Below are 72,089 nucleotides of genomic sequence, written 5' to 3'. Positions count from 1 at the left end.
AAAATTGTCTGGTATACCCCAGTAAACAATAACTGTAGTTTTGCCATTCCACGGTAAAAAATCTCTATTATTCAGCTTTTGGTATTTTTTCCGTAAAGAAAAACAGTAATAGTTTCTCCCTGATTGTTCAGATTGTTTAAAAGAGTCGGGTGTAGGCCAGAGAAATAGAACTGTGGTTTTCCTCTTCCACGGTTCCAATCTACTTTTTATTACCCTTTTTCCATTGATAGTGCGAATGTAAGCTATTTTACTTCCTTTACAATGGGCAAGGCGCGTGGCAAGGGACGTGGAACTGGACGTTCTGGTGATGGTGCGTGCAGAGGACGGGGCCGTGGCCAAGGTGAAAATGTGCCACAACCAACAGCCACATCTTCTCGCTCCCACTTCTTGACCGAATTACTAGGGAAGCACAGAACAACACCAGTATTGCGAACTGATCAGTGTGAACAGGTTATTAATTGGATAGCAGATAATACTTCCAGTTACCTGGGCACCACCACCTCCGGTCTGTCTTCCACACGGTCAAATCTTAGTAGCCGTGAGTCTCGACCGCATACTCCTCCTCACCCTGATGCTCCTTCCTCCCACCATGCCGAGTGTCGTCAGACAGCAACTGATCCCACACTTGGACACTCTGAAGAGCTGTTCACTGGTCCATTTCCAGATTTGTGCCCCTCGCCTGCTCCGCTTGAAGTGGTGGAAGAGGAGATCCCATGTAGCGAAGCCCAAATATTTGAACAGCCACGGCCACAGGAAGTCGACGCTGGCAATTTGTCACAAGAGGTGGAAGATGACGAGACACAATTGCCAGGAAGTGAGGAGGAGGATCGTGGTGCGCAAGTGGAAGAGGAGGTGGTGGATGATCTAGTAACTGACCCAACGTGGCAGGAGGACATGCAGAGTGAGGCCAGCAGCACACAGGGTGAGGGAGGCAGAGTACCCCAACAGGCAGGAAGAAGCAGTGTGGTGGCTGCACACAGAAGGCAGGCAACAGTTCCCCGTAACACCAACACGAGGGACATTGCCAGTACAACCGGTAGGTCTTCCAGAGTCTGGAATTTTTTTAAAGACTCTGCTGATAACCCCAAAAAGGCCATTTGTACCACCTGCCATGCCAGCATCAGCAGGGGTGACAAAACTACCATCCTGACCACCATCAGCATGATCAGGCACATGGCAGCAAAGCACCCGACTTTGTGGGGTGAACCCCAGGGTCCACGACCAGTGTCAGCGGGTGTCACCACTGCTTCTTCCGCTGTTGTGCATGCAATAGAACCCCCTGTTGTTTGTGCAAGGCAATCCCCTGTCCATACTGCATGCAAAGATGCCCCCTCCTCTCAGTCTTCACTTGTTATGGCAGTTTCTCAAGAAACAGCATCCACGTCCACGTCCCACCGCAGCGTTCAATTGTCCATATCCCAGACCTTTGAACGAAAGCGGAAATTCGCAGCCAACGCCCCACAGGCCACAGTTCTAAATTCGCACATTTCACAACTGCTTGCGTTGGAAATGCTGCCTTTTAGGCTGGTGGAGACGGAATCCTTCCGCATCCTTATGGCAGTGGCCGTCCCTCGGTACTCGGTCCCCAGCCAACACTATTTTGCCCGGTGTGCCATCCCCGCACTACACAAGCATGTGTCCCAAAACATCTACCATGCCCTCAACAACGCAGTTACTGGGAGAGTCCACCTGACAACGGACACGTGGACAACAGCTTGTGGCCAGGGACGGTACATCTCCCTGACGGCACACTGGGTAAACATAGTGGAAGCCGGGACCCAGTCGGACCTTGGGACAGAACACATCCTCCCGACACCGAGGATTGCGGGTCCTAAGTCAGTCAGAGTTGCCCCACAGTGTACAGCTCCTGCGCATCATCCTCCTCCTCCTCCTCATGTTCAGCCTCCATCTCAGATATCACCACATCAGTTACAAGCTGGAAGCACTGCAGTACTGCCTCCGCCAAGCGGCAACAGGCTGTGCTGAAACTCATAAGCTTAGGTGAGAAACCTCACACTGCTTGTGAGTTGTGGACAGCTGTGAAAGAGCAGGCAGATCTGTGGCTGAGACCGCTGAACCTACATCCAGGCATGGTCGTGTGTGACAATGGCCCTAACCTGGTGGCGGCTCTGAGGCGAGGCAAGATCACACATGTACCATGCCTGGCTCATGTGCTTAACCTCGTGGTTCAGCGGTTTCTTAAATCGTACCCCGAGTTACCAGATTTGCTCGTCAAAGTACGCCGCCTGTCAGCTCATTTTCGCAAGTCGGCTACAGCTTCCGCTGCCCTTGCTGAGTTGCAGACGCATTTGCAGCTTCCGTCACACCGACTGGTGTGTGATGTCCCCACACGTTGGAACTCTACCCTCCACATGTTGCAAAGGATTTGTGAGCAGAAGAGAGCAGTTGTGGAGTACCAGCTGCAACAAGGCCGTCGATATTCAGGTCAGACTCCACACATAAGACCTCAGGAGTGGACCTGGATGTCTGACATATGTACCATCTTGACAAACTTTGAGGAGTCCACCATGATGGTGAGTGGCGATGACGCCATCATTAGTGTCAGCATTCCACTTGTCTGTCTTTTGCAACGCTCTCTGCAGAGAATTAAAGAGGAGGCATTGCAGCCAGAGTATGATGAGATGGATCAAGAAGCCATAGCGGTCGATTATACACAGCCCAGCCTCATCTCATCCCAACGTGCATTGGGGGACAATGAGGGAGAGGAGGAGGAGGAAGAACAGGAGCTTTTATCATGCGCTGTAGACGGTAGTACCTGTACAACTGTCATACCGTCGGTTCAGCGTGGGTGGCCTGAGGACAGGGGGGAGGAGGAGGAGAGCATGGTTAGTCGTCATCTTGGTGAGGACACGGAAGTCTTGCCCGTTACCAGTCTGGCACGCATGGCTGACTTTGTTACGCTGCCTTAACCGTGACCCTCGCGTTGTCAAAATGTTGGGTGACAGTCATTACTGGTTGGTGACACTTTTAGACCCCCCGCAACAAGGAGAACTTTCACTCTCTTATTCCTGAGGTGGAGAGGTCTACAAAAATGGGGCAGTACCAGAAGGCCCTTGCTGCAGAACTGTTAAAAAAATTCTCATCTGAACACGCTAGCGGCAGAGGTCACAGTTCGTTGCCCAACCAAGGCGTATATGCGAGAGAGACGTAACTCCAATCCAGCAGAGGCAGGGGAACACTGTCAACGTTCTGGGACAGTTTTCTCAGACCCTCCCTTCGGACAGACCCTGAGGCGCGGGGTACTCTCACAAGGAGTGGAAAGTTTCAAAAGATGGTGAGGGAGTACCTTGCCGACCGTACCAGCGTCCTCAGTGATTCCTTTGTGCCTTTTAATTATTGGGTATCCAAGCTGGACACTTGGAATGAACTCGCTCTGTACGCCTTGGAGGTCCTGGCCTGCCCTGCCGCTAGCGTGTTATCGGAGCGTGTTTTTAGTGCTGCTGGGGGAATTATAACTGATAAGCGCACTCGCCTGTCAACTGACAATGCTGACAAGCTGACCCTTATCAAAATGAACAAGGGCTGGATTGGGCCAGACTTCTCATCACCACCAAATGACTGCAGAGTAACATAGTCAAATCCACTGTGTTATTTCGGGAGGTGTATTCACATGCACCGCTTCAACCCACACATGGGTATACGCTTCCTCATTTCGGCTGTTTTTTGCTCTTCTCCTTATCCTCAGCCTCCACCACCACTATACCACCAGGGTGACTGTGGTCCGTGTTGCCATTATTGAAAGTTCCTCCGTCCTTATTTTTGTCAGCTTTTGCTTGGAAGGCATAAGCAAAGACTGTGGGAGACCCACTCCCCAATAATGGGAATAATATTTTTAAGATGCTGTGTACTGTATGGCTCTTGTAAGGGACATTAAAACCGTCTTGTTAAGCTACTGTGACCTCCACCACTTTTCCAAGGGGCATTAAAACCGTCTTGTTAAGCTACTGGGACCTCCACGTCTCTTCCGAGGGGCATTAAAAGCGTCTTGTTAAACCACTCTGAACTCCACAGCTCTTCCAAGGGGCATTGAAATGTTGTTTTTAATTAACTCTAACCTCCACGACTCTTCGAACGGGCATTGCATTTCCTCCTAATTTTTGGCAGCTTTTGCTTGGAAGGCATAAGCAAAGACTATGGGAGACCCACTCCCCAATAATGGGAATAATGTTTGCAATATGCTGTACTGCATGGCTCTTGTAAGGGGCATTGCAAGTTCCTCCGTCCTAATTTTTGGCAGCTTTTGCTTGGAAGGCATAAGCAAAGACTATGGGAGACCCACTCCCCAATAATGGGAATAATGTTTGTAATATGCTGTACTGCATGGCTCTTGTAAGGGGCATTAAAACCGTCTTGTTAAGCTACTGCGACCTCCACCACTTTTCCAAGGGGCATTCAAACCGTCTTGTTAAGCTACTGTGACCTCCACCACTTTTCCAAGGGGCACTAAAACCGTCTTGTTAAGCTACCGTGACCTCCACCACTTTTCCAAGGGGCAATAAAACCATCTTGTTAAGCTACTGCGACCTCCACGACTCTTCCAACGGGTATTGCATTTCCTCCTAATTTTAGTCAGCTTTTGCTTTTCAATGCATAGGCGAACACTAAGGGAGACCCACTCCCCAATAACGGGTAGAAGGGTTTTAGTACGCTGTAATCCACGTCTGTTTCAAGGGGCATTGTAGTTCCTCATAATTTTTGGAAAGCCTTCCATTCACTGCTTAGGCCAACAGTGCACAGGAGACCCAGTTGCTATAAATGGAAAAAATGGTTTAGTTAAGGCCCTCTGACCTCCATGTCACTTTCAAGGGGCATTGGAGTGCCTCGAAATTTTTGGTAGGCATTGCACTCACTGTATGCCCTATAACTGTGTAGCCAAACCGCTCCTTTTGGTACAGAAACATATCCTACAAGACGTGTGGTTGACTGGCCTGATATTGATGTGAATGGTCCCTGTTCCTCCTGCTCTTTCTCCTTTGCCACCACCTCATCCATCATTCATCACCTGAAGCTTTGTTTTAACGGGAGTCATAGAACTGGGATAGTAGCAGGAAAACATCCAGCAATCCTCGGAGGAGGTAGGATATGCGCCAAAACGCTGACCACCTCAGGCCTAGCCGCTACTACATACATGCGCTTGCATTCCAAGAAAACAAAGCAGATGCTAATTTCTATCATCATCATCATGCTCCTCACCTTGGCACTCTCAACTCCCCTGATGGAGAAGCCTGGGCCCACCGGAGGAGTCTGGTTCTCTGGTGGGCTCGTCCAATGCTGCCCTAAAGCAGGCCAGGCTAAGAAAAGTGTGTGGGAAGGTGACAGGAGAAATAGGGGCAGCTGGGGACCATTTAAGGACACCCAGCCGCCCCTAGGTGGCTGGGGACCGTGTGTGGACACCCGGCCGCCCCCTGGCGGCTGGGGACAGAGTGTGGACAGGCTAAGAAAAGTGTGTGGTAAGGTGACAGGAGAAATAGGGACGGCTAGGGACCGTTTATGGACACCCGGCCGCCCCCAGGCGGCTGGGGACTGAGTATGGATACCAGGCCGCCGAATCAGCCATGAGGTAGTGGCCAGCTTCGGCCTCCTCCAAACTAAAAGGCCCCATTTCAAGTGAAAGCTAGCAGTATGGTATTGCTGCCTGCGGGTGGGTGGGTGGTTGGCTGCATATTTGCGCTTCCATTGCAAGGAATGGGGGAGGTACAATTGAACACTGCCCTGGGACAAGGACTTGCACTGGGATAGTTGCAAGTCTGCATCTTCTGATGCGGCAAGGATCACTTCTGATGGGCACACTTTTAGGCAGTGACCTGGGAGTCAGAGATGCTTCCAGGGGTCTTCCCCATGCTGTTCCCATGTCTTTTCAGCACTGTATGCATGTGTCACACAGCACATGGCTAGATAAGGTTGTAAAATGTTAAAATGACGTTTCCCGGTGAATGCATTTGTCACGGTTGAAAGCAACACAAAAGTGCAAAAACGCATAAAAAATGCTACTTGTGAACATAGCCCAAGGTGTGGAGGAGTATTTTTGTTTTTGGTTATTTATTTTACCTTATACACAAGTCTTTACCCTGGAAAGGAAGTTCCTTAACATATTTCACAGGAAAACCGTTTCAGTTTCGTTTTTGAACGTTTTATTGTGAGCCCGTTAAAGTGGCTTAATACCTCTGACCACGTTGTTGACAGCAGTGACCTTGGGGTCAGAAATGCTTCCAGGGACGATCCCCATGCTGCCCCCATGTCATTTGAACACTGTCACTATCGTTTTGGGCACTTTTTAGGCTTTCTATAGACTGCCGGGGGTGCTGCCGCAAAAATGCTCGGGTCTCCCATAGACTAACATTGGGCTCGTTGCTCGGGTCGAGTACCCGAGCATTTTAGTGCTCGCTCAACACTAATCGCTTTCTATTCTGATTTTTGGGAGGCAGAATAAACAAAAACCAACAATTCAGGAATTGTTTTTTTGCCGTTCTGCGTGTGGTAAAATTGATAATGCAGCGTTATTCTTCGGGTCAGTGCATTTACAGCGGTACCGCATTTATATAGTTTTTTTATGTTTTGCCGCTTTTACACAATTAAAACAATTTTCTAGAAAAAATAATTTTTTTGTATCGCTTTATTCTGAGAGCTATAACTTTTTTTTTTCGGACAATGGAGCTGTGTGGTGGCTTGTTTTTTGCGGGACAAGATGACGTTTTCAGCGGTACCATTTTTATTTAGATTCGTCTTTTTGATCGCGTGTTATTCCATTTTTTGTTTGGCGGTATGATGATAAAGCATTGTTTTTTGCTTCGTTTTTTATTTTTTTTTTTTACCGTGTTCACTAAAGGGGTTAACTAGTGTGTCAGTTTTATAGGTCAGGTCGTTCTGGACGCGGCGATACCAAATATGTGTACTTTTATTGTTTTGGGTTTTTTTTCATAATAAATATTATGGGTTCAATATATTTTTATTTTTGGGGGATTATGTTTTTCTTTTATATATATATATATATATTTACAGAAAATTTTTATTTTTTTCACTTTTCTACTTTTTTTTTTACTTTTACACATTGTCCCACTATGGGACTTTCACTTTTTGCAGCCTAATCGGCTGCATGGCATAGAGAGCAGCAGCTCCCTTTCTCATGCTGCCTGTCAGCGCTGCACACAGGGGAGACATTACTTTACTGTGCATGACCAAAGTAACGTCCTGCCTCCTGGTGACCCGGATGTCGTCATGACGACACCGGGTCGTCATGGCAACATCCGGAAGCCGCCGCAGACATCGCTGGACGCTGGCAGGAGAGGTGAGTATACCGATCACCTCCCCCCTTGCCACCGCAATGCTGCGATCGACTTCGATCGCAGCATTGCGGGGGTTAATGTGCCGGGGGCGGTGTGGGTCCGCTCCCAGCACATAGCACCGGGTGTCAGCTGTGACAATCAGCTGACACCCGGCAGCGATCGCTCCGCACCGCTTGTGTGCGGGCGCGATCGCAGCGCGTGTAATAATACGTAGCTGGTCCTTAAGTCCCAGGGCACAGCTACGTACTATTACTGACCTGGTCGGAAAGGGGTTAATAACAAAAACTTTCATTTAAAATCTGCGTTTTGCGTTTACTTGTGCTATCTTTGTGTAATATTTAAACTTGTCTTGTGATCTGAAACATTTAAGTATGACAAACATACAAAAGAATAAGAAATCAGGAAGGGGCAAACACTTTTCAACACCACTGTATGTATGCATCAATGAAGCTCTATGGGTCAGTGGACTATCTGACATAAAAAATGGGCAGCACTAGGACGTGACACATGTAGGTGTGAATGTAGCCCAATGAACATTTTTCATGCAGAATGATTGACGAGGAAAGGCGCCTCTCGCGCTTAGGAGGTTAGTTATTTTGCAGCTAAGGGGACATGATTTATTAGGCACCTTCTCCATTGCTCCATGGTCCAGATCTGATGCACATTGTGTAGCATACCTGGCGGCGTTCTTGCAAGGTGTTCCATCTCTCATCATGCAAGATCGCAAACTTCATCTCCCGCCCAGCTTCCTGGTCTGGCTTCTTTCCTTGTGCTCTGCTCTGCTCCACTTTGGCTGCATAGGGTGACGCCCGCTGAACTTCCTGTTTCTTGTACCTGCTGCGGACACGCCCCTGTTGCACCTTCAGCCTATTGCTGTCCATCTTTGGGTATTTATACCACCTTCTTCCTCAAGATGGCGCCTGAGCATTGTTTCTTGTCAGTTGGCTTTTGTCTCTGACATGCCAGGTCCTATCCTGTTTTCCAGTTCTGTGTCTGAACTGTGGTCTGTTCTTGTGAACACGCTTCTTGCCTGTTCTTTCGCCTTCTAGGGGCCGTATTCCTAGATCTGCCTGTCTGTGCCTTGCGGTATCTGTTCCCGTCTGAACAGAGTCCTGTTTGTGTCTCTGCCTTGCGGTATCTGTTCCCGTCTGAACAGAGTCCTGTTTGTGTCTCTGCCTTGCGGTATCTGTTCCTGTCTGAACAGAGTCCTGTTTGTGTCTCTGCCTTGCGGTATCTGTTCCGGTCTGAACAGAGTCCTGTTTGTGTCTCTGCCTTGCGGTATCTGTTCCCGTCTGAACAGAGTCCTGTTTGTGTCTCTGCCTTGCGGTATCTGTTCCCGTCTGAACAGAGTCCTGTTTGTGTCTCTGCCTTTCGGTATCTGTTCCCGTCTGAACAGAGTCCTGTTTGTGTCTCTGCCTTTCGGTATCTGTTCCCGTCTGAACAGAGTCCTGTTTGTGTCTCTGCCTTTCGGTATCTTTTCCCGTCTGAACAGAGTCCTGTTTGTGTCTCTGCCTTTCGGTATCTGTTCCCGTCTGAACAGAGCCCTGTTTGTGTCTCTGCCTTGCGGTATCTGTTCCCGTCTGAACAGAGTCCTGTTTGTGTTTCTGCCTTTCGGTATCTGTTCCCGTCTGAACAGAGTCCTGTTTGTGTCTCTGCCTTGCGGTATCTGTTCCCGTCTGAACAGAGTCCTGTTTGTGTTCCTGCCTTTCGGTATCTGTTCCCGTCTGAACAGAGTCCTGTTTGTGTTCCTGCTTTGCGGTATCTGTTCCCGTCTGAACAGAGTCCTGTTTGTGTTCCTGCCTTACGGTATCTGTTCCCGTTCCTCTGTTCCCTGTTGTCTGTGCCTCGTTTCTACTTTAACCTTGTCTCCCTTTTCCCTCTATGTCTGTTTTCTGCGTCTTTCTGCAGAGTCTGAACCTGCTCCTAAATTCCTTCTCGTCGTCTCTGTACCTCTGTTGTGAATTTAGTGTACGCTCGCTACTTCTTTGTAAGTACTGTGTGTGCTTCTGGTTCTGCCTTTCCTTCTCCGTCTGTTCTTTGTGAACAGAGTCCTATCCCCTTGCCTTGTTTACCGCTCTGCGGTGTCCGCTCTGCTCCTGCTTAGCTTTCCGCTCTTGCGGTTTCTGCTCTGCTCCTGCCTTGTTTACCGCTCTGTGGTGTCCGCTCTACTCCTGCTTAGCTTGCCGCCCTTGCGGTTTCTGCTCTGCTCCTGCCTTGTTTACCGCTCTGCGGTGTCCGCTCTGCTCCTGCTTAGTTTGCCGCTCTTGCGGTTTCTGCTCTGCTCCTGCCTTGTTTACCGCTCTGCGGTGTCCGCTCTACTCCTGCTTAGCTTGCCGCCCTTGTGGTTTCTGCTCTGCTCCTGCCTTGTTTACCGCTCTGCGGTGTCCGCTCTGCTCCTGCTTAGCTTGCCGCTCTTGCGGTTTCTGCTCTGCTCCTGCCTTGTTTACCGCTCTGCGGTGTCCGCTCTGCTCCTGCTTAGCTTGCCGCTCTTGCGGTTTCTGCTCTGCTCCTGCCTTGCTTGCCACTCTTGCGGTTTTCGCTCTGCTCTTATCTTGCTTACTGCTTCTGCGGTTTCCGCCCTGCCCTGCTTCTGCCCGCTGCTCCGGCAGTCCTGTCCTGCTCTGCTTGTGCTCGCTGCTCCTGCAGCCCCGTCCTGCTCTGTTCTTGCCCACCGCTTCGGGCGTTCCCTCTCTGCTGTGGTTGTCTACCGCATCTGCGGTTCTGTGACCCAGTCTGTACTGGGTCTTAACCTCTCTGTGCTCCAGCCCGTCCTTTCGGCCAGTACCTCCCTGCCTGCATACCCGCCTGTATCCACCCGTCTGCATACCTGCCGTGTTTGCTTACATCCACCAGTCTGTGCCAGCCTAACCTGCCTGTTCCAGTAATCCCTGTGTGGGTCAACCCCCGTGTCCGGAGTTTGACCTGGAGTAGCACCTGGTCCCTCTGCCCGGTTTCTCCCTGGTGCACTGGCGTTGTATGCCGTCGTGCCACCTTGGTCGGATCGGCCAGATACTTAGTCACGCCCCTCCAGGCACTCTTCGGTCCATGGTCCAGTGGAACCACAACACCCGCACACGCCAGTCAGTCCGGGCGTGTGCATAACACATTGTAGGCACTTTTATAGGTTGGACGGAGCTCATGACTGGTTAGCAGCAGGAACCACAAAAAGTTGATGATTTTTGTCATCTGTATGTGTGTCCATTCGTATGTAAGCCCTATGTCCGTTTGTCCATCCATTTGGCATTTTTTTTTATATGAACATTTTAAAAAATAATACAGGACAAATGGTTTCCTCCTCTTTCTTTACATGTATCCGTGAAAAACAGCATATCAATGATAACCCATGTGATCCGTTTTTTACACATCCATTGACTTTTTATCGGCTCACTGACACCATACAAATCGGATGAGTGCTATCTGATTTTTTTATGGATTTTTTATCGGATAGCACACTGATCAATGTTATTCAATGGGGCGGTGCTGATGACCGATTTTTTTTCTTTTTTCACTAACAGAATCTGTCTGTGAAAAAAATCGCAGCATGATGCAATTTCACTCCGAAATCGAATGGGTGCGAGAAAAAAAATTGGATGCCATAATTTTTATTTTTATGGATACATTACAATTCTGTAACTTAGGAAACTGTAAATGGTCCTGTAAATGATTAATGGGTGCTGAGTAAAAAAAATGGATTGTGTGCGGAAGACAAGTGAGAAAAAAAATCGTCCCACTTTTCGGGAGGAAAATAGTCCCAATTATTAATATGCTAGTGTGACCCCAGCCTGTGTGTGAGTCTCATCCAGAATATTGATCAAAGTAGTGCACGCTGCGAGCTTGTCCATGCACCCTGCAGACCATCGGTCCATGTGTAAAAACACTCAGGTGAACTACCACATTGACTTGCATTGGTCCATGTGTTTCAGTTTTGCATACGGACAACAAAGGGATGTTTAATACGTTCATGTAAATAAAAGACTCAAAGATCAGCTATTGCCTGAGGGGTTAAATCTTCTCCCGAGGAAACACATTGATCTTTTCTTTTTTAGACCTAGGTCCCATTGTGTGAATCGGATTCAGAGCTCGGTGATTTGAGATTGTCTTATTTTTAGCCCAGGTAATTTGGCTGCATGGCTTGTGACTGCGCTGATGTCAGCGTGCGTCAGGCTCAGCTAGCTTGTTTATCCGCTTCCATCAATCCTGCCAAACAAGTTCAGCACGATCTGTGGAGGCACAAGGTCTCACTTACACCATGGCCTCTCATTATTACATACAGTACACAGAAGAAGAGAGCCGGGCAGACGGGAAGCCTGGGAAAGTATCACACTGTCATTAACACCTTCTTCATGAGTGGCGTCCGCACCATGTTTACACTATTTGATTAGTCGTGTATGCGTAACATTAACAGCTCCGAATTCTCTTGGATTCTTCTCTTAAGGAAATACTGTAAATGGTGTACAACCCATGGAAATCTAATCTCTAATTCAATACCAAATATAATATTCAGCAATCCAAAGCTGCCGGCCACCTTACATATGAGGCACCCAGATCACTTCTTCCCGCAGACTTTGAGCTTTTCTCATAAGCTCCAGGTGTCTAATGGCTTGTTCTGTCTTCAACCGGACAATCCGCTTCGTGCGAACACATCGCCAGTGCATGTCACTTAGGACAGCCACCCTCTTCACTGTGACTTTGGTTGTGGACTGGACCACCAGCTGTTTAGCTTTTGAGGTCGAGTACACCTTACAGGCTCCCACGACCTTCTTAAACTTTTCATGCACTGACTCTCTGGTGCATTCTTCTCTCAAATCTTCGGGTACATCTATGAGGCACTTGTACCGAGAAGTTTCTGTCTCACCAGTGGTCTCCAAACGATCATCTGGCTCAGGTTTAAGGGACAACTGACTTTCAAATTCTTCACCCTGTATGCTTCCCCTGAGCTGACTCATAGCTATGAACTCAAGAATTCTCCTCTTGACATTTTCCATCCCATACTGATCTTCTTTTAACACTTCCTCAGCTCTCTTCAGGTCCACCTTCTCATGGTATAGAGGATTAAGTGCAACTTGTTTGCCCTTTTCCATCTCCAAGGCGACCTCGTTCACTGATTGGTACTTTACCAGGCGACCTTTGAGCTTGAAAACTCTCTGACTCCAATGCGCCCACTCGGCTCTCGACAGCCAGTCTCTCAAGCTTCTCTTGCTTCAAATGGGCTTGTAGCGTCTCCTTGATCTCGGCTCTTACATCCACCGAATCATCCAAGCTCGAATTATTCGAGGAGGTATTTGCTTCATACCTCCCTTCTCCAGTGGCAAACTCCTGACCCTGGTCTGTGCCTTCTCCGATAGACTCCACCATCTTTTTCTGCTCAGCTTCCATCCTGCCGATTCTATCCTTAAGGCACGTCTCTGCCCTCTGGAGATCATCACAGAACGTCTTCAGCTCCTTCACCTGAGATTCCAGTCCTAGGATCTTTCTGCGGAGATCATCATTCTCATCACGGGTGTCCTGCAGAGTGGTCTCAATCACTTGGCGCATGTGCTCTGCATCCTCTAGTTTTTTCTTAACCTTGAGGAGATCCTCATAGTCCCTATTGTGTTCATCGTACTCCTTGGATTCATGCAGCACCTGGTTGAACTGTTCGCGCAGTTGTTCTAGGTCTTGATCACGTCCAGGAACGTTGTCCTTCAGCGCCCCTTTTAAGGCAGATAGCTCCCTATCCCGCTGGTGTAGTCCCTCGTCCAGCCTTTGCTTCTCCTGCATCAGCTGCTTCACTTGCTCCTGAAATCTCTGCACTTCCTTTCTTGTGACCTCTGCTTCCTCCGCATCCACAGAGCCTTTCTTCACTTGGTTCAGCTTTGACTGTACCAGGGAGAAACGATTTTTCATCTCATTCAGCTCATCTTCAGACTCCTCTTTCTCAAGCTTCAACTGCAAAACCTCCTCCTTGGTTTTGCGGAGGTCCTCTTTACTTTTCTGGAACATTTCCTTCCATTGATTGATTTCCTCACTGCTTTCCTCCAGTTCTCGCTGCAAGTTCTTTACAACCTGGTTTATTTTCTGCCGTTCAGACTCCAGACTCAGCTGGTCCTGGGACACGTTCTCCATTTTTTTCTTTAGTTGCTGCACGTCACTCTGATACTGCTGCCTGACAGGCTCCAGATCTTGGTCATGATTGTGGACTGATACTGTACTGGAGGTTGCTACTGGCAACGTCACCTCCTCTTCCATCCTGATCTCCTCTGCTTCTAAAGGAGGATCCACACTCAGAATAAAGGCACACAGCATTGCATTTTCTTTATTTACCCTTTCAGCAAAGGCTACAGGAGCAACTTTTTTGTGGCTCTTGCGCCTTCGACGACGAGAGGGGGACTTTCTCACCTCGTTTAACTCCTCCTGACTGAACTCTCTTTCTACTTTCGTAGTGTCACCATCAGCTGTGGGGTCTGTGTCACTCCCCATGGTGTTGTGGACCAACAAGTCACCTCCCACTTTGATGTCAACCCCTTCCACTGGAGCTACCCAGTTATCAACGGTCGAATTGTCATTTTTAGGCGGTACCAACACACGACCAGTAACCAATTCTGGTTTTGTATGCTCCACCCTCTTTTGAGGCTCCACCCCCTTTTGGACAACCACACCTGTAGGGGGTACTTTTAAAAAAAAAAAAAACGCAATAGTCTTAGGACCCAGTTCACAAGATCTCTTACCACCTCCCTGGGCACTCTGGAATAGTACCGGCGCCACAGGAGAACTCAAGGAATGGTCCACTGCTGCCATTCTGTAAAGGGCAAACAGCTCCTGCCATTCCTGTAGTCGTTTCTCAATCACCTGCTGCTGCGATTTTGACAAGCACTTTAATTGCTCAATAGCTTCAGTCTCATTTGCTGCTCCCTTCACAGCCATCTTTATCAGCTCCTGCATTTCTTCAGGACACTCTATTTTGCTGAAGAGCGTTTGCAGCCGGTCATCTAACCCCCTTCTCCATTCCTTCTGGGGATACTGCTCCATTCATAGCCAATCACGGTACGCTGCTCACACCGCTCTCCCCCGAAAAATTTTCGTGGCCCCACCAAGCCACAGCAAACCAGGTTTGAGTGCGACGACAATTTTCATAACCCCGCCTAGTTACAGCCAGATGCTTTAATCTTCGACGGCCCCGCCGAGCCACAGCAAACCTGGTTTGAGTTCGACGACAATTTTCGTAACCCCGCCGAATTACAGCCAGATGCTTTAATCTTTGTGGCCCCGCTGAGCCACAGCCAGATGCTTGCATCTACGTTCGTCTTCCTGTGCCATTACCCCTTGCAACCAGGCTGGAGTTGCCCGCATTCTCCACCAATTGTGAGGTAGCGCTATTGATCATATTGAGGGGCACTCACTTCACGGGGTTAGTTAAAGCACACATGCAATGTTTTCCGGTAATGTGAAGTCCAGCAGTTTATTACACATCATAAGTTGCTTATAACATAGTCCATCTCAGTGGCTCGCAGGGATGTTACACATGTAATATCCTAGAGCCTTTTGAGTGGCAGCTATGCCCACTTGGCTTCAGATACAGTCTTCAGCAAGGTAACAACATCAATGTCCATATCAGGCACCATTTTTACCTTTTGACGGGTCTAGCTGCTTCCATCAGCTCTGTTCTGCCAAAGCTGTGGTTTAAGGCTCCCCAGACGTGGTCTCCAGGCCTTGTGCCTTCCAGGGCTAATGGTGTCCCAGACACAGGGATCAGGTCTCTTGTATCCTGTGTTTCAAAACGAACCGGATATACAGTACAGACCAAAAGTTTGGACACACCTTCTCATTTAAAGATTTTTCTGTATTTTCATGACTATGAAAACTGTACATTCACACCGAAGGCATCAAAACTATGAATTAACACATGTGGAATTATATAGTTAACAAAAAAGTGTGAAACAACTGAAAATATGTCTTATATTCTAGGTTTTTCAAAGTAGCCATCTTTTGCTTTGATGACTGCTTTGCACACTCTTGGCATTCTCTTGATGAGCTTCAAGAGGTAGTCACCGGAAATGGTCTTCCAACAATCTTGAAGAAGTTCCCAGAGATGCTTAGCACTTGTTGGCCCTTTTGCCTTCACTCTGCAGTCCAGCTCACCCCAAACCATCTTGATTGGGTTCAGGTCTGGTGACTGTGGAGGCCAGTTCATCTGGCGTAGCACCCCATCACTCTCCTTCTTGGTCAAATAGCCCTTACACAGCCTGGAGGTGTGTTTGGGATCATTGTTCTGTTGAAAACTAAATGATGGTCCAACTAAACGCAAACCGGATGGAATAGCATGCCACTGCAAGATGCTGTGGTAGCCATGCTGGTTCAGTATGCCTTCAATTTTGAATAAATCCCCAACAGTGTCACCAGCAAAGCACCCCAACACCATCACACCTCCTCCTCCAAGCTTCACGGTGGGAACCAGGCATGTAGAGTCCATCCGTTCACCTTTTCTGCGTCGCACAAAGACACGGTGGTTGGAACCAAAGATCTCAAATTTGGACTCATCAGACCAAAGCACAGATTTCCACTGGTCTAATGTCCATTGCTTGTGTTCTTTAGCCCAAACAAGTCTCTTCTGCTTGTTGCCTGTCCTTAGCAGTGGTTTTCTAGCAGCTATTTTACCATGAAGGCCTGCTGCACAAAGTCTCCTCTTAACAGTTGTTGAAGAGATGTGCCTCCTGCTAGAACTCTGTGTGGCATTGACCTGGTCAGAAATCTGAGCTGCTGTTAACCTGCGATTTCTGAGGCTGGTGACTCGGATAAACTTATCCTCAGAAGCAGAGGTGACTCTTGGTCTTCCTTTCCTGGGGCGGTCCTCATATGAGCCAGTTTCTTTGTAGCGCTTGATCGTTTTTGCAACTGCACTTGGGGACACTTTTCCCAATTTTTCACACTGACTGACCTTCATTTCTTAAAGTAATGATGGCCACTCGTTTTTCTTTACTTAGCTGCTTTTTTCTTGCCATAATACAAATTCTACCAGTCTATTCAGTAGAACTATCAGCTGTGTATCCACCTGACTTATGCACAACACAACTGATGGTCCCAACCCCATTTATAAGGCAAGAAATCCCACTTATTAAACCTGACAGGGCACACCTGTGAAGTGAAAACCATTTCCGGTGACTACCTCTTGAAGCTCATCAAGAGAATGCCAAGAGTGTGCAAAGCAGTCATCAAAGCAAAAGGTGGCTACTTTGAAGAACCTAGAATATAAGACATATTTTCAGTTGTTTCACACTTTTTTGTTAACTATATAATTCCACATGTGGTTAATTCATAGTTTTGATGCCTTCAGTGTGAATGTACAATTTTCATAGTCATGAAAATACAGAAAAATCTTTAAATGAGAAGATGTGTCCAAACTTTTGGTCTGTACTGTATATATTATTTTTTTATTTTCTGGTGCTGTATTACTTTTTTTGTGAGATACTCAAGGGGCATTATTAATGTATGTAGGGGGAAACTCAAAAGGCTTTATTGCTGTATGTGGGGGGAGACTCAATGGGCTTTATCACTCTATGTGGGGCAACTTAGGGGACATTATTACTATCTGTGGGGGGAGTCAGGGGACATTAAATGTTAATGGCACTAAAAGGGGCTGTCCACTACTGGGAGAACCCCTTCTCAATTTCTATATTTCCCTATACAACGTATACTCCCTTCCTTTGCAACAGGCGCCATTCCAGCAATGGTGGCACTGGGTCTTCTGGAACTGGCGTGACGCTGTTATGCCGTGTGAGCCCGACAGCCAATTAGCGGCCACTTCACTTTCACTTTTTTTCAGACACAACTGACATTCAGAGGAGGTCAGAGAGCAGCAGCTCACTTATTCCAGGTGTCAGTTTTTTGGACAACTCCTTTAAGAGACCTTTTTACATTATAGGGGCAGGCAATGTACTGTAATAATTAAAGGAGCAAACAGGAGACATTAGTATTTTTAGGGCACTCACAGAGGGTAGTAATATTTTCTAGGGGACAATTTTACCATCTACAGGGCACAAAGAGGGCATTTTACTATGTAAGGGACACAGTGATGTGTATTATTTTGTGGGGAACTAAAGAGTGTATAACAAAAAGATTTCCCAGCTGATTCTTGATTACTTTTATTCCATATTGTAAAAATTTGCATTCATAATAGGTCTAAGTATGATGTAGTTCCTACGAGTTTCAGACTAAAAAAAGTCCTTAATCGTGGATAAAGTTTACAAAGTACACCCTGTTTAAATAGAAAAACTCACTCCTCTAAGACAGCGGAAACTAAAAAAAGTACAGTTACCATGCAAAATAGCATGTGCAGTGATAGGGACAAATACGACAGCAGCGGCTTAGTATTGGGGTATTAGCAGGATGAGGAGTTTGTGCAGGTTGAGCATAGATGGGGACGGTGATGAAAATGTTAAGTCAAATGTGTCTTTGTTGTATACTCTACAGAGTCGTGGCTGGAGAAGTCATGTCGGTCAGGGTCAGATAGAAAAGACAGGAAAAATGAACAACTTCATCAGAAGGAACGTCACTTGTAAGTCCCTATCTATAACTGTACTGTTGGGTAGGGTATATCAGTCTTGGTCTTTGCATAGTTATTTGTTTCAGTAACATCATGGTCATCAGCTGAGGTTCTCCTTTACCCACTATGATTAGGGTGCGCCACCATAGTTGTAAACATGGTTACTGTTATGCACTTCGCAGAGGGACCCAACAAGACAGGCACCAAACCAGCAAACGCACAGCTACTGACGCACTTGACACAAGCTACCCAGCTAGCCAAGACCTTGAGGGTCGGGAAAACTCTTCACCCAGCTTGCAGTAAGTGGAAAGGGGTCTTTGGGAGAGCCCTTCCCAGGCCCACTGTTGCCGGACAGCTGGCATCTGGTGACGCGGCTGGTGCCTAGTCAAGAACCAGGTGAGTACCTCTGAAAGAACCCCAGGAAGTACAGCCAGAAGACAAAAAGAGAAAATCCCTCAAAAGATAACAAGACTAATGCTGGCACCACTCACCACCAAGCACATAAGGAACTGCAATAAACAGCAAAGGACTGAGCAGGGAGCAGGATTATATAGCAGCCTAATGATCAGGTGTTGATTACCTCCCAATCATCCCCAGACAGCCACTCCCTGCTAGCTTCAACAGAAGATTGGACAAAATCCCACCATTGCTTTGCACCAGGGAAGACAGCGTCCCATCTTCCCCGGGTAGAGAAATAAGTGAGAGACACAGCGTCTCGCATCCTCACACATCCCACAACACCAGATTGGGACAGTTTCCCTGCACGCGTAGTAACTCCACCTCCAGGGTCAGAACAATGGCAGTGCTTGCGACCAGAGTAGCGTAGCACTGGACCTGCTCCATTCCCAGGTGGGAGTACAGAACCACGATTTGTAACAGTTACCTAGATTAGGAGCCCACTCAGGTGTGTTCATCGCTGAAAAAGGTAGACATCCATTGTAGCCTCCATTGCCGTCTTACTCTTCACCATGATAGCCTTTGGGAGTGGTCGTGTGTGGTCAGTGGAACATCTGTAGCTGAAAGTTCGGCTTGTAGTCCAATGGTATGCAAACGTTTCTGATAGACACTGACGCTTAAGGACAGGGGCATACAACAGTATGAAACATTGGTCGGATTTTCATCCAGAAAAGTGGTAAGATTTTTTTTCTCACTAGTCATCCATGTTCTGTACTGTACATATACAATCTGTTTTTGTACAGCAGCTATTAATCATTTACAGGACCATTTACAGTTTCCTATGTTATAGAATTGCAATGTATCTGTAACAATCGGATGTTATACTGTGGCTCAGTATGGCATCTGATTTTTTTCTCACACCTATCTGATTTCAGAGAGAAATTACAGCATGCTGCGATTTTTTTTACAGACAGATTCTGTCAGATAAAAAAAAACGGTCATCAGCATTTCCCCATTGAATAACATTGTTCAGTGTGCTATCCGATAAAAGATTGGATAGCACTCATCCGATTTATACGGTGGTGTGAGCTAGCCCTTAGGCTTGGTGTCTGAGGTCTAATTTCACTTGGAGTACAGAATGAATCAATCATTGAACTAATAGTAGGGCCATTTCTACAAAGTATCCCAGGAGCCGTTTTTCAACATGACACCAGGCTGCATGTTGCTCATGCTACTGTCAGAAGCCTGTGTGGCCTAAACCTACTAATATGGCTTGCAGCATCTCTGGATTTGTCTCCCATTAAGCACATCTGGTCAGCAATTGCAGCAGTGGATCTTTATGATTGGTCCCGAAGCATTCAACAAGGCAGAACATTCCTCCAACAACCATTAACCCACTTTTTCCCTCACCTTCTTCCAAGAAACATGACTTTTTTTTATTTTTCCGCCAACATAACCATATGAGGGTGTGGAGACATGAGGGTCAGTGGGTGCTCTCATCCGCTGGCCTGGCAGTCTTTAGAAAGACTGTATGGACCAGGGCTCATCCCACTGAACGCTCAAACTCCTTCCCCATGGACAGAATACTACTCAGACAACACAGAGTGAGGGTAACACACTATGGTCATAATTTATTGGATCACCAACAGTCAACAACATATAGTATAGTCCCAGCAAGTACATAAGATGGTGCAAATGAGTCTCACCCTTCCTGCTGGCTCACCGGGAAATAGAACATCTGCAATTTCGGACTTCCAGGGACAAGTACCCCAACCAGTAGCACCCTGCTTTTGGCAGGCACCCACAGAGAGGAGGTAGCGTCAAGCTGACAGAGTCCATTGAGGTACGTGGCCAGGTAACTTGTCCCAACCAGGGTTCTCCAAACATCTCCATGGGTTCAGTGATGGGCAGTGGATTAAATCTGTATTCCTTTGGTTGGAGCCATGGTGCCTTGGATGCTGTCCTCTACAGTCTCTCTGTAGAAGGAGAGGGGTCCCTTTTTATACCCACAGCTGTCCTTCAGGACATTATCCACAGGTTTGGAGGGAGGTGGGAGGAGGTCATCTCTTATTGTTCGAGTGTTCAATTAACCTGTATATTTTGTTCTTCAATGTTTGCAGAACAACAAGTTGCATGGACTGATGCAATAGGTAGCCAGCATGCATTCACCAAATTAACCAACATCGATTGTGCAATTAACCTGCGCCTTTGCCCCTCCAGGATAGCAGAACAATAAGCTGCAAGGACTGATAAAATAGTTAGTCAGCAACCATTCAACAAATATCAATTCAACTTACAAGAGTCAACGGTCAGTTTCATATAAACAATAGCTCATATCCCTGGACCTACTGAATAATACGTCTGGCATAATTAAGAATAAACGCTGTGTCGTCACAGAGGGTTTGTTTTATTGTGGGACAAGCAGCACTTTTCAATGATATCATATATTTTTCTATACAATGTACAGAAAAACGGAAAAAAATTCCAAGTGGGAGGAAATGGTAAAAAAAATGTAATTCTACCATTGTTTTTGGGGTTTTGTTTTTACAGTGTACATTGTGAAGTAAAAATGACCTGAAAATGTGATTGTTCAGGTGAGTCCAATTGTGACGATACCAAACATGCCTAATTTTTTTACTATTTAAATGATAAAAAAAAATCAGTAAGGCTGTGGGCAAGACATGCTGAGGCTAAGATTCTGTCCCCTCTGCAAAGCCGGAGGCAGTCTAGGAAATTCAGACTTTCATAGGGCAACCATTAAATGGGAAGAAGGAATAAAATGGTGGATAGTTCCAAAATGTCAGAGGACCTTTCACCAATTGTTTTATGTTGAACTGGACAACCAGTGTAATAGTGACTGCATGAATACATTTTTTTTATTTTACCTCACCATTGCAAAGATATTAGCAATCAAAGTATTTGGTGAGTTAACTTATTTTTTTAAGTCCAAGTGGGTGTTATCAGAGTTTTCACTAGGGAAGTGGTATAATTCTTCCCCCTGTATGATGCTGCCCAATCATAAGCCGGCAGCTTAAAGGAAAAAACTGAAAGGAAAGCTCATGCCCTTACCATAGTTTATGGAAAATTTCTCAGTGTGCGAGATGTAAGGATACAGCCCTGTTCTCCTTCTGTAACCTCCTGCAATATACAGTGGTATGAAAAAGTCTTTGCCCCTTTCCTGATTTCTTATTCGTTTGCACGTTTGTCAAACTTAAATGTTTCAGATCACAAAACAATTTTAAATATTAAACAAAGATAACACAAGTAAACAAAAAATGCAGTTTTTAAATGAAGGTCTTTATTATTAAGGGAAAAAGAAATCCAAAACTACAGAGCCCTGTGTGAAAGAGTGATTGCCCCCCCTCCCCATAAATTAACTGTGGTTTATCACATCTTTGGGAAGCTGAGTTCGATATCCCTAGCCACACACAGGCCTGATTACTGCCACATATGTTCTCAATCAAGAAATCACTTAAATAAGACAGTGGTGGTCCTTCCCAGGAGTGGCCAGCGGACCAAAATTACCCCAAGAATGCAGTGACGGCTTATCCAAGAGGTCACAAAAGACCCCACAACAACTTACAAAGAACTGCAGGCCTCACTTGCCTCAGTTAAGGTCAGAGTTCATGACTCCACCATAAGAAAGAGACTGGGCAAACAAGGCATGCATGGCAGAATTCCAAGGCGAAAAACACTGCTGAGCAAAAAGAACATGCAGGCTCGTCTCATTTTTGCCAGAAAACATCTTAATGATCACCAAGACTTTTGGGAGAATACTCTGTGGACTGATGACGAGACAAAAGTTGAACTTTTTGGAAGGTGTATATTCCATTACATCTGGCGTAGAAATAACACAGAATTTCAGAAAAGGAACATCAAACTAACAGTAAAATATGGTGGAGGTAGTGTGATGGTCCGGGGCTGTTTTGCTGCTTCAGGGCCTGGAAGACTTGCTGTGTCAAATGGAACCATGAATTCTGCTGTCTACCAAAAATTCCTGAAGGAGAATATCCGTATATCTGTTCGTGACCTCAAGCTGAAGCACACTTGGGTTATGCAGCAGAACAATAATCCAAAACACACCAGCAAGTCCACCTCTGAATGGCTTAAGAAAAACAAAATTAAGACTTTGGAGTGGCCTAGTCAAAGTCCTAACCTTAATCCGATTGAGATGCTGTGGCATGACCTTAAAAAGGCGGTTCATGCTCGGAAACCCTCCAATGAGGCTGAATTACAACAATTTTGCAAAGATGAGTGGGCTAAAATTCCTCCAGAGCGTTGTAAAAAACGCCTTGCCAGTTATCGCAAATGCTTGATTGCAGTTGTTGCTGCTAAGGGTGGCCCGACCAGTTATTAGGTTTAGGGGCAATCACTTTTTAACACAGTGCCCTGTAGGTTTGGAATTCTTTTTCCCTTAATAATAAAGACCTTAATTTAACAACAGCATTTTGTGTTTACTTGTGTTATCTTTGTCTAATATTTAAATATGTTTTGTGATCTGAAAGAGATAAGTGTTACAAACAAGCAAAAGAATAAGAAACCAGGAAGGGGGCAAACACTTTTTCACACCACTGTAATAGTACAACATGTAGAAGAACGTTATGTTTTCAGCACTAAATTGCCTTATTCTACCGACTTACAAAAGACAATGGTTGGCAAGTCTGATTTAGTAAATGTTGACCCTAAACATTTGCAATATCAACAATTCTCATCAGAGGACATAGCACAGGATTGTATTTCATTGTGAAGTTCAAGTGTTTCTTTGTTTGATTTGAGGAACTAAACGCGAATTAAGGTTCAGCGAGAGTTCTTCATCATCCTCGTGTCCCACAATGCTACCGGCCTCTACAGGCACCAAATTGTAATTCAGTGTTTTTATTGAATATTCAAAGCTCTGAAAGGAACGTCCTGTCTGACTTAGTGAAAATTAATAAATGACGATGAGATGAAAATATACCTAGAATTTATTCTACCAGTATACGTATCTGTGAGAGACATTGTAGAGTTTCTTCTAATGTCTCTAACTGTTCAGCTACATTCACACTTCTGCGTGAGCATTACCACCCGAGAGAAACTGACCAATTTTTTTCTAAGGTGTCCTCTTAGTTGCTTCCATTTTTTCTCATCCATTTTGTTTCACTGAAACAGGTAGATGCCGAACATTTTTTTATTCATTGTCTCTTATGTTTCAGTTAAAAATGGATGAAACTCGGATGGATCTCTGAAGTACACAGTCTGTCTTCAGTGTGGCATCCGTTTTACGTGGATCTCCATAAGCGTTAATAGCCGAGTCTGATCCACAAAACTGGTCAGAATAGGACATGATGTTAGTCTTGTTCACCAGAGAAATTAATCCATTTTTCAAACTGATGTGTGTATAAATCAATGAAACTCTGGGTCAATGTGCTGCCCAATAAAAAAAGAGCTGCACATGGATGTAAGAATGTAGCCTAAATGCAGGACCGGCTCCAGGTTTTTGTGGGCCCTGGGCGAAAGAGTCTCAATGGGCCCCTTTAACACATACCACGATTCATGATGCACAGATACCGCAGAGAAATATATATACAGTACAGACCAAAAGTTTGGACACACCTTCTCATTTAAAGATTTTTCTGTATTTTCATGACTATGAAAATTGTACATTCACACTGAAGGCATCAAAACTATGAATTAACACATGTGGAATTATATACTTAACAAAAAAGTGTGAAACAACTGAAAATATGTCTTATATTCTAGGTTCTTCAAAGTAGCCCCCTTTTGCTTTGATGACTGCTTTGCACACTCTTGGCATTCTCTTGATGAGCTTCAAGTGGTAGTCACCGGAAATGGTTTTCACTTCACAGGTGTGCCCTGTCAGGTTTAATAAGTGGGATTTCTTGCCTTATAAATGGGGTTGGGACCATCAGTTGTGTTGTGCAGAAGTCTGGTGGATATACAGCTGATAGTCCTACTGATTAGACTCGTAGAATTTGTATTATGACAAGAAAAAAGCAGCTAAGTAAAGAAAAATGAGTGGCCATCGTTACTTTAAGAAATGAAGGTCAGACAGTCCGAAAAATTGGGAAAACTTTGAAAGTGTCCCCAAGTGCAGTGCCAAAAACCAACAAGCGCTACAAAGAAACTGGCTCATATGAGGACCGCCCCAGGAAAGGAAGACCAAGAGTCACCTCTGCTTCTGAGGATAAGTTTATCCGAGTCACCAGCCTCAGAAATCGCAGGTTAACAGCAGCTCAGATTAGAGACCAGGTCAATGCCACACAGAGTTCTAGCAGCAGACACATCTCTTCAACAACTGTTAAGAGGAGACTTTGTGCAGCAGGCCTTCATGGTAAAATAGCTGATACGAAACCACTGCTAAGGACAGGCAACAAGCAGAAGAGACTTGTTTGGGCTAAAGAACACAAGGAATGGACATTAGACCAGTGGAAATCTGTGCTTTGGTCTGATGAGTCCAAATTTGAGATCTTTGGTTCCAACCACCGTGTCTTTGTGCGATGCAGAAAAGGTGAACGGATGGACTCTACATGCCTGGTTCCCACCGTGAAGCTTGGAGTAGGAGATGTGATAGTGTGGGGGTGCTTTGCTGGTGACACTGTTGGGGATTTATTCAAAATTGAAGGCATACTGAACCAGCATGGCTACCACAGCATCTTGCAGTGGCATGCTATTCCATCCGGTTTGCGCTTAGTTGGACCATCATTTATTTTTCAACAGGACAATGACCCCAAACACACCTCCAGGCTGTGTAAGGACTATTTGACCAAGAGGGAGAGTGATGGGGTGCTACGCGAGATGACCTGGTCTCCACAGTCACCAGACCTGAACCCAATCGAGATGGTTTGGGGTGAGCTGGACCGCAGAGTGAAGGCAAAAGGGCCAACAAGTGCTAAGCATCTCTGGGAACTCCTTCAAGATTGTTGGAAGACCATTTCCGGTGACTACCTCTTGAAGCTCATCAAGAGAATGCCAAGAGTGTGCAAAGCAGTCATCAAAGCAAAAGGTGGCTACTTTGAAGAACCTAGAATATAAGACATATTTTCAGTTGTTTCACACTTTTTTGTTAAGTATATAATTCCACATGTGTTAATTCATAGTTTTGATGCCTTCAGTGTGAATGTACAATTTCCATAGTCATGAAAACACAGAAAAATATTTCAAGGAGAAGGTGTGTCCAAACTTTTGGTCTGTACTGTGTATATATATATATATATAATTATACATACAGTTGTGCTCAACAGTTTACATGCCCATGCAGAATTTTTGCTTTCTTGGCCTTGTTTCAGAGAATATGAATGATAACAAAAAAACTTTTTCTCCACTCGAGGTTATTGGTTGGATGAATCAATTTATTGTCAAACTACTGTGTTTTCTCTTTTTAAATCTTAATGACAACCAAAAACATCCAAATGACCCTGATCAAAAGTTCACATACCCTGGTGATTTTGGCCTCATAACATGCACAGAATTTGACACAAATGGATTTGAATGGCTACTAAAGATAACATCCTCATCTGTGACCTGTTTGCTTGTAATCAATGTGTGTGCATAAAAGCTGAGTGAGTTTCTGGGATCCAGACAGACTCTTGCATCTTTCATCCAGCCACTGACATAGGTTTGGATTTCTTTTTCCCTTAATAAAGAGCTTCATTTAAAAACTGCATTTTGTGTTTACTTGTGTTATCTTTGTCTAATATTTAAATTTGTTTTGTAATCCGAAACATTTAAGTGTGACAAACATGCAAAAGAGTAAGAAATCAGGAAGGGGCAAACACTTTTTCACACCACTGTATGACATCAAACTGATCAAAAACATTTGCAGTAGGTCACTTTGACACCATTCATCACAATGTAATGAGGTCACAGCAGCCGACTAATTAGAGGAGTCACAGGGGATGTAACAGGGAGTTCACAGTGCTCTAGCTCAGCAGCCATGGACTACTGACGTAGCTGCTGGTCCAGGGCGCTGCATTCTTTTTGCTCAATTCTGATTTGTAGGAATTCTACAACACAGTTATATAACTGTATATTTGAAGGAGCTTTCCACCCCTTCCTTTTATTTGACACATGGTCCAAGTATACCATAAAAAAATTAATTGTGGTGTTGTCAACGTGTGACTGCTGCAGCCAATCAATGGCCGCATTAGTCAGAAGGCTTCATGGTCTAAGGCTCAATTTATAGTGCAGGCAGCCATTGTGATGTCATCACCTTCCATGCCCCTGCTTATGATGTCATCACCTGTAACACTGCCAACCATTTTGGAGCCTTAAAGGAAAAAATCATGTCATAATGCATTGACCTCTGCTCAGTATTGATCAGTCTGACAGTGAATCAAAGAGCAGAGACTTCACTGTGGTACACTGTCGGCCATTATCAATGGTGATCCAGCTCTGATGCATTGCATCTCTTTGGGTATATGATTTATAGACATAGCTATTTATCTATCATTCCTGTCTTTATCTATCTCAGTGGAATGTAGAACAGCGAATAGCACAATAACATTAGAGGAATACCCATCTGTGTTTGCTATCGGGAAATGTAGATTAAACACACAAGATTACATGAAGATAGTTAAAGCGTAACTCAGAGAAACAAGTCTGTCTGATAATTATTATAACATGGTAATAGTGGTTCTGGTTACATATTAAAGGAGTTTTTTAGTCGCGCCGCTACTCCTGCTGTCTGTTATTGTCAGTGACGTCAGCGGCTCTCAGCAGCGGCTGCTTTTAACTCTGGCAGAGCCACTCAACTCAGTTAGGCCATTGTGCACACGTTGCATTTTTGCCGCGTTTTTTTGTTTGGCTCGAATTTGTTAACAAAACCTGAAGCAAGACCTGATGCCAGCAAAGTGAATGAGAAATCAGAAGTGTCATGCACACATTGAGTATTTTTGATTTTCACATTTGGTGCCGAAAATAATCTGCAGCATGTCAATTCTCTGTGCGATTTTGCCTGCGTTTTTCACCCATTGAATGTACTGAAAAAATGGAGGGTGCGTTTTCCTGCCAAGAGATGCAGAAATGGTCCAGAAATTATTAGCACATACCCTTATTGCTTGCAGTGCCGACGGCATGATGTCAGAAAAGAACACACCTGACATAATGGTGGAAACTGAGCGCTGGACCAGGTAGGGTAAGTAAAGCAGTTTTAAAAAAAAACTTCAGCTGGGAGATGGGTTTTCTGAAACCAGAAACCTCCTTTAAATACTAAAATATTTGGTTTTAAGACATATATATAGGCACCGATCAGCTATAACATTAAACCAGTCTAAGCTGAACGCTCTGGAAATCATAGTTAACCCCTTCATGACCGGAGCATTTTCCGCTTTTGTGTTTTCGTTTTTTGCTCCCCTTCTTCCCAGAGCCATAGCTTTTTTATTTTTCTGTCAATATGGCCGTGTGTGGGCTTATTATTTGCGGGACAAGTTGTACTTTTGAACGACATCACTGGTTTTACCATATAGTGTACTGGAAAACAGGAAAAAAAAATCCAAGTGCGGTGAAATTGCAAAATAAGTGCAATTCCACATTTGTTTTTGGGCTTTTTGTTTACCACATTCACTGAATGCTAAAACTGACCTGCCATTATTATTCTCCAGGTCATTATGAGTTCGTAGATATTAAACATGTATAGGATCTTTTTTATTTAAGTGGTGAAAAAAAAAATCCAAAGTTTGGTAAAAAAAAATTGGCCATTTTCTGAGACCCGTAGCGTCTCCATTTTTCATGATCTGGGGCCGGGTGAGGGCTTTTCCCCTGCCCAGGAGATGTGGTATGATCAGACCATGTTCCTGCACGGTCAGACACAGCCATTACACAGTACACAGCAGGGGCACATTTATAAGATTATCTCGGCACAGGAACATTTTATTTAAACACATCCAATTGTGGAAATTATTATTATTACAAGATCTATTGATTAAAATGAACTTTTGTTTGTGGGAAAACCCCTTTAAGCCATGTTCCCATGTAGTATGATTTTTATGCTGAATATCTGCTGTATTTAAATAATCAAAGTAGATGTGAATAACTGAAAACTTATTCTTATTATGCATTTAAAGATGTTGTTGAACTGTGCATTTTTTGTGTTTTTTATTCCTGCAGGATTCTACATGGAGCCTGAAAAAATGCATGTAAACCACAGTAGCATTTTAATAAAACAAAAAAATAATAATCAAAGCAACGTTTTCACATCTGCTTATATCTGTGAATGAGCTCAGCAACCTCATTAGACCACTGCATTTTTCTGTAGGATGTCTCTGCTAAAACAAGCAATAACAATCTGCTCTGTTTTTTTATTATATGTTTGCTGCTTTTTATGCGTTACTCATTATGTATGTTTGGTGAAGATTTGAAGCTGGGAATCTGCACTAAAAAATTAATAGTGTTTTTACAGACAGAATTAATTATTTTTTTTATTTAAGTGGTAAAATAGTTCAGAAATTTGTAAAAATAAAAAAAAAAATAAAAAATTGGTTGGTGTTGCCGTGTTGAAACTGTGTCAGGGCTTATTTTTCGCTAATTGCGTCAACATTTTTATTGACACCATCTTAGGATGAGATTTTGATCGCTTTTTAGTTCATTTTGGTGGGAACTTGCACCAATTCTGTTGTTTTGTTTTTTTTCTTATGTCTGCATTCAACGTATGGGATAAATATTTTTATATTTTACTAGTACCCGAAATACCAAATATGTTAATGTTTTATATTTTTAAGATTTTGCTTTCTACCTTTGGTGAAAAGGTGCGTGATTTAAACTTTTAGGGATTTTTTTTTAGATTTGTTAAACACAGGAGATTTTCTGCACAACAGAGAAAACCACATTTACGCTACATAAGAACGTGCCTATAGGTCTGCTTTTACTTCTTCCTTTCGCTCAGCATAGAGGGAGCACTTCTTGTGACATGGCACCTGTAAAGGGGTGAGATATATTAGGCAGCAAGTGAACAGTCAGTTCTTGAAGTTCATGTCTTGCAATCAGGAAAATAAACACATGAAAATGTTAGGGTGAACACTTTGGTATGTTCACTAGTTGCCTGCTCCTGGCCTAATGGATATGATCAAGTGCATGCAAGAAAGAATAACATCAGACACACACACAGTCGGATGTAAGCTCTCCTTGCTCAGCTATGGCACAGCTCCAAGTGTCCTTTATTCAACTCCGACATAGATTTATATAAACTCTCTACATGGGCTCGGTTAGCCCAAGAATGTGAGTAACCTGATGTATTGATTGGTTAGTCCATGGGCAGATCCATGAGGTCACCAGGGTGGGTGTCTCCAAGCGATGTGTCGCTCTGTGGTTGGTTAGTCCTTCTATAGAATTCAGCTTCCTCTTGGAACTTCCTTGTACCACAGGATGTAGTTGACTCGCTCCCTGGGCCGTGGGGCAATCGAAACCGGGCAATAGGGAGACGATGGGGGTAGTAGTGGCGACCCGGTCCCGTGGCTCAGGGTGGTTAGACCAGTGGCAGTCTTTTAGATGTCTTAGATAATGTCCGACTACGCCACCCGTGGATTGCGGTTATTAGGGACCGCCGCTGCAGGGCAGACCGCTGGGGCCGATGATGTACGCAGCTGGGATGGTGTGACTCCCCACGGGAAGAGTGCGGCCCCAGGGCAGTGTAGTGGATGGTGGGAGTGATGGTGGTGAGAGTCCCAGTACCGGTAATGCCGGAGGAGTGAAAAAGCACACAGACAACGTACTGCAGTCCAGGGTCTTTACTCACGGTTAATATCCAAGTCACTTCTGCAGGGAATGACTGCCCGAGCCGTGCTGCGTCCACCAGGTGAGGGGCTCGGTCAACTCCCAGGCAGCTCATGAGTATGGCTCAGGACCCCCTTTAATCCTTCCTCTGGCCTGCCTCACCAGTGACCCACTTTTGTCCAGCTACCGCGGACTTGTGCGGTTAAACGTGGGCCCCGTCCTCCGCTGTCCTATATGGTGCCTTCCTAGCAGGTTTGATGAGGTGTCGCACCAATAAATGATCACGACGTCCGGTCTTTGGCTGAGGGTAGTTTCTCCACCAACTTGGGATCCGGCACCCTTAATCTGCCTGACCCTGCACCCTGGATTCTCATGGGTTCTTAGGGTCCCTTCCACCTTCTTGTTCCTGAGCCCTTCTGTTTCTCTGTCTCTTCTTCTCCTTCTCTGTTCCTTTCTGTTCCTTTCTCGTGGAACTGGGATGAGACTTAATCACAGCTCCCCTTCACCTCCTCCTCGGCCTCTCACTAGGCCCTCCTGGAGTAGAGCTCCTACAGAGCCTCTACTCCCTGTCTTCTCCTCCCTGGACAGGACTTCTTTTTGAGCTAAGATGGTGCCCACCTTTTATACCTCCCTCTGACCATGAGCCCAGGTGACCAGCAACCAATGGGCTCCTACCTACGCTCAGCAACCAACCCCTATCTGCCCCTACAGCACTGGGTGTTCCACCCCCCCTCCCCACTCCAGACAGGGACATAGTCGGTCGTGCCTGCACTTCTGTCTAGTGGGAGCACCATTGAGCTGTCCCTCGGAAATGGGGGGTGTGTGCTGTATGCAGCTAACTGAGCCCTGGTCCATACTCCATCCTTACCTGGGAGTGGAATACCACACCTCTGGCAGAGGTGCAATACCCCTGTAGCGGCCGAACCCTCGAGGCGCTACATTCCCCCCTGGTAAACCACAGCATGTCCTCGGGCTGGAAAAGAGCAAAAACAATTAATTACAGGACATGCAAACTTTTTCAATAACTTTTCACATTTAGAAGCGGACGACACAGCTCAATTCCCTTTATGGGACGCACTTTTCTTTTCACTAGACATTATAAAAACATTTTCAATACTTCCGGAACTCTTTTGTATAAAACACCTTTTAAAACTCTTGCATTATCACCTAGCAGCATATAAAACTTTCTTATGTCAAACATTTTTAAGTAAAGCACATTCTTAGATTCTTGGGTCATGGCCGTGGTGCAACTTGCGACCAGGTGTTCTCTCTTCTTAAAGGTGCAACAGTCCAGTAAACTTGTCTTGAAGTAGACGTTGCAGTCTTTTTATAAAACCAGTAGGGGGCGCTTTAGGAAGCGCAACTATATACAAGGGATTGGCCGTTCCCAGTCCTCGGCCGGTTGGAAAGGGGGGATGGCTGTTCACAGTCCTCAGCCTGTTAAAGGGAAGAGGGGTGCCTGCTCTCAGTCCTCAGCCAGGTTACCTAGGGGATAGGGCAAGAGTCAAACAGTCCTATATCAGTCCCAACGGGGACCACACTGAATTTGAAACAGTCCCAAACAGTTCCTTTGTACCCCGACGGGTAACTATTTACACTGGTATGCTACTGTTTACTGGTAGCGATACCCTCCAGCCGCTCCTTGCTCCTCATAGCAGTGGTCTTCAGACCCGTCTCGGCCCTCTTGGTACTCAGAGTCCGAGTAGTGCTGTTCCTCCTCCTCTACTACTCTGTGGACGTGGAGGGCGTACCATCCCTTCACGCCTTAGTGCCGGGTATAAGACACCACATCCCCTGGAAACAGATCCCGCCCTCGATGACCTTCCGGCAGGTGGCTCTCCACATCCCTCCTCGTCACGAACACGTCGCTGATGGTCTCAGGGTCTCGGATGAAACCCCAGCCGCGCTCCATCTGGAACTTCACAACAGTCCCGGTGACTCGGGGATTGCGGGCAGTTCGGGGATCTCGCCGGGCCTTCATTTTCTGCTCCGCGCTCCGGACCTGCAGCTTCTCTTGTTTCACACGCCGCTCTCGCTGCTCCCTCTCAAACATCTCCAGCTTTTGGCGGCAGGCCTCCCGCCGTTCGGCTGCGCCCGCCCGTGTTTCCTTTGTGAACCCCATTAGGTCCTCCCCAGTGGGGTCCCATTCAAACTGGGCGTCCTCCAACGGCAGCTGGGGGGTTTCCTGAGGCGCCGGAGCAGGTATGAGGGGCTCAGATGGTACTTCAACCTCCGCGGGCGGGCTCCTCCGAAAGCGGGGGTTGACATACTCGGGGGGCAAGATGAAAGGAAGCCCATCCGGACTGGTATGTTGGGCGAAAAGATCTGCGCCCAGTGGTAGTACCGCAGAAGCAGGGGGCGCGAGCGGGTTGGCGGCGCCCGGCGGCACGTAGCCTTGCGACCAGGCCCGCGCTGGTCGTTTCCTAGGTGCTCCCAGGGGTGGTACAGCGGGTGCAGGGAGTTCCGTCGGGGCAGTGGCGCCCGGGGGCGCTAGGCCTTGCGGCCGGGCCTGCGAGGGTGGTTTGCTGAGCACGCCCGGTGTCAGAGGGCACGGCGTGGGGCGGAGCTCACTGGCAGCGTCGACGGCCTGGGGGCCGGTTGATGGCGGTGGAGGCATGGTGTCAACGGCGGGTCCAGGTGCGTTGGGCTCCGCAACAGGGTGCAGGGGCAGGTCAGCGGCCCCAGGGTTCGGGGTAGGGGCGTCTCCTTTACCTGCCTCTGCTGTCGCGGCCTCCTCTGTGGCGTCGTCTTCAGCCTCCGCTCTGTCTTCACTGCCCTCGGTGGCTGGTGTGCTGCTGGACGTCGACGGTGCCTCCTGCTGCAGGGCCACAGCCCGCCGGGCCATTTCTTCTTTCCACCCGGCTATCACGTCCTGCTGCGCCCGGACCATCCTCCGGTCCAGCTCCTCCAGCGCTGCCCGCGCATACTCGGGGTCCTCCTTGGGGAGATGGGCTAGCAGCTCTGTAAAGCTGCATGGTGGTGTGGCTTGCAGCAGGCCCCTTGCCAAAGTGCTGGAGCTGGTTCCTTTCTCCATCTCCGGGTGCGGCCTGGCCAGACTGATCCAGACCACCCCCTGCCCCGTCTTCTCTTTCCGCCCCCATGGGGGGTGGTCCTGGGGCATTCTGATGACAATCACTCTCAGGGGCAGCCCCCCCACGTTGACGGACATTTCTACAGCCGTGCTCATGGTTGTTGGGGGCGGGCTTCCTCTTTGGCGCCATTCTGGGACCCGGCCCACGATGGGAGGCGGCCTCCTGTGGTCTTTTGGCGCGCACATTATGGCGCTCGTTCTTCTGGGGTGGGCGCCATCTTTAGTACAATGAAACAGTCTCTTTTCAGGCGCGCAGTACCCGTTGTTAGCGGGCACGAAATCCTGCTGACTACGCCAAAGCTGACTCGCCCCCTGGGCCGTGGGGCACTCAAAACCGGGCAATAGGGAGACGATGGGGGTAGTAGTGGCGACCCGGTCCCGTGGCTCAGGGTGGTCAGACCAGTGGCAGTCTTTTAGATGTCTTAGATAACGTCCAACTACGCCACCTGTGGATTGCGGTTATTAGGGACCGCCGCTGCAGGGCAGACCGCTGGGGCCGATGATGTACGCAGCTGGGATGGTGTGACTCCCCACGGGAAGAGTGCGGCCCCAGGGCAGTGTAGTGGATGGTGGGAGTGATGGTGGTGAGAGTCCCAGTACCGGTAATGCCGGAGGAGTGAAAAAGCACACAGACAACGTACTGCAGTCCAGGGTCTTTACTCACGGTTAATATCCAAGTCACTTCTGCAGGGAATGACTGCCCGAGCCGTGCTGCGTCCACCAGATGAGGGGCTCGGTCAACTCCCAGGCAGCTCATGAGTATGGCTCAGGACCCCCTTTAATCCTTCCTCTGGCCTGCCTCACCAGTGACCCACTTTTGTCCAGCTACCGCGGACTTGTGCGGTTAAACGTGGGCCCCGTCCTCCGCTGTCCTATATGGTGCCTTCCTAGCAGGTTTGATGAGGTGTCGCACCAATAAATGATCACGACGTCCGGTCTTTGGCTGAGGGTAGTTTCTCCTCCACCAACTTGGGATCCGGCACCCTTAATCTGCCTAACCGTGCACCCTGGATTCTCATGGGTTCTTAGGGTCTCTTCCACCTTCTTGTTCCTGAGCCCTTCTGTTTCTCTGTCTCTTCTTCTCCTTCTCTGTTCCTTTCTGTTCCTGTCTGTTCCTTTCTCGTGGAGCTGGGATGAGACTTAATCACAGCTCCCCTTCACCTCCTCCTCGGCCTCTCACTAGGCCCTCCTGGAGTAGAGCTCCTACAGAGCCTCTACTCCCTGTCTTCTCCTCTCTGGACAGGACTTCTTTTGAGCTAAGATGGTGCCCACCTTTTATACCTCCCTCTGACCATGAGCCCAGGTGACCAGAACCAATGGGCTCCTACCTACGCTCAGGAACCAACCCCTATCTGCCCCTACAGCACTGGGTGTTCCACCCCCCCTCCCCACTCCAGACAGGGACATAGTCTGTCGTGCCTGCACTTCTGTCTAGTGGGAGCACCGTTGAGCTGTCCATCGGAAATGGGGTGTGTGTGCTGTATGCAGCTAACTGAGCCCTGGTCCATACTCCATCCTTACCTGGGAGTGGAATACCACACCTCTGGCAGAGGTGCAATACCCCTGTAGCGGCCGAACCCTCGGGGCGCTACATAGTCATAAATAAAGTCTCCACCTTTGCCACATGTACAACAGGATGTAGTCATAGGTCCAGTTGCCATCTTGCATAACAGAGCATGGTGTGATGAAACAGGAAATGGCAGCCATCTTTTGATCTAAACAAGCTTATGTAAGGTGAAATAATACACGTTATGGGTCTTTTCTCTCAATCTCTTGAGGTAATTAAGTATTTGATCCTATGGCTCTCCTCAACATAATTATCTAGGCACTTTGACAAGGGCCAAAATACACTCCTCAAAAAAATAAAGGGAACACTCAAATAACACTTCCTAGATCTGAATGAATGAAATATTCTCATTGAAAACTTTGTTCTGTACAAAGTTGAATGTGCTGACAACAAAATCACACAAAAATCATCAAAGGAAATCAAATTTATTAACCAATGGAGGCCTGGATTTGGAGTCACCCCCAAATTAAAGTGTAAAAACACACTACAGGCTGATCCAACTTTGATGTAATGTCCTTAAAACAAGTCAAAATGAGGCTCAGTATTGTGTGTGGCCTCCACGTGCCTGTATGACCTCCCTACAGTGCCTGGGCATGCTCCTGATGAGGTTGCAGATGGTCTCCTGTGGGATCTCCTCCCAGACCTGGACTAAAGCATCCGCCAACTCCTGGACAGTCTGTGGTGGATGGAGCGAGACATGAGGTCCCAAATGTGCTCAATCGGATTCAGGTCTGGGGAACGGGCGGGCCAGTCCATAGCTTCAATGCCTTCATCTTGCAGGTTCTGCTGACACACTCCAGCCACATGAGGTCTGGCATTGTCCTGCATTAGGAGGAACCCAGGGCCAACCTCACCAGCATATGGTCTCACAAGGGGTCTGAGGATCTCATCTCGGTACCTAATGGCAGTCAGGCTACCTCTGGCAAGCACATGGAGGGCTGTGCGGCCCTCCAAAGAAATGCCACCCCACACCATTACTGACCCACTGCCAAACCAGTCATGCTGAAGGATGTTGCAGGCAGCAGATCGCTCTCCACGGCGTCTCCAGACTCTGTCATGTCTGTCACATGTGCTCAGTGTGAACCTGCTTTCATCTGTGAAGAGCACAGGGCGCAAGTGGCGACTTTGTCAATCCTGGTATTCTGTGGCAAATGCAAAGGGTTCTGCACGGTGTTGGGCTGTGAGCACAACCCCCATCTGTGGACGTCGGGCCCTCATACCACCCTCATGGAGTCGTTTTCTAACTGTTTGTGCAGACACATGCACATTTATGGCCTGCTGAAGGCCATTTTGCAGGGCTCTAGCAGTGCTCCTCCTGTTCCTCCTTGCACAAAGGATGAGGTAGCGATCCTGCTGCTGGGTTGTTGCCCTCGTACGGCCCCCTCCACGTCTCCTGGTGTACTGGCCTGCCTCCTGGTAGCGCCTCCAGCCTCTGGACACAGCAAACCTTCTTGCCACAGCTCACATTAATGTGCCATCCTGGATGAGCTGCACTACCTGAGCAACTTCTGTAGGTTGTAGAGTCCGTCTCATGCTACCACGAGTGTGAAAGCACAACCAACATTCAAAAGTGACCAAAACATCAGCCAGAAAGCATTGGTACTGAGATGTGGTCTGTGGTCCCCACCTGCAGAACCACTCTATTGAAGGTGTCTTGATAATTGCCAATAATTTCCATCTATTGTCTATTCCATTTACACAACAGCATGTGAAATTGATTGTCAATCAGTGTTGCTTCCTAAGTGGACAGTTTGATTTCACAGAAGTTTGATTTACTTGGAGTTATATTCTGTTGTTTAAGTGTTCCCTTTATTTTTTTTGAGCAGTGTATAATGGATGGGACATGGTTTAGAACATCCCAAAAGTGGTACCTCTTGTGAGGTATTATCAGAAAGGACCTACCAAAAATTGACCAAGAAAGGATTGGGTCACGGGTGCCCAAGGCTCATTGATGCCTGAGAATAGTGAAGGATAGCCTTTGATGAGATCCCATTGAAAGCTAGCACAAATTGCTCGAAAAATGAATGCGGTCTATGATAAAAAAAAGGCCACTAGATAATATGGTTGGGCTACAGTGGCAGAGATTATATCATACACAAATATCAAAACACACAGTGCATCACAGCTTAATTGTGTATGGGGCTGTGCAGCTACAGACCGGTCAGAGTGCCAATGCTGATCCCTGTCCACCACCGAAAGCATCTGCATTGGCCATGTGAGCCTCAGAATTGGACCATGGAGCTATAAAGCAAAATCCCCTGTTGAAGGCAGCATGGTGCACTGGGCAGGAAACATTGGGTCCTGAAATTCATGTAGATGTTACATTTTTTTTTTATCAGATCATCCAAATTATCTGTACAATAGAGAACAATTTAAACGTACAACATCTGTGTCATCAAAAATGAGCCGAAATACAAGTAATCATGAGAAGGACCCATACCAAACCACCCACTTATTCATACCCCAAATTATGCGCCATTTAAATGTAACTGTACTTTCATCAAACTTTGCATAAATCGTACAGGCAAATATAAGAAACGTGGGAATATATCTTTTCAGAGAAATCCGCTTCCTTCCCCACTTATGAGACACTACTTTCCGTCCTCATTGCCTTCTGATCTTGTCATCCACTCTGAAAAGAAAGAGCTTAACTCTGTCTTGCTCAGAAAGTAAGGACTGCCGACTCTATTATACTCTAAAGAGCGTCAAGGAGGAGCAGAGGGAGAAAACAAGCAGAGGGAGACATAGCTGAGCTTTCTAACAGTTTTTTTTTTACCTTCCCCACAACTGAATTCATATTTACACTGCTCACTACTGCTGTTTAATTTCCTCCATGCTGCTGATTCTTTTCTCCAACAAAATGAATGATGAGCAGGAATCCCACCTTGTGTGCTGTGTTACACACGTGGTTGTGGAACCACTGTGCCACGGTCCGGAGAGAGCATGGAGGGGCGTAACTAAGATACCACCTGGTTCTTCACTAGAGCCCCTGATGGTGTGGTTAGACTTGAACCTAGGTGGATACCAGGTGGCACTCCAGTACAGACCCTGTTGCCACAGCAGCTCACTCCCCAAAGATTCAGGGAAGCAGGAACGGCCAGGAACTGGTTAACTGAAGATAGAGGCAGGACGGGCTCAGGAACAGGTTACAGCAGGATAGACAGAATCAAGTTCAGACAGGATCAGATTCAAGGGGCACAGGTACAGAGACCTTACAACTAGGTAGCAAGAATACACATTGATAGCTAATGTTGCTAAGGCACCTCCCAATAGGGGAAGGTGCCTTAAATATCAGCTATTGGCTGGGGATGTTTTCAGAAGCGCGCGCGCTGCCCCTTTGACAGGCTGGAAGCATACGCCCTAAGCACACTCCCACGAGACCTGCGTGCCGAGGAGGGAAAGTGAACATGCCAACGTCCCTGCTGAGAAGAGGAAGGGGAGTTTACCCCCTTACTCCCCCTTTTCTTCAAACCCGCGAGGAATTTCTGTAGAAGAAGTGGAGCATGAATATTTTCTTTGGGCTCCCAAGACCTTTCTTCATGTCCAAATCCCTTCCTGTCAACTAAAAAAAAGTTTTTTCCTCTCACCTTCTTCAAGGTTAAGATATTCTTCACGTCAAAAAAACATCCTCGGAGCTGTACAGAGTACTGTTCTAACAGTATATAGGAGAAATCATAGCAGCTAAATTGCAAATTAAGAGATAGAACCAAAGGGGGAAACTGGTAAAAATGCTGGATACAAGTCATATAATGGGCAGAAATAATGTTAAATCCTATGTATCCACAATACAGCTTATTCTGAAAAGTTACTTGAAAAGTTAGTTACTTTAATGTCAAGATCAAAGATATAAGGCAGCAGTTCTAGAAACATAGAAATATTACATCACATTTGTATTATGACTTTTCCACATGACTTTTAGATAAGTGTATTTCAATAAATCTTTTTTGTGGTGTGAATAATTTGTGTCAGTTTGTTATCTTTATGGTTGCCTCTGTCCAATCCATGTGCAGAAGAACATTTTATTAAGTATTAGGCCTATAGCTGAAGGAGTAGGTTGAGGCCAGCAGTGAAGAACGCTTTCACACAGTATGGCCCTGTGGTAGTGGCCTCTTTCAGCAGGATAACTTGCCTTTCTCCAACTGGTTGATATGTTGCACTTGCACATCAGTGGTCTTGGTCCAGCACTTGCATGAAGAGGACAAGGAAAGTTCTTTGTGCATGATTACAGCAGATTCAGCATGACTGGCCCAGGATCAGGGAAGCGCCTCGGTGACTAGTAGAGGTACTTTACATATGCCGCGCAACTCCAATAAAGGGGTTTTCCACTACTTAGACATTGCTGGTCTATCCTTGGGATAGGTGATCAATATCATATTGGTTGGTGTCCGAGACCTGACCATCCAAACATTCTGCTATTATCAGCCCAGTAGCTGCCGGAGCGAAACACCGCAGCTCAATACATGTAATGCCAGATGTTGGGTAATGCAGATCATCTTCCATTCAAATGATAAGGAGCTGATCTGCAGTACCCAGAAGAAAGGCTTTCTAGAATGTGAATACAGCACTGGTGGGTGGGTTAAAGTTATGTTATCACAGTTATGGCATTTCAAATCTGTGGCAGAAATTTTTGCAGCTGTATAATTGGCAAGTGAATTTCTCATTGAAAAGATTGGAAGGTGATTTGTGGTTAGTGGGCTGATATCATGCATGAAAATCCCACCATGTAAATCCACCCTGGTGCTCAACAGCAGTTGTGGATGACTTCTAACTTTTTATTTGTGGTCAGATTATATTCTGAAAAAAAAACAATGTACCAGCAGAATTACTCGCTGATGGAATGGAACCAATAAATGTCATGACGAATGTTTTGTCTGTGTTCCGGCTATTATGTGGTGTTACGCAGTCTGTTAGGTTTTCGGCTGCTGGAGGCAAAAGATGACATTTACACACTGGATGTGTTAATGGCATGTTTAATTTTTCTCACATTCAGCTCAGCTTTAAAGGAATGACTGTGATATATTGTGATGTCACGTTAAGCTAGAACTCACAATTTGGATATGTCCTTCTTGATTTATGTCATCATCATTCTATTTGTGATAATCCAACTATGCAGAATATATTCTAATATTCTAAAGCCTAATATAATTTACTAGAAGCGGCAGGTTCTGGTACCTATTTATAACGGAGTATTCCTCTCTAAATTCTCTGAAATTCTATAAGATCCAAAACCAGCCGTGATCGAGAACAATGATTTTATAAAGCATAATAGAGAAACTAAAGTAGATCTTAGACTATATTCACACATCTCTGTCTATTTTTACATCTCAGTAAAATGGACCGGTTTTCTCTCTTGTGTCATCTGCATTGTCTCCATTTTGTGTTCATTTTTTTCTCATTCGTTTTTAAAAACTAAAGCAGTTAGACTGTCAGAACTTTTATTCATCCAGGAGCTTTTATCAATGGATCAGTGAAATACGGATGGAACATGGCATTAAAAACGATGTCTCTTGTTTGTCATCTGTGTTTAACAGATACCCATAGATTTTAACCCCTTTTCAACCCAAGGTGGTTTGCACGTTAATGACCAAGCCAATTTTTACAATTCTGACCACTGTCAATTTATGAGGTAATTACTCTGGAACGCTTCAACGGATCCTCCTGATTCTGAGATTGTTTTTTTCGTGACATATTGTACTTCATGATTGTGGTAAAATTTCTTCGATATCACTTGCGTTTATTTGTGAAAAAAAATGGAAATTTAGCGAAAATTTAGAAAATTTTGCAATTTTCAAAGTTTTAATTTTTATGCCCTTAAATCAGAGAGATATGTCACACAAAAAAGTTAATAAATAACATTACCCACATGTCTACTTTACATCAGCACAATTTTGAAACCAATTTTTTTTTTATTAGGGAGCTATAAGGGTTAAAAATTGACCAGCGATTTCTCATTTTTCCAGCAAAATTTACAAAACCATTTTTTTAGGGACCACATCACATTTGAAGTCACTTTGAGGGGTCTTTATGACAGAAAATACCCAAAAGTGACACCATTCTAAAAACTGCACCCCTCAAGGTGCTCAAAACCACATTCAAGAACTTTATTAACCCTTCAGGTGCTTCACAGGAATTTTTGGAATGTGGAAGAAAAAAATGAACATTTAACTTTTTTCACAAAAATGTTACTTTAGACCCAATTTTTTTTTATTTTCGCAGGGGTAACAGTAAAAAATGGACCCCAAAATTTGTTGTGCAATTTCCCCTGGGCACACAGATGCCCCATATGTGGGGGAAAAACACTGTTTGGGCGCACGGCAGGGTTCAGAAAGGAAGGAGCACCATTTGACTTTTTGAATGTAAAATTTGCTTGAATAATTAGCGGACGCCATGTTGCATTTGGGGAGCCCCTGATGTGCCTAAACAGTGGAAACCCCCCACAAGTGACACCATTTTGGAACCTAGACCCCTCAGGGAACTTATCTAGATGTGTGGTGAGCACTTTGAACCCCCAGGTGCTTCACAGAAGTTTATAACATTGAGCCGTGAAAATAAAATTTTCACATTTTTCCCACAAAAATGTTTTTCAGCCCCCAATTTTGCATTTTCATAAGGGTAACAGGAGAAATTGCACCATGCAGTTTGTTGTGAAATTTCTCCTGAGTAAGCAGATACCCCATATGTGGGGGAAAACCACTGCTTGGGCACACGGCAGGGTTCAGAAGGGATGGAGCGCCATTTGACTTTTTGATTGTAAAATTTGCTTGAATAATTAGCGGATGCCATGGCGCGTTAGGAGAGCCCCTGATGTGCCTAAACAGTAGAAACCACCCACAAGTGACACCATTTTGGAAACTAGACCCCTCAGGGAACTTATCTAGATGTGTGGTGAGCTCCCTGAACCCCCAAGTCCTTTACAGAAGTTTATAACATGGAGCCGTGAAAATAAAAAAATCAAACTTTCTCCACAAAAATGATGTTTTAGCCCCAATTTTTTTATTTTCACAAGGGTAAGAGGAGAAAATGGACCCCAAAAACTTTTGTGCAATTTCTCCTGAGTACGCCAGTACCCCATATGTGGGGAAAATACAGTGTTTGGGCACACGGCAGTGTTCAGAAGGGAAGGACCACTGTGTGACTTTTTGAACACAAAATTGGCTGGAATCGAGAGCGGACGCCATGTCGCATTTGGAGAGCCCCTGATGTGCCTAAATAGTGGAAACCTCCCACAAGTGACCTCATTTTGGAAACTACACCCCTCACGGATTTTATCAAGGGGTATAGTGAACATTTTGAACCCAGAGGTACGACACAGAATTTGATAACATTAGGTCATCATATTGAATAAGTTGTCATTAGTCTTGAGCGCAAGTGCTCGCTACTTGAGTTTGCATCGGGTACTGAGGTATGCACCATGTATCACGGGTGCTTGAGTGACATGTTCGAGTCCCTGCCCGCATGTTTCACTGTTATTAGACACCCAAAAAAAACATGCGGGGATCGCGCGTGCATGGCAGGCAATCCCTGCGAGTTTTTTTGGCCACGAAGCATATGAGGCGGAGACTCGAGCACCCGTGATACTCAGTGCATACCCGAGCACTCGATACAAACTCAAGTAGCGAGCGCTTGCGCTCAACACTAGTTGCCATATCGTCATCTTTTTTTTTTTTACTTTTGAAAAAAATCCCAACCCTAACCCTAGCCCAACCCCAACCTTAACTCTAACCCTAGTGACTCGCCCCCTGGGCCATGGGGTACTCGGTAGCTGGGCCAGTCGGTGCTGGGGATGTCGCAGTGACCCGGTCCGTGACCCAGGGTGGTAAATAAAAGGGGATTATTGAAAGGGGAATATAGTTTTTATATATAATGTTCGTGACGCCACCTGTGGTATGCAGCTATATGGAGCCACCGCTGCGGTGCAGATCCTCTGGAGCTGTTGGTGACGCAGCAGAGTTGGTTCAGCTCACCACAGGCAGAGCTAAGCTCCAGGGCAGTGCAGGGATGATTTAATGAGGTAGATGTTGTGCGGTGTGTTGCAGGTGATGGCGCAGATAATAATTCTAGGACACAGTGGGGTGCAGTCTTAAAGGTTTACTCACAGTTGTCAGGCTCCAGGTTCCCAGTACCAGGGTAATCTCCCATGCCATCCTGTGTTTACCAAGGCAGGGGTTCAGCAAACTCCCAGGTGTTTCAGGAGTACATAACGGGACCCCGTTCTGTGTGCCTTCCTCGGTCGTCTTCCTGCGCTGGCTCTCACCCTCCAGCCCTGCGCCTCGCAACCAGTATCCCAAGCCAGTAGCCTCGGATCTTGGCGGGCAACGTGCAGTCCCCTGAATCCTATGTGGCTACCTTTTTAGCAATTTAGTTGCGGTTGTGAGCAACTGCACCCTGAAAGTACAGAAGCCTCTGGTTTCTAGCTGAGGTTTGTAGTTCTCCACTAGTTAGGGGTCGGTCCCCTTTGCGGCATGATCCCTCCACGCTCTGGTAGATTCGGGTGCACGGGTGGCTTCCGCACTCGCCATGCCCCTGGGACCCCCTCACTTCTGGAGCCTTCCCTCTGCTCCTGTCCTCTTCCAGCCTGTCCTCCTGGGCCTCTCAATCTAGGCCCTCTCCTCTGAGCAGAGCTCCTACAGAGCTCCTACTCCCACTACTTCTCAGACTGTCTGACTCTTCTAAGATGGTTCCCTCTTTATATACTCCTTCTCAAGTGCTCCCCTGTTCATCTTCCTCCACCCACACCCACTACATGGTTCTCCCTTACTCGGTTCCCCCCCCTTCCAACCAGGGACAGGGCTCAGCATAAGCCAGTGCATCTTGCCCCGCCTGCTGGTCTGGAATGGTGTAGTGTTGGATGCAGGTGGGTGGGTCCTGGGCAGTACTCCCTCCTTACCTGAGAGTGGGATACCACACCTCTGGGTGAGATGCAGTACCTCTATGGCGACTGAACCCGCAGGAGCGCCACACTAGCCCAACCCTAACCCCAACCCTAGCCCAACGCCAAGCCTAACCCTAACCCTAGCCCAACCCTAACTCTAGCCCAAACCTAACCCCAACCCTAATCCCAACGCTAAACCTAACCCCAACCCTAGCCCAACCCTAACCCTAGCCCAACCCTAACCCTAGCCCAACCCTAACCCCAGCCCCAACCCTAACCCTAACACAACCCTAACCCGAGAGTTTATTTTTTACGCCGTTCCTCGTGCGATATAAGTGATTAGATTACTTTATTCTTCGAGTCGGTGCGATTACAGAGATGCCAGAATAGAATCATATCGGGTTTTTATGATTGACAGCTGTCACACACTAAAAGACGCATTTTTTTGTAAAATCTAGTTTTTGCATCGCAATATTTTGAGAGCTATAATTTTTCCACATTTTGGCCGACAGAGTCATGTGATGGCTTTTTTTTTTGCGGGATGAGCTGACGTTTTTATTGGTGCCATTTTCAGGCCCATGACATTTTTTGATCGCTTTCTATTCAGATTTTTGGGAGGCAGAATAAACAAAAACCAACAATTCAGGAATTGTGTTTTTTTTTTTTTTCTGTTCCGCGTGTGGTAAAATTGATAAGGTAGCTTTATTCTTCGGGTCAGTACGTTTACAGCGGTACCACATTTATATCATGTTTTGGCGCTTTTACATAATAAAAGCAATTTTATAGAAAAAATAATTTTTTTTGCATCGCTTTATTCTGAGAGCTATAACTTTTTAAATTTTCGGCTGATGGAGCAGTATCGCAGCTTGTTTTTTGTGGGACGAGATGACGTTTTCAGCGGTACCATTTTTATTTATATTCGTCTTTTTGATCGCGTGTTATTCCATTTTTTATTTGGCGGTATGATGATAAAGCATTGTTTTTTGCTTCGTTTTTTTTTTTTTTTACCGTGTTCACTGAAGCGGTTAACTAGTGGGACAATTTTATAGGTCAGGTCGTTCCAGACGCGGCGATACCAAATATGTGTACTTTTATTGTTTTTTTTTTTTTCATAATAATATTTATTGATGGGTACATTATATTTTTATTTTTGGTAGATTATTATTATTTTTTTTATATATTTTTACAATTTTTTTTTATTTTTTTTTTCACTTTCTGAAACTTTTTTTACTTTTATACTTTGTCCCACTATGGGACTTTCACTTTTTTTATTCTGATCGCCTGCTTAGCATAGGGATGGAGCACTATCTCTGTGCTATGCAGGCTGTCAGCACTGCACCAGGAGAAGATAGTTTGGTCATGCACTGCGCATGACCAAAATATCTTTCCCGCTGTCTGGTGACCCGGATGTTGTCATGATGACATCAGGTCATCATGGCAATGTGTCACCCAGGGGGATATAGGGGACTCGGTACCCGGGCCTTTTACCTTGCTTAGGATGTCACGGCAGTCGGCTCCCGGCCCCGTACTCTGGGGTCTCTCTTGAAAAAGGGGTTTTTAGTGTATAGCCTGTTTCCTGACGCCACCTGTGGTTTCCGGTAATGGTTACCGGCTTCTGCAGACCTCCGGGGGTGATGAAATGGCTGCTGGGATGTTTCTGCTCCCCACAGGCGGAGCGCACCCCCGGGGCAGAGTTGATGGAAGGGATGCAGGTGAAAGATGGCCAGGTCAAGGGGAATGACGGACACGCACACAGGGGGTTCGCTTCAGTACCTTTACTGGAGTAACGGCAGGTATGGTCCAAGGTACTTGCTAGGAAGGGTGCACTTCAGGACTTCTCCCCAGTGAGCGGGTATAAGGCCTCCTGATCCGTGTCTCTCTCTCTCTAAGCTTCTAGCTAGCCTGAAACTTGGCCTAGCTTCTGTGTGGTGTTGCTCTCTCACCTGACCGCTTGGTAATAGGACCTTTCTTTGGCAACCACTATCCCTGGACGCCGGGGCCTCCGTGGTTCCTAGTCCGGTTATTGCTGGTAGCTTCAGGATGACCAGGGGTCTGGAAGACTCCTGGTAAGCCGGTAGTCCCTACTGGGTATAGAGGACCCTGTAGGTGTGGACCCGGTGTCCAGTTTGTGTCTTGGGGTGAGCCTATGATGCTCCTCTGCCCCCTCAACTCCTCTCTCCTCTCCTTTTTGCCTCCGGCCACACTCGGGGCCCTCAGAACAGAGCAGCAGACGTGCTGCTCTTTCACTGGTCTCAGCGCCAGCACGCTCTCCGACTGAACTGACTCCCTGCCTAACTCCACCCTCCATATATATATATCCCTAACAGGGCTCCCTCTGGTGGTATGAGGTGGAAGGGTGGAGGTGTCTGCATGTAATGAGGGCCTCTTGTGGAGAAGTCCGTCCATGCACCCTTTTGGGTTCTGTGGTACCTGTGGGTAGCAGGGTGCCACATTCCCCCCTAGTACAATTCAGTACTCCTGGACTGAAGCATTTTTTTTTTAAACCGGTAATAGCAATAACAATAATAATAACAGCAATAACAATAACTATGTTACAGTAAGTCCCGTAACCCGGTGTCCATTTCACCGAAGAAAGCGTAAAACTGAGTAACATGAGGGACACGCCTGACAACCCTCAACGTAGGCCCTGGGCGTGGCTACAGGGCATAAGTGATCCAGGTGCTGGACCACGTCTTCGGCCACGCCAAACGAGTTTTTGTTCAGTGGTCAAATAAGGGGGGCACTTTTGATGAGTGCAACTATTTACAAGGACAGTTTTTGGCTGCTCACAGTCCTCAGCCTACAAGTCTTTATACCCTTACGGGTAACTTAATGCACACATATTATTTGCAGTTTACACAATAAATAATAGTAACAATACCCAACTGGGTAACTATTTACAATGTAGGCACTTTTGTACTAATTCCCTATACCTGGCAGGGATTTGGCCTTGTGTGCTGCGTGTGGATCTTCGTAGCACTGGGGTGGTACTGGTGTCTGTGCATGCACTCTCTGCTACCCTATCAAGTGTACGTGCTGGTAGATTATAAAACTGCCTCATTCTCTCTATGGGACTGGCAAGTGCACTGATTACTGGGCCTTCAGGCTCTGCTTCAACGGGTGATCCTCCTCTGACTGGGGACTCTTCCTGTTCCTGAGCAGGAACCTCTAGGGCGCTCACAGGTTCTTCTTGTGGTTGATAGAAGTGTATTACTGGTATAATAACTGCTCCATCAAGTTGAGGCCAGTCCGCAGGGAAATCTCCTAGAACTGTGTGAAGCACATCTTCCTTGGGTTCTTCCGGTGCTATAGGAGGTACTTCTTCCTCCGTTGTCTTCAGTAGACCTTGGCACACCTTCAGGTGGTCTCTTGAGACTGTTGCGGTTGTCTTACCTCCATCCTTACTAATCAGGCAGGTTTTACTGTTGTCAAATCTGGAGTTTAACACAGTGTAGGGCTCTCTTTCCCACTGGTCATCGAGCTTGTGACCTTCTTTTCTGCTTTAGCACTATCTCTCCAGGTGCCAAGGGTTCAGCTGGTGCATGTTTATTATACTGCTCTTCCGGTCTTTCCCTCACCTTGTTAAGACTGTCTTCGACACAGGCCTGTACCTTCCTGTACTGCTCTTGCCGACTTATGTCCCAGTCTTCAGTGGACGTATCTGCAGCAGGTTCTACCACTCCGAGCTCCAGGTCCATGGGCAATTTTCCAGGTCTTGCTCTCATGAGGTACGCTGGGGTACAATTAGTAGAACTCACAGGTATGTGGTTATACAGGTCCACTAGGTCAGTTAGCTTGTCTGGCCACTGGTTCCTTTCTTCCAAAGGTAGGGTTTTCAACAGGTCTATAACGATGTTGTTCATTTTCTCGCACATACCGTTGGTTTGCGGATGATATGGCGTAGTCCGGATCTTCTTGCATCCATACAGGTGGCAGAATTCCTTGAATAGCTCAGCTTCGAAAGCAGGGCCTTGATCTGTGAGCACCTTATCCGGATATCCATGGGGTCTGCAGAAGTAGGCTTGGAATGTTCTTGCTTCAGTTTCTGCTGTCAGGTCCTTGACAGGGGCTACCACCAGGAACTGGGAATAGTGATCCACCATGGTCAGGGCATAGGAGTAGCCTGATCTGCTGGGTGACAGTTTGACGTGATCCAGAGCGACAATCTCCAGGGGTTGGGTTGTTTTGATGGACTGCAAGGGTGCTTTCTGGCTGCCGTAGTCTTTCCTTCTGAGGCTACAGGGTCCACAATTCCGGCACCACCTTTCTATGGAACTCCGCATTCCAACTTAATAGAACCAGTCCTTCAGCAGGGTTTCCAGCTTCTTCCAGCCAAAGTGACCTGCCTGGTCGTGGTAGGCCTCTAACACCATCTGGATATCTGTCCTAGGTACAACAATCTGCCACACCATTTCATGGGTCTTGGGGCTGACATACTTTCTGCACAGCTTCTCTCTGTAGATGAACAGCCGTCTTCTCTCATTCCACAGGTGTTTGGCTTGTGGGGGAGCATTCTTCTCCAGGTGAGAACCTTCTTGGGTTATCAGTCTTTTGATGAGGCTGACAACCGGGTCACTGTCCTGGGTCTCCTTCCAGCTGTGATGAGGTAGAGGGTTTGGCGTCCTACCATGACATCTTCTGGAGGCGTGCTGCTCATGGACCATTCCATTTCTGTGGAAAGCAGGTAGTTCAATTTCTTCGAGATCATCCACTTCATCCTCGGTGTCCGACTGGTGGGGCATTCTCGACAAGGCATCAGCATTGATAATTCGACAGTCTGGCCACCCAACGCTGTTCCATGGCTCCTAACCTGGCTGTCTCCAGGTGTGTCAAGGGATTATTGTCGGTAAAGGCTGTGAACTTAGTTGAGGCTAGGTAATGCTTGAATCTTTCAGTGATAGCCCAGACCAAGGCCAGGAACTCCAGCTTGAAGGAACTGTAATTCTCCGGGTTCCTCTCAGTAGGGCGAAGCTTCTGACTGGCATAAGCAATTACCTTTTCTCTGCCGTTTTGCTTCTGGGACAACACAGCTCCCAGTCCCTCGTTGCTGGCGTCGGTGTACAACAGGAAAGGCTGGCTGTAGTCAGGGTAAGCCAGGATTTCTTCACCAGTTAGGACTTCCTTCATTTCTGCAAAGGATTCAGCCTGTTCCTTACCCCACTGGAATGGGGGATTTTTACCTCTCTTGGACTGTCCCACCAGGAGATCTTGTAAAGGTGCTGCCTTTTTTGTGTAATCCTTTATGAACCTCCTGTACTACCCGACCAGTCCCAGAAACTGACGTACTTCCTTGATGTTTCTCGGTTCAGGCCACTCCTGGATGGCAGTGACATTCTCCGGGTCTGGTGCTACTCCCTCTGAGCTGACCACGTGTCCCAGGTACTGAACCTACTGTTTGAGCAGGTGGCACTTGGAAGGTTTTAGTTTCATCCCATACCGGGACAATGCTTCAAATACCTCCGCCAGGTGCTTCAGATGGTCTTCATACGTCCTCGAGTACACGATAACGTCATCCAGGTACAGCAGCACTGTCTCAAAGTTCCGGTGTCCTAAGCAACACTCCATCAGCCTCTGGAACGTCCCGGGGGCGTTGCAGAGCCCAAACGGCATACTGTTGAACTCGCATAATCCCATCGGGATGGTGAAGGCTGTCTTCTCCCGGTCTTCCTCGGCAACAGAGACTTGCCAGTACCCACTAGTGAGATCCAATGTGGAGAAGTAATTGGCAGATTTTAGTGCAGCCAGGGATTCCTCTATACGGGGCAAAGGGTATGCATCTTTATGTGTTATTCGATTAATTTGTCTATAATCCACACACATCCTCATGCTACCGTCCTTCTTTCTGACCAGGACCAGGGGAGCTGCCCAGGGGCTACAGCTATCCCTTACTACCCCTGCCTTTTTCATGTCATGCAACATTTCCTTGGCTTTTTGGTAATGTGCTGGTGGTATGGGTCTGTAACGCTCCTTAATGGGTAGATGGTTACCGGTGGGTATGTGGTGTTGTACCCCTTTAACCCTTCCAAAATCAAGTGGGTGCTTACTAAACACTTCTTTATATTCCTGAACCACTCTGTAAACACCGTGTTTCTGATGGACAGGAGTGGCGTCAGTTCCAACATGGAGCTGTTGACACCAATCCTCCAGCTGAGCTTCGGAGTCATTGTCCTCCACTGTGTCTGGTGGGGTCAAGGATTCCACTGTGTGTATGGCATCATTATTCACAGTATACAATCTGGCAACAGTGGCGTATCTTGGCAATTTAACTTCCTCCTCCCCACAATTTAGGAGACGTACAGGTACCCTTCCATTGCGTACATCAACTACCCCTCTAGCAGTTAGGAGTGTAGGTCTGTGTTCTGAACTGATGGGCTCCACTACCGCCTGGTAGTTCTGTCCCTTGAGACCTATTGCTGCCCTACATCAAATCAGCATTTCACTCATTGGGGGAATCACAATGGGTATCGGGTCTGTCACCCGTACATTACCAATCTCACCACCTTTTAGCTTTACCTGTTGCTGGTACAGGAGGGCTCGAATTTCTTTCTGGAGCACCTTCCTCTGTCCTGGTTTGGCAGTGTCAGCAATCTGTTGGGAGTAAAAACAACACTTCTCCCAAACAGTTACCAACAATATTTGTACCAAGTATCATATACGGATTAGTATCGCCAGGGTTAGATTCTATGACAATTAGTCCTTGGTCTTTTAGTTCCACTCTCCCCACCTTCACTGTCACGTCCTTAACCCCTACTAGGTTAAGAGGAAGGCCGTTAGAGGCATACACAGAGAGGTTTGGGGCTGGCGGGCGGAGTTCATCTATGGACCAGCACCTTTTGTAGAGGACATCAGGTATGATGGTTACCTGTGAGCCGGTGTCCAGTAATGCAGGTGTTGCTATGCCGTTCAGCACGATGGACAGGAAAGGCCTTCCTCCTACAAACCGGTCGTACCAGCTGGATGGGCCTGGTTGATCTACTCCTGGGTGTCGGCCCTTGGCCCCAGGGTTTGCCCGTTTAAAGGACAGTTCCGTGCGGTGTGGCCTGCCTTGTGGCAATGGTAGCAGATGAATTCTCCCGGAGGGCGACGTTGGTTGTTGGTCCTCCCACGGGGTGGCGTTGTCCTCCTGCGGGGTGGCGTTGTCCTTCTTCTTCTCCTCATCCAGGGGACATCTTCAGGACTGTCGGCGAGTAGGATCCTTCCCTCCAGCTTGGACTCCGCCTGTAGCTGCAGGGTACTCAGGACAGTGGTCAGGGTTTTACTTAGCTGACGTACTTCAGAGCGCAGGCTGTCCAGCTCGCTAGGGGGCACTGTTTGCATCTTTGTTTCAGCCGTTAATGAAGGAGCAGTGGGTGCTGCGGGCACTGGGGTGGCCCCACCCTGGTAACGCTGGATATCAGTATCTGATGGTTCCAGGGGCTGCAGACCCTTAATAGCCATGTCCTTCAGGACGTCAAAGGTGGCATTTGGATGATCTAAGGACCACCACCGTATGGTTCTGCTCTCCTCCGGGGACCTCATCCCCCGGATGAATTGTTCTGTCAGCATTTTGTTCTCATCTTGTTTGCTGGCTGGACTAACCTGTTTCAGGGCCCGCAGTGCCTCTTGTAGACGCCAGGCATAGTCCCGGATACTGTCCTCAGGTTTCTGAGTACAGTGGTAGAACCTCATCCGGAGATCTGTCTCAGTGAAGTTTTCAAAGACAGTTTGCAGTCTCTTAAAGATAATGGATACTGATTGCTGGTCTGCGGCTGGCCAGGTTTCAACTTCTGGCTCTGCAGCACCAGTCAATTGTCCCAGCACAACAGCGGATCTCTGCTTACCAGTCATTGAGTACATATCCAGTACACCGCATATTTTCCTTTTGAATCCAGACAGGGTGTCTGGTTTGCCGTCATACTGGGGAAGCCATTTTGCTTCGGGGATATACGGCAGGGCCATGGGTATTAACGGAGTCACGACCCCTGCTGGTGGGGCGGCCGCTACGGCCTGAGCAGCGCCGGGCGCGAGTTGAACATCGGGAGCGTTAACTGGTGCTCCGGCGTCTTGCTGGTCGTCGGCCATGGTTGCGCCCCCCCTAGTAAACCGTAGCCTACCTCCTTTACTTTTGATCGGGTAGGCCGCAGCTCCGCAGGCGACGGTCTCTTTCCAGGACCTTGCGTTTCCCTCGCAGCTGATGTCAGAGCGTGCGCTTGACGATGGTCTCCTTCCAGGACCTGACGCTTCCTGGTTCGGCGTCGAGGCGCGAGGCGGGGCCTGGGCTTCGCGTGCTACCAACAGTCACGCCTCTCTGGTTCCCGCGGTTACGCCCCTCTTCTTCCCGTGCGGCGACGTGGTAATGGCGGCGATGTTCACCACAGTACAAACACAGTTCAATTACGGCACACAGTACCCGGTGGCAACGGGCACGAAATCCTGTTCGTGACACCAGGAAGAGAGATGTGTCACCCAGGGGGATATAGGGGACTCGGTACCCGGGCCTTTTACCTTGCTTAGGATGTCACGGCAGTCGGCTCCCTGGGCCCGTACTCTGGGGTCTCTCTTGAAAAAGGGGTTTTTAGTGTATAGTTTGTTTTGTGACGCCACCTGTGGTTTCCGGTAATGGTTACCGGCGCTGCTGCAGACCTCCGGGGGTGATGAAATGGCAGCTGGGATGTTTCTGCTCCCCACAGGCGGAGCGGACCCCCGGGGCAGAGTTGATGGAAGGGATGCAGGTGAAAGATGGTCAGGTCAAGGGGACTGATGGACATGCACACAGTGGGTTCGCTTCAGTACCTTTACTGGAGTAACGGCAGGTATGGTCCAGGGTACTTGCTAGGAAGGGTGCACTTCAGGACTTCTCCCCAGTGAGCGGGTATAAGGCCTCCTGATCCGTGTCGCCCTCTCTCTAAGCTTCTAGCTAGCCTGAAACTTGGCCTAGCTTCTGTGTGGTGTTGCTCTCTCACCTGACTGCTTGGTAGTAGGACCTTTCTTTGGCAACCACTATCCCTGGATGCCGGGGCCTTCGTGGTTCCTAGTCCGGTTATTGCTGGTAGCTTCAGGATGACCAGGGGTCTGGAAGCCTCCTGGTAAGCCGGTAGTCCCTACTGGGTATAGAGGACCCTGTAGGTGCGGACCCGGTGTCCGGTTTGTGTCTTGGGGTGAGCCTATGATGCTCCTCTGCCCCCTCAACTCCTCTCTCCTCTCCTTTTTGCCTCCGGCCACACTCGGGGCCCTCAGAACACAGCAGCAGACGTGCTGCTCCTTCACTGGTCTCAGCGCTAGCACGCTCTCCGACTGAACTGACTCCCTGCCTAACTCCACCCTCCATATATATATCCCTAACAGGGCTCCCTCTGGTGGTATGAGGTGGAAGGGTGGAGGTGTCTGCATGTAATGAGGGCCTCTTGTGGAGAAGTCCGTCCATGCACCCTTTTGGGTTCTGTGGTACCTGTGGGTAGCAGGGTGCCACAGCAACATCCGGGAAGCCGCGGCAGACAGCGCTGGAGGCCGGAAGAGGAGATGAGTATTGCGATCACCTCCCCTAGGCACCGCAATGCTGCGATCGACTTTGCAAAGACGTATTAATATGGGTCAGGTTCTTAAAGCCCAGGGTGCATAAGCGTATTTATACGTCTTGGGCTTTAAAGGGGTTAATGGCTGAGTCTGATCCACAAAAAAGGATGAGGATAGAACATGCTCTAAATCTCACGGCCTGGACACACGGATCCATCTTTTAAAAGAGACTTGTGTTTGCCTCAATGAGATTCTATGGGTCAGTGTACTGTATGAGAAAAAAACGTGCACATGGATGTATAAATGTAGCCCTAGAATATAAGAACCTATGAGAGGAGGGTGCATTGAAGGGAAAAATTAACATACCATATTATTCGGATGGGAGGAAAAAGGGGGTGCATCTTATAATGCAAAGGTACGTTATTTTACCGGGGGGGAGGCGGTGGTGGAGTGGGGTTACAGATACAGGAGGTTGGCAACGGCTGTGGCAGGAGATGGGCGATGCTGCGGGCCCCATCCTCGGTAGAAGGGTCACTGATTCAGGATAACCTGGGCAGTGGTGGTGGAAAATGGTCACCGGAGCATGCGCAGATCTTGTCTCTTGAGATCTCGAACTGCGCATGCTCCGGGGGCCATTTTCCCTAAGCCCACCACAGGGCTATGTACGGGATAGGGAACCTCCATTCACCGCCGACTTCTTCTGAGGACGGGGCCGCAGCATCGCTCCACTCCCACTGCCACCACCACCGTCCAGGTCATCCTGAATCAGCGACCCTTCTTCTGAGGACAGGGCCACAGAATCACCCCACCCTGCCACAACCACCACCACCACCCAGGTCATCCTAAATCAGCGACCCTTCTTCTGAGGACGGGGACGCAGTATCGCCTCACCCCGTCGCCACCACCACCACCCAGCTCATCCTGAATCAGGGACCCTTCTTCTGAGGATGGGGCCCATAGCATCGCCCGACTCCTGCCACAGCCGCCTCCGCCGCCTATCTCCTGTATCTGTGACCCCCGCCCCACCGCCACCTGTGTTATACAGTTCAACTACCTTTTCCTGTAGATCCATTGACAATTCTTTTGCTTTCCCCATGACTCACAATCCAGAAACGTCAGTGTCTGGATGAAAGATGCAAGAGGCTGTCTGGATCCCAGAAACTAACTCAGCTTTTATACACACACACTGATTACAAGCAAACAGGCCCATTTGTGTCAAATTCTGTGCATGTTATCAGGCCAAAATCAAGATGGTATGTGAACTTTTGATCAGGGTCATTTGGATGTTTTTGGTTGAAATTAAGATTTAAAAAGAGAAAACACAATAGTTTGACAATAAATGGCTTCACCTGGATGACTCGCCCCCAAGGCCATGGGGTACTCTTTGGGAGGAATCACGGTGGCTGGCCCAAGGCGGTCAGTGCACAAAGGGGTATCACTTATTAGTAAAAAGTTCAGAGAGTTTGTGACGCCACCTGTGGTGTCTGGTGAGGATCACCAGCGCTGCAACAGTCCTCTGAGGCAGATGTCAGGGCAGCTAAAGATGGTTCGGCTCCCCACAGGCGGAGCAGGCCTCAGGACAGTGTAAAATAGATGAATGGTGCGCTGGGCGTTGTAGTGCGGGGGAGGAAGAATGGTGCCGGTGAAGAAACAGTCAGAGGCTGTTCGATGCAGTCGTCCAAGATTTTACTTACAGTACTTAGGCAATTCACAAGTGCACTTTACAGGTGAAGGCCTCCCTCGTCACGCCGCGTTCACCGGACATGGGTTCAATCCTTCTTCAAGCAGCTTAGGAATGCCTGGCGGAACCTCACTTTCTCGTGTTCCTACTTTGACCGTCTTCACACTTGGTCCTTCTCTCCGCTGCCCTACGCTGCCCATTCTCAATCCCTCTCGGGTATGCTGAAGTCCTTCCTGTACATCGGATCCGGGACCAACCTGACCCCCTGGAGATTAGAATGAAGCAACCGATCCCTCCTGACACCTGGCAGGAACGGGGCGTACGGGTGCCGTCCTGCACGCGCCGTACCCCCTGGGATCCTTTCCTTAGAACGGAGCCTACTCCCTGCTCTCCTCCGGTGCCTCTATCCTGGGCCCTAACTTGTGGAGCAGAGCTCCTAATGAGCCTCTGCTCCCGGACTGTTCCTCTGAACAGCCCTCACCAAACTCCACTCACTCCACTACTGAACTTCCTTCTCCTGCCCTAAAAATGGCTTCCCTTTTATAGCTACTGTATAAGTGCTTCCTGTATCTGCTTCCTCCACCCACACCCACTATTGGTTCCCCCTACCTTTGGGTTCCCCCCTACTCCAGCCAGGGCCAGGGCTCAGCAGAAAACTACATTGTGTCTTGCTCCTCCTGCTGGCCTGGAGCAGTGTGACATTGGATGGGGGTGTTTTGGGGTTCCGTGCGGCACTCCCATCTTACCTGAGAGAAGGGAGACACCACACCTCTGGGTGAGGTGCAGTATCTCTGTGGTGACTGAACCCTCAGGGGCGCCACACAACCAATAACCATGAGTGGAGAAAAAGTTTTTTCTGTTATCAATCATATTCTCTGAAACAAGGACAAGAAAGGAAAAACTCTGCCAGGGTATGTAAACTTTTGAGCACAACTGTATGTGTGTATATATGTATATATATATATATATATATATATATATATATATATATATATATATATACTAGATGGTGGCCCGATTCTAACGCATCGGGTATGCTTGAATATGTATGCGTCCGACCGGGCGCGACTAATCAGCGAAGCAGTGTTTAAATGGGTTGGGCACTACTTTAAATTAACCCCCCAATGTATCCCCCGGGGCCCCTAATGAATTTTGGAGGACCGGGGAGCGAGGCCGCCGGTCGGGGTACTTCTGCTGTGGACAGCGGGGAGATGACCGGCTAGCACAGGGTGAGCGTGTGAGGGAGATGACCGGCTAGCACAGGGTGAGCGTGTGAGGGAGATGACCGTCTAGCACAGGGTGAGCGTGTGAGGGTGAGCGTGGGAGCGGGTGAGCGTGGGAGGGTGAGAATGTGACGGTGTGAGGGTGAGCGTGGGAGCAGGGGAGCGGGTGTGAGCGTGGGAGCGTGTGAGTAGGAGCGTGGGAGCGTGTGAGGGTGAGCGTGGGAGCGTGAGAATGTGAGCATCCGAGGGTGAGTGTCCGAGGGTGAGCGTCCGAGGGTGAGCGTCCGAGCGTGAGCGTCCGAGGGTGAGCGTCAGAGCGTGAGCGTGTGAGCGTCAGAGCGTGAGCGTGTGAGCGTCAGAGCGTGAGCGTGTGAGCGTGTGAGCGTCCGAGCGTGAGCGTCAGAGCGTCAGCGTGAGCGTGTGAGCGTCCGAGCGTGAGCGTCAGAGCGTGAGCGTCCGAGCGTGAGCGTCCGAGGGTGAGCGTCAGAGCGTGAGCGTCCGAGCGTGTGCGTGAGCGTCAGAGCATGAGCGTGTGAGCGTCCGAGGGTGAGCGTCCGAGTGTGAGCATCCGAGCTTGAGCGTGTGAGCGTCAGAGCGTGAGCGTCCGAGCGTGAGCGTGTGAGCGTCCGAGCGTGAGCGTCCGAGCGTGAACATCCTTTCGTGAGCGTCAGAGCGTGAGCGTCCGAGCGTGAGCGTCAGAGCGTGAGCGTCAGCATGAGCGTGTGAGCGTCCGAGCGTGAGCGTCTGAGCATGAGCGTCTGAGCGTGAGCGTCCGAGCGTGAGCATCTGAGCGTGAGCGTCAGACCGTGAGCGTCAGCGTGAGCGTGTGAGCGTCCGAGCGTGAGCGTCAGCGTGAGCGTGTGAGCGTCCGAGCGTGAGCGTCCGAGCGTGAGAGCGTCCGAGCGTGAGCGTCTGAGCATGAGCATCCGTGCGTGAGCGTCCATGCGTGAACGTCAGAGTGTGACCGTCAGCGTGAGCGTGTGAGCGTCTGAGCGTGAGCGTCCGAGCGTGAGCGTCTGAGCTTGAGCGTCCGAGCATGAGCGTGTGAACGTCCGAGCGTGAGCGTCTGAGCGTGAGCGTGTGAGCGTCCGAGCGTGAGCGTCAGAGCGTGAGCGTCCGAGCGTGAGCGTCCGAGCGTGAGCGTCAGAGTGTGAGCGTCCAAGCGTGAGCGTCCGAGCGTGAGCGTCCGTGCGTGAGAGTCAGAGCGTGAGCGTCAGCGTCAGAGCGTGAGCGTCAGCGTCCGAGCGTGAGCATCCGAGCGTCAGAGCGTGAACATCCTTTCGTGAGCGTCCGAGCGTGAGCGTCAGAGCATGAGCGTAAGAGCGTGAGCGCCCGAGCGTGAGCGTCTGAGCGTCAGAGCGTGACCGTCAGAACGTGAGCGTCCGAACGTGAGCGTCAGAGCGTGAGCATCCGAGCGTCAGAGCGTGAACATCCTTTCATGAGCGTCCGAGCGTGAGCATCCGAGCGTGAGCGTCTGAGTGTGAGCGTCAGAGCGTGAGCATCCGAGCGTGAGCGTCCGAGCGTGAGTGTCCGAGCGTGAGCGTCAGAGCGTGAGCGTCCGAGCGTAAGCGTCAGAGCGTGAGCGTCCGTGCGTGAGCGTCACAGCGTGAGCGTCCGAGCGTGAGCGTCCGAGCGTGAGCGTCACAGCGTGAACATCCTTTCGTGAGCGTCCTTTCGTGAGCGTCCGAGCGTGAGCATCCGAGCATGAGCGTCCGAGCGTGAGCGTCCGAGCGTGAGCGTTAGCATCAGAGCGTGAGCGTCCGAGCGTGAGCGTCCGAGCGTGAGCGTCAGAGCGTGAGCGTTAGCATCAGAGCGTGAGCGTCCGAGCGTGAGCGTCAGAACGTGAGCGTGAGCATCAGAGTGTGAGCGTCTGAGCGTGAGCATCCGAGCGTGAGCTTCCGAGCGTGAGCGTCCGAGCGTGAGCGTCCGAGCGTGAGCGTGAGAGCATGAGCGTCTGAGCATGAGCATCCGAGCGTGAACATCCTTTCGTGAGCGTCCGAGCGTGAGCGTCTGAGCGTGAGCGTCTGAGCGTGAGCGTCAGAGCGTGAGCAACTGAGCGAGAGCGTCCGAGCGTGAGCCTTAGCATCAGAGCGTCCGAGCGTGAGCGTCAGAGCGTGAGCGTTAGCATCAGAGCGTGAGCGTCCGAGCGTGAGCGTCAGAACGTGAGCGTCAGAGTGTGAGCGTCCGAGCGTGAGCGTCAGAGCGTGAGCGTCCGAGCGTGAGCTTCCGAGCGTGAGCGTCCGAGCGTGAGCGTGAGCGTCAGAGCGTGAGCGTCCGAGCGTGAGGATCTGAGCGTGAGTGTCAGAGCGTGAGCGTCAGCGTCTGAGCGTGAGCATCCGAGCGTGAGCGTCAGAGCATGAGCGTCCGAGCGTGAGCATCAGAGCGTGAGCGTCAGAGCGTGAGCATCCGAGCATGAGCGTCAGAGCGTGAGCGTCTGAGCGTGAGCGTCAGAGCGTGAGCGTCCGAGCGTGAGCCTCAGAGCGTGAGCGTCCGAGCGTGAGCGTCCGAGCGTGAGCGTCAGAGCGTGAGCGTCCGAGCATGAGCGTCAGAGCGTGAGCGTGAGCGTCCGAGCGTGAGCGTCAGAGCATGAGTGTGAGTGTGTGAGTGTCAGAGCGTGAGCGTCAGAGCGTGAGCGTCAGAGCGTGTGAGCGTCCGAGCGTGAGCGTCCGAGCGTGAGCGTGAGTGTCCGAGCGTGAGCGTCAGTGCGTGAGCGTCCGAGCGTGGTCGTCAGCGCGTCCGACCGTCAGGGCGTGAGCGTCAGAGCGTGTGAGCGTCCAAGCGTCCGAGCGTGAGCGTCAGTGCGTGAGCGTGAGCGTCCGAGCGTGGTCGTCAGAGCGTCCGAGCGTGAGCGTCAGAGCGTGAGCGTCAGAGTGTGTGAGCATGAGCGTCCGAGCGTGAGTGTCCGAGCGTGAGCGTCAGTGCGTGAGCGTGAGCGTCCGAGCGTGGTCGTCAGAGCGTCCAAGCGTGACCGTCAGAGCGTGACCGTCAGAGCGTGAGCGTCTGAGGGTGAGCGTCTGAGGGTGAGCGTCAGAGCGTGAGCGTCTGAGGGTGAGCGTCTGAGGGTGAGCGTGTGAGCGTGTGCGATTGAGCGTGTGCGGGTGAGCGTGTGAGGGTGAGCGTGCGAGGGTGAGCCGCTAACGGCCACCATCTTGTTCTGAAATCCCGCATCGCTGATTGGCCGCGGCCTGACCAATCAGCGACGTGGAATTTCCCGGACAGATAGACAGACAGACAGACAGGATAAGACAATTATATATATATATACAGTACAGACCAAAAGTTTGGACACACCTTCTCATTTAAAGATTTTTCTGTATTTTCATGACTTTGAAAATTGTACATTCACACTGAAGGCATCAAAACTATGAATTAACACATGTGGAATTATATACTTAACAAAAAAGTGTGAAACAACTGAAAATATGTCTTATATTCTAGGTTCTTCAAAGTAGCCACCTTTTGCTTTGATGACTGCTTTGCACACTCTTGGCATTCTCTTGATGAGCTTCAAGAGGTAGTTTTTTGGGATCTGGGGCCGGATGATGGCTTATTTTTTGCGCACCGAGCTGACATTTTTATTGATACCAGATCCAATGTTTTGATCGCCCGTTATTGCATTTTATTGCAATGTTGTGGCAACCAAAAAAACGCAATTCTGGCGTTTATCATTTTTTTTATCGTTGTGCCGTTTACCTATCGGATTAATTATTTTTTTATATTGATAGATCAGGTGATTCTGAACACCGTGATACCTAATATGTGTATGTGGTGTTTTTTTTATTGTTTTATTTTGAATGGGGCTAAAAGGGGGGTGATTTAAACTTTCATTTTTTTTTTTTTTTTAAATAATATTTTATACTTTTTGCTTGCTTCAATAGTGTCCATGGGAGACTAGAAACTGCACTTGCCTGATCGGCTCTGCTGCATTCAGGCAATCAGCAGATCGCCTGTATGCAGCAGATTTGCTCACTTGCTATGAGCGCCGACCACTGGGATTGACAGCGGCATTTAACTGGTTAACAGCCGCGGGTGAATCTCAATTCCTCCCGCTGCTGTTGCAGGCACATGTCAGCTGTATAAATCAGCTGACATGTGCCCGGTTTAGTGCAGGCTTAGAGCCGGAGTCTGGGCTAAACAGGGGGTTATGACGTGAGGCGTACTAATACGCCCCACGTCATAAAGGGGTTAACCTTTCTCTTCCAGAGTGGGAGGCTTTGAAAGAATATATTCAAGGGTCTTGCTAAGGGTCAAAAACGGCAATCCACCTCTCCAGTCACCGTGGGGTTCTTTTTTGTTAAGAAAAATGGTAGAGGGTTGCATCCGTGCTTGAATTTTAGAGAGATTAATAAAATCACAGTTTGCTATCCTTACCCTTTGCCACTTATTCTTGACATTTTTTAACAAATTATCTGGAACTAAATGGCTTTCCAAACTTTACTTAAGAGGGGCATATAACCTAATACACCTACGTCAGGGTGACTAATGGAAGACCTCATTTAATATGCTTGAAGACCATTTTAAAAATTTGGTGATGTTATTCAGGTTAACCAATGCTCCAGCTGTCTTTCAAAATTTCATAAATTACATTTTTTGCCCTCTTGTGGGTCGATTTGTGGTAGTTTATCTGGATGACATATTGATTTACTCGCGTACTCAGGAGGAGCATCGTGAACATGTCAGGTTCTCCAAGCTCTATGTGACAACCATGTATTTGCTAAACGAGAGAAATGTCAATTTGAAGTACAGCAGGTCCAGTTCTTAGGACATTTGGTTTCTGCATCAGGGTCTCGGAAAGACTCCATTAAAGTGCAAGCGGTCCTTGATTTTGTCCAGCCAAGTAACTTAAATGCTTTACAGAGATTTCTTGGCTTTGCAAATTTTTATCAGAAGTTCATTAAGAACTTTGGTTATAGCCAAGCCTTTAACTGACATGAGAAAGAAGGGAACAGATTTTTCTTCTTGGTCAGCCAAGGAGATAAATGCTTTTTTGGGTCTTAAGACATCTTTCTCAGTCAACCTGCCTTTCTTTGTCAAGGTAGATGCTTTCTCAATTGGGATGGGAGCTGTTCTTTCTCAGAAAAAAATCTTTGTGCTTTATACTCCCAAAAGTTCACTCAAGCGGAATCCAATTATGATATACAGTACAGAACAAAAGTTTGGACACACCTTCTCATTTAAAGATTTTTCTGTATTTTCATGACTATGAAAATTGTACATTCACACTGAAGGTATCAAAACTATAAATTAACACAGGTGGAGTTATATACTTAACAAAAAAGTGTGAAACAACTGAAAATATGTCTTATATTCTAGGTTCTTCAAAGTAGCCACCTTTTGCTTTGATGACTGCTTTGCACACTCTTGGCATTCTCTTGATGAGCTTCAAGAGGTAGTCACCGGAAATGGTCTTCCAACAATCTTGAAGGAGTTACCAGAGATGCTTACCCCTTGTTGGCCCTTTTGCCTTTACTCTGCGGTCCAGCTCACCCCAAACCATCTCGATTGGGTTCTGGTCTGGTGACTGTGGAGGCCAGGTCATCTGGCGTAGCACCCCATCACTCTCCTCCTTGGTCAAATAGCCCTTACACAGCCTGAAGGTGTGTTTGGGGTCATTGTCCTGTTGAAAAATAAATGATGGTCCAACTAAACGCAAACCGGATGGAATAGCATGCCGCTGCAAGATGCTGTGGTAGCCATGCTGGTTCAGTATGCCTTCAATTTTGAATAAATCCCCAACAGTGTCACCAGCAAAGCACCCCCACACCATCACACCTCCTCCTCCATGCTTCATGGTGGGAACCAGGCATGTAGAGTCCATCCGTTCACCTTTTCTGCGTCGCACAAAGACACGGTGGTTGGAACCAAAGATCTCAAATTTGGACTCATCAGACCAAAGCACAGATTTCCACTGGTCTAATGTCCATTCCTTGTGTTCTTTAGCCCAAACAAGTCTCTTCTGCTTGTTGCCTGTCCTTAGCAGTGGTTTCCTAGCAGCTACTTTACCATGAAGGCCTGCTGCACAAAGTCTCCTCTTAACAGTTGTTGTAGAGATGTGTCTGCTGTTAGAACTCTGTGTGGCATTGACCTGGTCTCTAATCTGAGCTGCTGTTAACCTGCAATTTCTGAGGCTGGTGACTCAGATAAACTTATCCTCAGAAGCAGAGGTCTCCCTTTCCTGGGGCGGTCCTCATGTGAGCCAGTTTCTTTGTAGTGCTTGATGGTTTTTGCAACTGCACTTGGGGACACTTTCAAAGTTTTCCCAATTTGTCGGACTGACTGACCTTCATTTCTTAAAGTAATGATGGCCACTCGTTTTTCTTTACTTAGCTGCTTTTTTCTTGCCATAATACAAATTCTAACAGTCTATTCAGTAGGACTGTCAGCTGTGTATCCACCAGACTTCTGCACAACACAACTGATGGGCCCAACCCCATTTATAAGACAAGAAATCCCACTTATTAAACCTGACAGGGCACACCTGTGAAGTGAAAACCATTTCCGGTGACTACCTCTTGAAGCTCATCAAGAGAATGCCAAGAGTGTGCAAAGCAGTCATCAAAGCAAAAGGTGGCTACTTTGAAGAACCTAGAATATAAGACATATTTTCAGTTGTTTCACACTTTTTTGTTAAGTATATAATTCCACACAATTCATAGTTTTGATGCCTTCAGTGTGAATGTACAATTTTCATAGTCATGAAAATACAGAAAAATCTTTAAATGAGAAGATGTGTCCAAACTTTTGGTCTGTACTGTAGGTGACCTAGAACTTCAAGCGGTTAAAAGGGCCTTTGAGTAATGAAGACATTGGTTGGTGGGGCAAAATGTCAGGTGACTGTCTTTACTGATCATAAGAACCTGTTGGATATGTTGATGCTGCTAAGTGCCTAAACACAAGACAGGCTCAGTGGGCCCTTTTTGTACCCGGTTTTATTTTGTTGTTACTTATATTCCCAGATCTAAGAATGTCAAGGCTGATGCTTTGTCCTGTAGCTTTGTCCCAGAGTTGAGGGACAAAAACCCTGTCAAGATTCTTAGTGAGGAGGTGATGGTTTGTTCTCTGGGGGTAGATCTCAAGCAGCGCATTTAAGATGCTTAGAACAGTACGCTGGAAGGTTTACCTATGACCAAACTTTATGTACCGCCCTCTTTACACGAAGATCTTCTTAATGAAGTGCATGATTCCATTTAGCTGGGCATCAGGGTTGATCTGCCACTTGGAGGTTTCTTTCAAGGTCCTTTTGGTGGCAGAATGCTCGTAGGGATATTGAAGAGTATGTCCATAGATGTAGAGTCTGTACTAGGGCTAAAGCCTCTCATCAAGCTCCAGCGGGTTATCTCTTGCCTAACGATGTTCCGCTGCAGCCCTGGACCCACTAGTCCATGAACTTTGTCACCGATTTGCCTAACTCTGGCGGTAATAAAGTCGTGTGGGTGGTGTTGGACCGTTTTAACAAAATGGTTAATTTGGTCCCATTTCAAAAGTTGCCAACTGCTAATAGCTTAGTAACTTTGTTCATTTCTCATATTGTTAAATTCCATAGTGTTCTCAAAAACATAATATCTGACAGATGGGTTCAATTTCTGGCTAGCTTTTGGAGTAGTTTTTGCTCCAGATTGGGTATCAAGCTGTCTTTCTCCTTGGGTTATCATCCTGAGACTAATGGACAAACTGAAAGGATGCTTTGTCTCTTCTAATCAGTAAGACTGGGTGGAGTTTCTGCCTCTTGCTCTTAATAACTGTACCTCTACGGTTACCGTGACCTCGCCTTTATTTTTGCTGCGGGGTTTGCATCCAGTTTTTGGGAACTTTTCAGGGTTAAAGTCCTCTCTGCCAGAAGAAGAGAGATTTTCTTCCTGTTTAATTAAGGTCTGGAAGGAGGTTGAAAGGGGTCTTTTGGTAACTAGTGACTGGGCCAAAAGAGGTGCTAACCACACACGTAGAAAGGCTCCTGTCTTTACGGTGGAGGGATTTTGTGGAGTTGTCCTCAAAAAATCAATGCTTAAAGTTCATGTCTAGGAAGTTTGTATGTCCTTTTAAAATTATTAAAACTTTAAATCCTCTGACAGTTAAGTTGCAACTTTCTATTGCCTGGAAGATCAATAATTCTTACTATTTTTCCCTTTTAAAAAAATTTGAAGGGACACATGGTCCTCAAGACATAATTGCGATGGATTTGGAGGAGGATCCGGAGTACGAGGATGAGCGAGATGGGTCCACGCCGTCTGCAGTATATCATTAAGTGGAAAGGTTATGGTCCTGAAGATAAGTCTTGGGTTGACTCGGAGGATCTTCATGCGGACTGTCTGGTGAGGGAGTTTTATGGGTGATGTCGGATGATGAGTGCTTCTGAGGGTCCGGTGGCCCCACATAGAAGGGGGTACTATCATGGCTCGGTTTGGGGATCCAGTGACTTGTTTCTTCATGGTCGGTTCTTCCGTCTGTTGAGCTATTGCTTTTTTCCTTCCCTGTCCAAATGCTGATTGTTCCTGTTGTCTTTATTTTCCCTTCTTGGTTTTCTCCTCTCCAAGTGTTTTCCATTTTCCCATTTTGGTTTGCCCTTTCACGTTCTGGGTAGTGCTTTATATATTATTCATTCACTATACTTCCTTGCTGGCTATACTTCAAGGTGGATTTGTGGTAAGGAGTTCCAGCCCTTTAGAGAAAGGATTTTTCCTGCTAGATTTACACTGCTTATATTCTTACGGTGTCTGTTTGTTTACCTTCCCAGCACCTTTTACTTTTACCACTGTTAGGTTTCTGAGAGTTTATACTAGTTTCATTTATTTTTTGGTTGTCCTTACTATTCCCTCTCTCCCCTTTATGAACGTGCTTTAAGTTTCTCACCCTGGGTCTTCGTGTCCATCTGCATACCTTCCTCTCAACTTGTTAGCAGTGTGTTGTGGCCTCCTCTCTGGTTCCTCAGGAGGCAAGAGAAACCCCTCAATTGCCTTTTAGGGAGTCAGGTCCCAGGTGGTGTTTTTGATTGTGCGGCTAGGTATTGACTAGTCTGTACAGGTACTAGTTGGATGTAGGTGGGGCTTCTCTATATTAAGTCTTCATTACTCCTTTTACCCATGTGTGAGTGAGATACATGCATAACACTAATGCTGCTAACAGCTCACAAATTCTTAGCTATAGTATGTTTTTTTTTCTTTTACACTACCCTGTGCATTGCAATTACCACTTTTTTTTTTACCATACATGTGTACAACCCTATAATTAACTGTTGTCAATATGCTCAACCAAAATTATTCAACCCGTCCCTTACTAAAAAAAAGATTTAATAAGAAATGCTAAATAGGTAGAAATATGTACAGAAAACTAAATTTGGCAGCAGACTGCAGTAAAGGTGTGGCATGTTCAGTTCTCAAAGTGGACTAGTAAAACAGGTATGCAAAAATAGATATGCACAGTCAACATTTTCTACATTTTTTTTCAACAATATTCAACCATTTTCCCAAAAATGACGTGATAAGAAATGCTAGGCAGGTGCATGATCAAAAAGTAAGCTCTTGTAACAGGACACTGTATTGGTGTGGCATGTACTGATGTAAAATTTTACTAGTAAAGCAGATTTGCAAATAAAAAAAATTGTTTGTCATACGCACTCTTAATGGGGAAGTCAGTCACAGTTATATGTCTGGATATTAGGGAATTTTCTTTTGTGTGTTGTAAGGTAGCGCTATTCATCACGCTGGGGGACACTCGCTTCACCAGGTCAATTAAAGCACACCAGCCACGTTTTCCGGTAACACGACATCCAGCTGTTTATTACACTTCATAACTGCACATAACATAGTCCATCTCAGTGGCTCATCGGCATGTTTACACATACAACATCCGAGAGTCTTTCCAGTGACAGATATGTCCACTTGGCTCCAGATACAACCTTCAGCAAGGTAACAATATAAATGTCCACATCAAGCAGCGTTTTTACCTTTGCCGGGTTACAGCCGCTTCAGTCAGTTTGGTTCTGTCACCGCTGTGGCTTTAAGGCTTCACCAGGCCTCTCTTCGTCCAAGGCTGCTGGCATCCCACACACCCAGGGATCCAGCCTTAGCCCTCCAGGACTACACGAGGCTTCACCAGGCTTCACCAGGCCTGGCTCTCTCTTCAGGCCACACTAGGCCACACTAGCCTCACACTAGGCCACTCCCACACACAGGGATCAGGCCTCACGCCTCTCACACCTGTTTCAAAACTACCAGGGTTTATATATCAGTCTGTGCACATAGGACCTGTGATGATGTCACAGTCAGGTGATCAGTCACCTGAGGGGAGGTACATGGTCAGCTAGAACACACCTCCTGGACATTTTAGCAATGCAGCAAGGCGCTGCATTACAGTGTTTAAAAACAAATTATTGCTCCCTTTTACAAAAAAGATTGCACAAGAAATGCAAAAACTCAGTACAGTCGCTGGTGACAAGCAAGTTTTTTTCTGTAAAACCTATTGTCATGCAAGGTGTGGGAACGACTTAGTGCAACACAGAGGGAGAGGGAGCCCAGACTCTAGGGAAAGGGGGGAATGGAGACCTCCTGGCTGATAGAATATCGCTTTGTCTCCCCTAGCATCCCTATATTGGCTCTTTACTAGTGTTGAGCGAGCATGCTCGACACTGCTTGGTACTCGCCCGAGCATCTCACTACTCGGAATGTTCGGCGAGCACCGAGCATTTTCAGGTTACTCGGGCGGGAGCTCGGGTCTCCGTCCTGCATGTTTGGCGCTCTTTACAGAGCCAATGAACATGCAGGGATTGCCAGCCAGTCACTGTAATGCCGCAGCCATGTTGGTTGCGGGCATTACAGTGATTGGCTGGCCGCACAGCGTCACCTCGAGTATTTAAAACCGGGCTTCGCCATCTTGGACACAGTCGCTCCGGATCAGACAGTGTAGGGAGAGTGCTGCTGAGCTAGGGAGAGATTTATACTGCGAAATAGGTAGAGTAGGGTCTCTAAAGCCTGCAAAATCAAACAAACAGTCCTTCTGAGGACTAATATCCATCCCAGATATCAGGCAGGCTGTATAGGAGACGCAGTGGTTATACCAACAAACACTGCATTACAGTCCTGTGTGCTGCTGCTGCTCAAATTGCTAGACTTAGCCCCAGGTCTCAGGGGCCAGGAAAAATCCTTTTTTTTTCCATCTAAATCCTCTTTTTTTTTTTTCCCCTCAGTCAGACTGTACAAATACCCGTCTTATTAACCTTTTGGTATTCCCCCCCCCCCCAAAAAAAATTGAGTGTGTCTGTGAGTGTTGAGTGTTCAGACACAAATATATCTGTTTAAAATAGTCTGGTTTCGGCCAGATAACTAGAACTGTGGTTTTCCTCTTCCACGGTTCAAATCTGGGTGTTATCCACCTTTTTGTCTTTTTTTCCATAAAAAAAACAGTTTGAGTGTCTCGGTGACTGTTCAGACACAAATATATCTATTTAAAAAAGTCTAGTATATGCAAGGAAATTAGAACTGTGGTTTTCCTCTTCCACGGTTCAAATCTGGGTGTTATCCACCTTTTTGCCTTTTTTCCATAAAAAAATACAGTTTGAGTGTCTCGCTGTCTGTTCAGACACAAATATATCTGTTTAAAAGAGTCTGGTTTCGGCCAGAGAACTAGAACTGTGGTTTTCCTCTTCCACGGTTCAAATCTGGGTGTAATCCACCTTTTTACCTTTTTTTACATAAAAAAAAAACAGTTTGAGTGTCTCGCTGACTGTTCAGACACAAATATATATGTTTAAAAGAGTCTGGTGTAGGCCAGAGAACTAGAACTGTGGTTTTCCTCTTCCACGGTTCAAATCTGGATGTAATCCAACTTTTTGCCTTTTTTACATAAAAAAAAAACAGTTTGAGTGTCTCGCTGACTGTTCAGACACAAATATATCTAACACCTACACAGAACTACTAAGAGTCATAGGAGGTCAAGAACACAATTTTAGACAAAACATGATTTTATTAATTAACAGACAAAACATTTTAAAAGACATATGATAAAGCCGTGCCCAGTGGCATGGGCTCAGAAAAGGGGAAAAGTTCCCACACAGTAATACAGAGGTATCAGTAAGGCTCAAAAAAGGGGCTAATTGGATGGCTCACAGGTAATACATTAATGTAACATAGTAATAGAAAATAGGACAATTATATAATGCCCATAGTAACCTCAGAGATCATGGTCTTCCCTGTTAAATGCATATCAGTATAAATACAAAACTAAAGTTGTGCAGGGTAATTTGACCAGCCCTGTGGTTCTCAGAGTTATATATGGCCACATGTAAAAACCATGCTGCCCATATGATTCCTCTCCTCCAGTTCAATAACAAAATCTGAATATAAGAAAATCAAATTGAATTAGTCCATAATAGATGTAATATAGTGTATACCTAGCTTCCACGCCAAGGATCTTGTCCTGTCCCAACTCACGTTTTGGTGCCAACAGGCACCTTTCTCAAGGGAAGTGAAGTAGCCTAATATGTGCATACTGGTGTTGCTCCTTTTAAATGCACTCCACAGCTGCCACCTGTGATTAGCATACTGAGTATCCCAGCGCATGCGTGCCAGCCCCCACAGGATGTGAAGCCTGGCATCCGGGTCACCGTGGCCCCGCATACAGGTCAGGGAGTGCACATCACATGACCTAATGTGTGCGCGTGCCACGCAGACCTCAGACATCGCGCACCAGCACTAGGGAACCGGGACGCACGCGCGCATCCAGCGCCTGCGCATTGAAGTCCCACATGCAGCGTGACTCACATCCCCATTAACCATCCGCTCGCAGTCTGCCTACCACCCACAAACGTGACTACAGATAAGGTACCAAATGTAAGAAAAGAGTAGGAGGGGGAGGAGTACAAACTGGAATGGAGGGAAGAGAAGGGAGGGAGGGGAGGGGAACGAAACGGGAAGGAAAGGAGGAAAAGAGGGGAAAATGGGGGGGGGGAAGGGGCCTCTTTCAGAGAAAATTAGTAAGATGGTGAGAAATATCAACCAAGATCCATTCCGTATTCGCTATATAAGTAACCATAAGACATATATCCTGTTGGCCTACCATAGAAAAATCATCATGTCCCAATTGTATCACCACCAACCTCCATCAATTGCACCTATTCCCTTACTACATAGAGGGTACAGAATAAAAGGTTATATTTTTATTTAGATGTACCCCCCCTTATCAAAACATCCCTCAATAAATCCCCCCCCCAAAAGAATTCCCCCCATCCCCAACCCCCCACTCCCAAACCCACATGCACCACTCAATAAATATGCACAAAAGGAGTGCATGGTTACAGTGTAGAACTAAGTACCAGAGGAAAATTCCAACATAAATGCGCTCCATATCACAAGATGTTGTTATAATAATGAATTCATCCTCATGTTGTGTTACATCCATTGTCCTAGTGCTTTGAGTCTCGAAGGCGTTCATACGGGGATCAAAAAGAATTCCACACGGAGATATATCTCAGCAGGAGGCAACATATTCATCTAAGGAGCGTGGATGACTAAAATATAAATAAACAAGAAAAGGACAAATTAAAATCAAAATAAAAAGGTACCAGAGCAGTAACAGGGGAACAACCCTAAATAAAGGGAGAGAAGCTCAACTTCTCGTTCAATCCGTTCGTTGTCATAGAATCTAGTGTCACAATCCAGCGACATTCCATTTGAGCCAAAAGACGTTTTAGATCACCACCCCTAATGCCAAAACGGAGCTGATCTATGCCTCGTACTTTAAATGAAGTAGGATCGCATTTGTGAAAGGATCTAAAATGTCTTGGAAATGTTTTCAAACCAGTGGGATCCAGGGCTTCTCTCGCAGCCAGAATGTCTCGCACATGTTCCCTTGTTCGGACCCGTAACTCACGAGAGGTAAGTCCTATATAGATTAGGCCACATGCACACGTAGCATAATAAATTACGTGTGTGGAACTACAAGAGATGTGATGAGTAATCTGGAACTGTTTCTTCCCATCAGATGAATGGAATTCGCGTGCCCTCACCATGTTTTTACATGCTAAGCAATCGCCACATGGGAAGAAACCCCACCTAAGGCCACTGGATCCAAACAGGGAAACAGTGTCAGCCACATAGTGACTTCTGACTAGTCTGTCCCTGATATTCTTATTCCTCATTGCTGTTAATTTAGGTCTATCAGGTAAGGTGACGGCTAACGTGGAATCCGTCCTCAACACATCCCAGTGTCTCCCAAGAATTTGGCGGATAGTATTCCACTGAGAATTATATGTGGAAATGAATCTTATAGAATTATCCTCCTTTTTATCTCTGGTGGTGTTGTCAAGCAAACGCGATCTGGGAGTGTGTTTAGCTCTCACATAACCCCTATTTATACATCGCTTGCTATAACCTCTTGCTAGAAACCTTTCCCTAAGGTCCTCCGCCTGCTGTTCAAATCTGGTGTCTGAGGAGCAAATCCTCCTCATTCGCAAGAACTGACCTGTAGGGATAGCACTAATTGTGGCAGGGTTATGAGCTGATGATGCATGCTGCAAGGAATTCACTGAGGATTCCTTCCTGAATACATCCGTATGTATAAAGCCATCCTCTGCCACAATCAGTTTAATGTCAAGAAAGTCAATTTGTTGTCTATGATACCTATGTGTGAGTCTGATGTTGGAGCCGTTGCGGTTCAGGAATGCCATGAACTCCCTTAGTTCACTCTCAACTCCCTGCCAAATTATAAATAAATCGTCAATGTAACGATACCAGCACTGCACATGGGAGGCGGCAGGCGCGCCGTCCCCGAAAACCCCCCTCTCCCAATGACCGAGAAAGAGGTTTGCGTACGACGGCGCACATGCCGCACCCATGGCAGTGCCTTGTTTCTGTAAGAAGAACCTGTCTCTGAAAAGAAAAAAATTATGTGTTAATATGAACCTCAGCAACTCCAAGATGAGATCACACATAGGTGGATCCAGATTACTTGCACTGAGGAGAAATTTTGTAGCTTCAAGGCCATCCATATGCCTTATGCATGTATAAGGGGACTCCACGTCAGCCGTGACCAAATACATGTCAGACTCCATCTGAATGCCATCAATTTTTGCCAGAACGTCCTTCGTGTCCCTGACATAGGAGGGCAAGGTCTCAACAATTGGATGTAAATAATGTTCAATAAACTTGCAGACCAGATCACAAAGCCCTCCTATGCCAGTGACAATAGGGCGTCCCGATGGATCCACCAGACTCTTGTGGACCTTAGGCAACAAATAAAAGGTCGGTATTTTGGGTTGAATTGCCAAAAGCCCCACAAGAATCTGTTTAGGAATAATACCCTTTTCAACTGCTGTCTCAAGTATAAGGGTATGTGCACACGATGCAGAAATGAAGCAGAAAATTTCTGCATCATTTCTGCATCTCCCTGGCAGAAAAAACGCATGCAGATTGTGCATGTGTTTTTCCTGCAGAATACATGCGGATCCACATGCAGATTCACATGCGTTTCCGCATGCAGATTGACAAGCGCTTTCCAGGCGATGTTAGCATCACCTGGAAAGTGCTTGATAACTAGGTCACACTATATAAATCCATGCAAAAAGCATGGATTTATACAGTGTGAACCGAGAGAGTGTATATACTTACCTCCGATGGCCCGCGCTGTCCTGCTCACTCCGTTCTCCCGGCTGCCGGCAACTTTGAATTGAAAGACCTGCCGACGTCAGCGTCACGTGACCCGTCACATGACTCTGACGTCACCGCAGGTCCTACAACTCACTGCAAGTGCCGGGAACCAAGCGGGAGCGCTGCGCGGGCCGACAGAAGGTAAGAATACATTTATTTTTTATTTTATTCTTTTTTTACAGCTTTTTTAATGGTACCTGGGTGTGGATGAGACTCTCCTCTCCTCCACACCCGGGTACCATCCGCACATTAGAACGCACCAATTACGCAAGTACAAATGCTGTCTTGCGGAATTGGCGCGTTCTAATGCAAGTCAATGGCGGCGAAATCGCCGCGTTTCCGCAAAATTAATTGACATGCTGCGGATTTTTGACCGCAGCGTTAACGCTGCGGAAAAATCCGCATCATGGGCACAGCACATGCGGATTTCCATTGGGGAACATTGCTGCCCTTCTACCATGCGTTTTCGCGGCGTTTACGCAACTGCAAAAACGCCGCGGAAACGCATGAAATACGCATCGTGTGAACACAGCCTTAGAAGCAGTTCCCTGGAGTACGCCACCACTGGATTACTCTCAAGGGGTATATAAGTGTCCCTATTCC

Source organism: Phyllobates terribilis, unplaced genomic scaffold (genome assembly GCF_046119375.1).
Source record: "Phyllobates terribilis strain yellow unplaced genomic scaffold, ASM4611937v1 Scaffold_3__8_contigs__length_932513732, whole genome shotgun sequence".
Taxonomy (NCBI): Eukaryota; Metazoa; Chordata; class Amphibia; order Anura; family Dendrobatidae; genus Phyllobates; species Phyllobates terribilis.
This window is presented reverse-complemented; position numbering follows the sequence as displayed.